This window comes from Berghia stephanieae, chromosome 2 (assembly GCF_034508935.2).
Source record: "Berghia stephanieae isolate SIO BIC M18660-M18661 chromosome 2, UCSD_Bste_1.3, whole genome shotgun sequence".
In the NCBI taxonomy this organism is placed as follows: Eukaryota; Metazoa; Mollusca; class Gastropoda; order Nudibranchia; family Aeolidiidae; genus Berghia; species Berghia stephanieae.
Window position 1 is genome coordinate 71,720,543 of NC_088361.1, and position 72,089 is coordinate 71,792,631.

Consider the following 72,089-nt stretch of genomic DNA (forward strand, 5'->3'; position numbering starts at 1 on the left):
CTTTTTGTTTTGTTTTTAATGGTTTTACGGCACTTGCCTGGGTGGGGTTCCTGACCTTCCATAGTGGGCAGGGAGGTACATACTGTCCCCCTATATCTGTTTTCCAATATGCTTTCTGTCTTTGTCTTGGAGTGAGATTACTTGGTTTTGTCCTGGTCCTGGCCTGATACCCTGGCTGGGAGGGATGCAGTCAAATGTATAGTTAGTTTTGGGAGATATTTTTTTCCTTGTAAATCATCTCTCTGTTATGCACTGTATTGTTTTGTTTAAATATTTTATATGATTTGTAAACATTTGAGTGTATCCCTCTTAGTTGGGACCTGTGCCTGTGTCTGGATGAGACTTTTTTTTAGGTGATCTCAAACTAAGTACTTCGATAGTATGCTCTTGGAATCTACATCTGTTTCCTATTTGAATCAATTCCCCTTTGTCTTACCTTTTTGTGGGTGCTTTAACTTTAATCGTAATTCTAGAACTTTTTACTATCCTATTTTCTTCCTTTTTACTGGCGCTGAGATAACCTAAATGTGTTGCAAGCGCCGTAAAACCCTTAAAGTTAAAAACAAACAAAACAAACGGCGCTGCAACACATTAAGGTCATATCAGCGCCAGTAAAAAGGAAGAAAATGGGATAGTAAAAAGTTCTAGAATTACAATTAAAGCACCCAAGAAAAGGTAAGACAATGGGGAATTTGTTCAAATAGGAAACAGATGCAGATTCCTAGAGCACACTATCAAAGTTACTCAGTTTGAGATCACCTAAAAGTCTCATCCAGACACAAGCACAGGTCCCCACTAAGAGGAATACACCCAAATGATCACAAAGCATATGTTAACATTGAAAAGAATAACAGTACATAACAGAGAGATGATTTACGAGAGAAAAAATATCATCTCCCAAAACTATAACTATACATTCCACTGTCCCCCCAACCAAGGTCATGACATAACCAAGCAATCTCACCCCAAGACCGAAAGCAATTGGAAAACAGATAAAGGGGCATAGAAGACACAGCAAGTACCTCCCTGCCCACTATGGGAGGTAGGAACCCCTACCAGTAGGGTTGCTTCGGTTGGATGGTTGTGGTTATAGGGATGATGATGTGGTGGCGGTAGGAATGATGGTATAGTGATGGCAGCTGTAGTAGTTGTGGTAATAATGGTGGTGTAGTGCTTGTACTTGTAATAGTGCTCTTGAAGGTTGTAGCAGTTGTGTTAGGAATATGATGATGTTGTTTTGGTCGTAGTCATAGTCGTAGTTAGTGAGTAATAGTGGTGCTGGAGATGATGATGTGGTGGTTGTAGTAGGAGTGTGAGAGTTAACTGTGTATTGGATGTAGTAGTGGTATGGTTGATGACGATGATGTGGTGGTTGTACTAGTGGTGATAATGATGATGATGTGGTGTTTGTGGTAATATAGGTGGTAGGGAAGATGATGTGGTAGTTTTTGAGGTGTGGATCATGATGATGTAGTTGTAAAGAACTGAATGAGTGGGTATTAAAGGCAAAGGTGCCATACAAAGCAAGAAAGAAAAATACAAGAAAAAAAAACATCCCCAAAAAATCTGTCGACCTCTTCTTTTGGTTTCAGCATAAGGTGACAGTACTCCTTGTATTCTTAAAACTGCCTTTTGGTGTCAGTAAAGGTTTGTAATCAGCCTTAAAAAGTGGTCAATTCTTTTTTTCCCCAGACAAAAATAAACTTACACTTGAGCACGGAAATCTCAAAGTCGGTACAATTCCCAGTTTTAACCCCTCTATTTCGTTAGAATTGGCAACACGAAAATCCCGAACACTTTCCAGGGCCAACATGGAAATCTCAAACAAACTGGATACCTATCCCCTTGCCGTCCGTTGAATTATTTTTTTCCACAATTGAACGGAAACGAAAGATGCTATCACTCTCCCAGTAGCACTATGTGTCAGTTAATGTGTTACGTGTGCGTGGCTTATATATTATGTGTGTGCATGCTGAACTGAAGGGGAATTGCGAAGCATGTTTGACCAGCGTCTTATCCATCATTACCTCACATTATGGTACATAATCTGAGGTGCCAGTACCATCGCAAAAATGACCAGTATTGTTGGGACAGGAGACTAACAAGGCAGTGATTGCCTAAGGCAGTAAATGTTAAATATTAAAATGATACAAACAATTCTGGGTGGGGAAGGTGAGATGAGAGCAATGCCCTCCCTCTCTCTTTAGCCTGCTTTGGGTAAGAGGGAAGAGCGTTTAAGTGAGGAATGATAGTGAAAGTAGTGATTTTACGTACCAGATTCATTGGTAATGACGACTCATGCTGAGTGTGTAATCCACAATGCGATATGCTGGAATTTTATCAAGCACACACAGTGGGAATTGTCATTCCATTTCTGTAATTGAACAAGACAAGACGCACTAAACGCAACACCAGTGAAAACTCTTCATAATTCTGAAAAGGATGGCCGAGAAAATGAAATTGAATTGTCTCACTATCAAAGTTCACAATTAAGGAGTTATCATTATGACTTTTATCAAGATCACCCACATTTACCCCCCTCATATCCTATGTAAAATACTCAACATGGAAAACTTGAACAAATAGGCCCGGTCCCGACTTGTTCAAGATTTCCATGTTCGAATGTATGTATTTTCCGGGAAAGACATTTATTTTTCTAAAATTTCAGGGACAAATCCGGAAATTCCAGGATAGTTGGTACCATCTCTATCTCACACACATACTTTCTTCAAGCTGACCATTGTGTGTGTGTGTTTTGTGCTATGCATTCTCTGCCAGCAACAAGGTCCATATTATAAGAAAATGTAGTTTAGTAGTAACATACATAAACAAAGAGTATTCACACACCAGGCTCTCTGTTGCCTTTATCTGAGTCTAATGTGGGCTAATGCATTGTGTTTGAAGATATAGAGTGGGTTCCATGCCCCTGTTACTGTTATAACTGATTATATTAGGCTCTTTAAAAATCCCTGCTACAGCCAGTAAATTTTACTAAAGGCCAAACAGGGAGAAAAAAATTGAGATTTTTTCAATCCATATTATAAGTTATAATATAACTGGGTGTTGTTATACATGGGTTCCACTGTATACACCAATCCCATTGTTTCTTTCTCAAAAATTACTCCAGTCTCACTCTCATAAATGACATATGAAAGAGACCAGACCAGTAGGGGATTGTTTGTTTGTTTTTAAGGGTTTACGGCGCTTGCAACACATTTAGGTTATATCAGCGCCAGTAAAAAGGAAGAAAATGGGATAGTAAAAAGTTACAGAATTACAATTTAAGCACCCAAGAGAAAGTAAGACAAAGGGGAACTGGGGACAAATAGTAATAGTGATCAGATGTATATTCCAAGATCATAACCATCAATGTACTTAGTTTGAGACCACCTATAAGTCCTGATCGGACACAAGCACAAGACCCAACAAAGAGGAATACATAATACACTCAAATGTTTACATTATACATTCAAAATAACAAATATAATAATACATAACAGGGATTTACAAGGAAAAAAACATCATCTCCCAAAACAATAACTATGCATTTGACTGTTTCCCTCCCAGCCAGGAATCCGACCAGGGTCAGGACAAAACCAAGTAATCTCATTCCAAGACAAAATTATTTTTTTTAATTTGAGCTTTATATAGCAATATCCACTAAATGTGCTCAAAGCGCTTTAGAAGGGGTCCCTGGTCAACAGCAACATTTAACATGTAGGACGGGACATGACGCCTGTTAGGCGATATTACAATTTTTCGGACAAAGACAACGCTGTTAATAGCCAGGTACTCATTTTACACCTGAGTACGGTGAGAGAATGTGAGTAAAGAGCCTTTTTTTCCCCAAGGACTCAACTATGCTACGAGTGCGAGGCTCAAACCCAGGACCTTCCGATCCGGAAGCGAGTGGCATACCACAAGACCACATAGCCGCACAAAGACAGAAAGCTTGCTGTAAAACAGATATGGGAGGTCAGGAACCCCACCCAGGACCAGTAGGGGACAGCAGACCTAGCAATGAGTAGCCAATAAAGATTCCCCAGATCCATGAGGCCGTGAAAAGAAGTCCGCACACTACAATCACGAACAGATAGATCCATTTGAGTGGTTCTCACTCTGCCAAAAAGAAAAATCTTAAAAGATAACATATCAAAACAATTGATGTCTCTCAAAAATATTTATTTGTTCAAACAAAAAATGCAAAAAGTATTACATCAAACAAAATTAATATTTACACATATATACATACCATAAAATGTAAAATAATAAAAACTTTGACTGCCAAAAAATTGCCATCTCAAGTAGGGTTAGCTTCTTCCTTCAACTGCCATTAAAAGGACATTTTATGTTGGGTTAGCTATTTCCAAATAAACAAAATTTGATAAGCAAGAGACAAACTATTTAAAACTTTAAAAATTGAAATTGGATTTTTGCTGAAAAACAGTCAAAGGAAAGAGATACTGTTCTATTTTTTAAATACTAGATGATTTTTTCCTTATGGATAACAAAAAATATGAACTTGGAATCACTCTGACGAGGGCTCTTTCAGAAATAACAGAAAAATGCCCATTGCTCAGCAACCAGTGGAGATTTTTTAATTCTGTAAACGACATGGTATTCCTTATTTCCTTACGGATATTCCCAGAAATTATGAAGTGCATCATTTTGCACAATGAATTTCTAGACGATTTTAAAGATGGCGGCCCACCTTGAAACTTGGTCAAAGGAGGAAATCAGAGCTGTCATACGTTTTTTGAACGCCAAAAGTCTGAATCCTACCGAAATTCATAAAGAACTTCAGAGTGTATATGGTGAGCATGTTATAAGCCGTACACAAGTCTATCACTGGTGTAATTTGTTTGAAGCCGGCCATTCCGACTTGACAGACAGGGAAGGGAGAGGGCGTTCGATAACTGCGACGTCAGAAGACAATGTGAAGCGAGTTGATGAGCTTATTCGTCAAGACAGGAGGTTGAAACTTCATGAAATCGCAAGCAGTCTTGAAATTTCGGAAACTTCTGCCCATAGAATTGTATTTGATGAACTTGGCTGCAGAAAAGTCAGCGCAAGATGGGTTCCTAAGCAATTGACAGACAATCATAAAGATTGGACATCTGCAGGGAACTTTTGAGAAGAAGCAAGAGCTCACGCAGGGTTCACGGGCATACTGCCAACGCCGGCGGAGACTTTCTAGGGTACGATGTGACTTTTCTTGACAGCATAGTCACCGGTGATGAGACTTGGTTGCACCATTGCACCCCAGAAACAAAGCAAGATTCGATGACATGGAAACATCCATCCTCACCTGTCGCGAAGAAATTCAAAGTCATGCGGTCAGCAAAGAAAATAATGGGAACTGTTTTCTGGGACAGTTGTGGTGTTATTCTGTTCGAAACCTTACAACCTGGAGAAACAATCAATGCTGCAAGGTACTGCCAAACTCTTGACAAGCTTGACATTCGCAGAAAGCGCCCAGGGCAGTTGACCAACGGGGTCATTTTGCAACACGACAACGCTACACCCCACACAGCACGAGTGACGCAAGGTTGGCTAGAGAAATATGGATGGGAGATTTTGCCACACCCACCACACAGTCGAGACCTCGCACCATCTGATTATCACCTCTTTGGGCCACTGAAAAGTGAGCTGGCAGGAAAGCGCTTTGATGTCGATGAAGAGCTTGTTGACCATGTGCGGAAATGGCTACAAAACCTTGACGGAAATTTCTTCCGAGAGGGTATCTATTCCATGGTGAGGCGTTGGCAGAAGTGTGTCGACAGACTTGGCTGTTACGTAGAGAAATGAAGGATGAGTCAAGGTATGAACACGTGCAAGAATTTTGTTGATAGCATAAAAAACGCGGATTTTACAGGCATTTTTCGGTTAATTATGAAAGAGCCCTCGTATCTGTGTTTTTAGAATTTCAAATCTAAAAACATAACATAAGCACATTTACGATTTACTCATCATTATTGTGTTTAACTAATCAAAAACATGTAACAGATTCAGATTCCAAGACTGGCTCATTTGTTAATGTTTCAAAATGAAGTTGACCTAAGTGAAGAGATGAATCCAATGACTGATCATTCAAAGGCATGAGGTCAGGTGACATGTTGCGGGTTGGCGATGATTTGCTGCAAATTTGTGATGGTGAAGGAGATGGAAGGTCTACAAGCAGTTCAGACAAGTCTTCAGGTAAATCTTGATCATCATCTATAAAGAAATGGGAGAACCCCGCCCCAAAAAACAAAGAAATGAAATGAATAAATCCACTGGTGTGTGAACATGTGTAAATTTGATGTGGTTAAAGGAAAAAATTCAAGAAACTAAATTATCTATTTTGGTTTGGACATAATATGGTTAATAAGTTGAAAAGTGAATAAAATTAGGATATTACTCTAATACATAAGCAGAGACGATGTCATTGAGCATACAAAGTCTACTGTTTTCAATTAAGGTAAAGGTAAGCCTCTGATGGGTGTTTGATTTCGCTGCCTCTGAATTACCATCAGTAGTCAAGTTGTGTAAAACTGTTTCATACATTGAGTGAAAAATGTTTAATTAAAAGTAAATAAAACCAATTCCAACAAACCGCACAGTGGCCAACAATGAAAGCGGTATGATCCTATAGTTGTTTTACTTTAATTCACCAAAGTCTGAGGTCAAAAGTGCACGTCACTTTAGCTATTGATTCCACAATCCAGACAAAATGCTGGGAATGGAGGTGTCGGATTATGGGGACGTGACTGTATGATTAACTCCTCACAGATTAGAGCTCAATGTCATATGGAATTATCTATTGTACCAAGAGAGCACTTGTATGGGTTCCATAGCTATTACTGCTGTCTTGATGAAATCGGAAGTGTTAAATAAGCGTAGCCTAAAAGAGTGTATCTGTCATACTTTATTTTGTAAGCTTCTAGTCAGTTACTTATAAAAAGAAAAAAAATAACAATGTGGAATTGAATGAAAGCTTGAATTTATTAAACGAAAACAGATAATGTTGACGTTTAATGTTTACACATTCACCTTAACAAAGCCATTCTCGCATATCTCTTTGTTTGTAGTATTTCATTCAACATGTTTTGTTGACAAGGGGAAACACGAAACATCCACATTATCTGTTTTTGTATATGAAATTAAAGCTTACATTCAATTTCATATTGTTACTTATTTCTTTGAGCAGCCACATGTACATTACTTATTAAAAGGCACCTTTCTCAAACAGCATGTGAAGTATTTGGTATGGAAATGAATAATAAATAGTATTTAATAAAACACACTACAGAGACAAATGAGTCTGTGTGAGAAATTGTACAATATGTCAGTTTTCATCTTATGCTATGGACTTTAATATGAAATCACTTTCATATACAGTGCAACTGCAACCCATGGATAACGACATCGCCCGGGACCAGTTATCCAGGGGTGTCATTATTCCGGGGTTTTCAAGATGGCGGATAAAGGGGCGTGGTGAGACCCTTGAATACATAACAATGGGATTCTGGACAAGTGACTGAGAGAAGACACATCCCAATAACGTTAGAATGTGTATTTTTACTTGTTTACTAAGGGTTTACCAGTTACACTGTCTCTCTCCAATGTGTATTGTCATTGTTTTGATCGTAAACAGTGCTCAAATGCCATTTACCAACTAAGAATAAATCAAGAAAATCCAGTGCCAATATCAATATGACTGACCCCACAGTTTTTTTAAAACAAATATTTCAAAATTTTGCGTGGAAAATAAGTAAATTATGCAGGTTTCTAAATATGTTGTATCACACCTAACAATTAACTACATGTAGATGCAACCCATGTAATAAAATATCCCAGCGGAATTACGCAATTTCAAACTCAAATTATGTAAATGTTGCTGCTCGAAGCTCGGAGAAATAAATAATATGAAATTGAATGTAAGCTTCAATTTTATTACAAGAACAGATCAAATGAACGTTTCGGATTGCCCCTTTATAAACAAAACAGGATGAATGAAACACTACAGATGAATGAGATTCATCGCAACAACGCCACTACTGCATCTCATTCATCTGTAGTGTTTCATTCATCCTGTTTTGTAATCATCTTAACAACGCCACTACCACATCTCATTCATCTGTAGTGTTTCATTCATCCTGTTTTGTTGATAAAGGGGAAACCCGAAACGGTCATTTGATCTGTTCTTGTAATAAAATTGAAGCTTACATTCAATTTCATATCATTTATTTAACTCAAATTATGCCAGAAAATATGCTGATTTGAAAATAGGCACAAAATTGGGAAAACAAAATTACAATAAAAAATTGCTGTCAATGAAATTGCTATAATAAAGAAGTAAAAAATTTGGATATGACCTTTTATTCAATTTAAATAAAAGGTCATATCCGAATTAAAAAAAAAAAGAATCAAAGAATTTGGATAATGTGCAGATTTTGCGGTTGCAATGCAAATCAGAAAATTTTCTCTAATTTTGCGACCGCAAGCTGTGCTAAAAAATGTGGGGTCAGATATGATAACAACGCACATATGGAATATGTTTTGCAATTAATCAAAGATTCTTATTTATAAGCTGCATCATCACAAGGTTGCAATAATACAGACACTAACCGGGTTTGTTATGTAAAAACAAATACCTCCTGGTCTTTTGGCCAAAAGTTTATCATAATCACTTGATATAGTGGGCGACATTATAGACCTCTAAAATGCAAAAGGCCAGGATGTGTCTAATGATCAGAAGTGCTTTAGGACTAATAATAATAATATATTAAATAACTATGAATAGCTATGTTATATTTGCATTAGATTTGGGTTTGACTGATGGGCCGGTAGATTCTCCTCCTTTTTGACAAATTTTCATTATCATCACTGGGGGACCTGTGCTTGTGTCAGGATGAAACAGATAATCTCAAAATAAGTACACTGATAGCGTGTTCTTCCTTTTTCTTGGGTACTTTAATTGTAATTCTATAACTTTTTACTAGATCCCATTTTATTCCTTTTTACTGGCGCTGCTATGACCTTACATTTGTTGCAAGCGCCGTGAAACCCTTAAAAACAAACAAAAACCTTTCTCTTTCATGAACGAAATATGGATTTTTAGGAAAATTAATCGCATCTTTTTGCAAATTTTGCTGTTTTCAGCTTGCAAAATTTGGGATTTTTTTTGGGGCAAAAAAAACCGCCATGTCAGAATATATTAACAAAATAAAAATATATAAACATCAAAATGATAAATGATATAAATATCTAATGAAGATGACGTTTCATAAGTTTCGAAAACCCAAACACACTCTCTCTCACTCACAGGCACACCTCCACACAACCCTACACACACACAGAGGCAGAAACATAAAAGCTTGTAAAGTTGTAGAGGTATAACTCCTCTATACTGTGTTCTAAAAGTTCTGTGGTTTAATTATTTTACTAATACTTTTTAGACGTTTTCTATAGTTCCATTGAGTTTCTCATCCAATTTTTCTGCCATTGTGTTGTGTTGACGAATGAAAACAACTCACCCAGTAGTGCCATGTGGTAAAGTCGATAAGAACATGTTTTGACTTATGGGTCATCCTGCATTCTATTCATTTATCACAGACTAAAACTATGAATTTTTGTTTGTCAATGTGGCCATACATTACTTAACAATGGACTAGTTCACCCATAACTTACCCCCATACAGACCTAGAGGTGGTGGGTCCATCTCAATAATGTCATCCAAATTCTCTTCTTCAATGTCTGAATCAGAGTCTGGGGCAGAACCAAAGAAACATGGTGGTCTCCACATCAACAATTTGTCAACATAGCAACTCAAGCGGTCACTATGTGGGAAAATTGTATCCGAATCATCTGAAATGAAGAATGAAAGAAAGATAAGAAACAATTATAGCACATTGAATAAAATGCACCCCCTGCCCTCTCATTCATGAAAACAATACTTTTGCAAATTGGTCAATGCAAGTACATCATCTGGGCCACAGAATTTCAATTGCCTTTAGCAGAAGTATCACAACCACTAATGTATGCAGCTAGAACAAATATTGAAACAAGAGAAGAAAAAAAAAAAAAAAAAAAAAAATAAAGCATAGGGCTCTTTTAAAAAACCAAGGATTTCCCCATTCAACCTTTACTATTAAATGAACATCAAGAGACCTAAATAAGCCATTAAAAGAAAAAAAAAAAAAGGGGGGGGGGGGAATTTAATCACAGGAATTGCTATAATAATAATAATAATAATAATAATAATAATAATAATAATAATAATAATAATAATAGATCTTTATTGTCCATAAATATGGCAATTTGTCATTTAGTTACACTTGTTATAACGTTATATGATAACTATAACATTGAACAGATACTTCACTCCTACTTATTCTCTCTCTCTCTCTCCTCCTCTCTTTCTTTCACGCGTGCGATATACACAACATAAACATATTCATTTCATTTTCAATTCGTTACATTTTTGGCAATTCAACACCAAATATTATCATCATTATCAATTGGTCACTTAATCTAACATTAAATAAATTAATCAGTCAATCAGTCAACGCATCAATCCTTGGTTTTGCTGTACCATATGAAATATTCAACATTTTTATTGGTGATGGAACGAACGTTGATTTATACTTGTTAGTTCTACATTTAATCTGACAAAACCTTCTCCCAGATGGTAAAATACTAAATTCATGGTATAAAATATGTTTTTTAATTGTTGGTAATTGAGAATGCTTTCCTTTCTATTGCTTTTCCATGAATTCTTTCCACTCCATCAAGAGGATGGTTTATTATTTTTGATGCCTCTTTGTAATTCTAAATCATCATACAACGCTTTATATAATATTAAGCGAAGGATAGGTCTTCAATCAACAAATCGCGAAATAAGATGAAATTAGCGGTGCAATTTTGTGTCGGAAGTAAACATAGCCACCGCCATTTCGATTTCCTTGAGACAAAAACATTGATACGAACGATTTTTCCGTTAAGTTCTATAGAAGAAAACAATAATGAAAAAAACAAATATCTATGAACTTACACTCAACATCATCTGGTATTATAGGAATGGGTTCCACTGATGACTTTGGTTTACTCTTGGGAGTTCTTGTTTTATTACAACGCACATGAGATGATGATTTTTTTAGTCCTGTCTATGAAAATATTCAAAAGGATTGATTAATTATTCAGGTTATGATCAAAAGTCAGTACAAAAGAGTGTAAATGGTGAAAAAGAAAATAATAATTGGTCTGCTCTGTTTCCCTATATCAAAGTCAATAATTGATGGCCATGGGAATGAAGAAAAACCAAAGTAAACCCCTCTCCCAACCCACTTCAACAACTTATACAATTACTGACTAAAACCTGCCACCTGGTAATGACAGTGAGACACAATTAAGGTCTCATTTATCGGAAATTATTTGGGTTTTTGTTTTTTGCCAATGTCAAAAGCATGACAAAACCTCATATGTCAAAATAAATAAATGTCACTTTTAGCAACACTCTTTTTCTTCTAAAAAATATATTAGCTGAAAATAATTAATGGTATCACTTGTGAAACATAATGAATAAAACACTGCTAAGACCTGTCACAGGTAACCAAAAAAAACAACAAAAATAAAAAAAACAACACACAACAGCTTTTATAGTATAGCATAATTTGTAAAGCGCTTTGAGCATGTTTAGGGAATATTATGCTATATAAAAGCTCAAGCTTTTCTTCATTTTTTTTTTTTTTTTGTGATATCAGTCAAGTGTTGAAAATGATGATCAGGCGGTAATGATGATTGTGTAAAGTAGTGGTAATGTTGGTGAACGTGATGATCTGCTGTGTTGATAAAAGTAATGAAAGTGTACAATGGCAATGATGGCTCAGGGGGGAATTATGATAGATAAGATGCTGAGGTGGTAGTGATGTTAGTTAAGATGAAGTGGTAGTGATGTTAGTTAAGATGACGAAGTGGTAACATTAGACATAACGATGCTGTTGGTATAGTGGTATTAGTAGTTGTGGTCGTGATGATAATGATGTGGTGGTGGTTGTAGTAGTGGTGGTAATGATGTTGATGTGGTGGTGATGGTGGTTGTAGTTCAAATGGTAGTGATGATGTGGTGGTGGTTGTAGTAGTAGTTGTGGTCGTGATGATAATGATGTGGTGGTGGTTGTAGTAATAGTAGTGGTAATGATATGTTGTGGTGGTGGTGGTGGTGGTTGTAGTAGTAGTGGTAGTGATGATGTGGTGGTGGTGGTGGTTGTAGTAGTGGTGGCAGTGATGATGATGATGTTGTAGTGGTGGTTGTAGTAGTAGTAGTAGTAGCAGTAGTTATGATGATGTGGTGGTGGTGGTTGCAGTAGTAGTGGTAGTGATGATGGTTGTAATAATAGTGGCAGTGATGATGATGTGGTGGTTGGAGGGGGGGGGGGGGGGGGGGGGTATCCTTGGAACAAATTGACCTCACTGGAATTTGACGGAAGTTGCCCGGAGCCCGGAATTTTTTTGCTCCAGACCAGAGTTTTTGCATCACTGCTGTAGGTGTTAATTGTGATGTTTTGGTATGTTACCATCAAATTTTATGATTCATTGGCCTAACTTGTTAACTTGGAATTAGTGGTAGTATTAAAACAGTGACGATGATGACATGATGATATTGGTATAGAGTGATAATGATGTACTGGCGTGGTCAACAAAATACTGTTAATTGTTAAGCTTGTAAAGTTGTTGCTGTAATGGTAGAAGTGATGTTATGGTGGGAAGTGCTAGTGATAACCTAGTGATGATGATTCTGCAGTGGTACAAGGATTATGATATTGTGACGGCAGTTTTGATGGTGATGCTGAGAAGTGATCCTAATGTAGTGGTTGTGACAATGCTGATGAAGCAAAGATGATGGTGGATTTGATTTTGTTGCAGTAGTAATTGTAATAATTCTGAAGTGATCTGTTGCTGGTGGTGAAGCATTTGTGTTAGTATTGAGAATGAAGTAATGATAGTGATGCTGATATGGTTTTGTTAGTTGTGAAGACGCTGAGGTGGTAGTGATGGCGATGTTATTGTCTTGTGGTGCCTATTGGTTTAATGATGCTGTAGCAGTGATGGTAGTAGTTATGATGATGGTGATGAAGAAGCAGAAGAATATGATGACGATTATGGTGGTGGTGGATAAGAAAAAGGAAGAAAGAAGGAGAAAGAAAGAAAGAAGAAGAAGAAGAAGAAGAAGAAGAAGAAGAAGAAGAAGAAGAAGAAGAAGAAGAAGAAGAAGAAGAAGAATAGAAGAAGATCAATGAATTTTAGGTCCAAGTGAAACAAGATTTTTAAAAGGATTGATAAGAAGTCATTGACTTTGACGTACTTACAGGTAATACAACTGGGGAGCTTTTTGCCTTTGGCTTTTTTGTAAAATGACCTGCTGGGAAATTTTCATTCCCAATGGACTTTTTGGACTTGAATAAAGCCTGTACAGGCCCATGAAAGTCTGAGACATTTCCTTTGATTCCATTAGATGAAGACACAGGATGGAGTTGGTTATTCACACTACCCAGGGCCTTACGAGGAGTTGGCTGTGTTAGTTTGCTACCACCTTCTGTTAAATCAAATATAAAAAGAACCAAATCTGGTCATAGTAATACAAGGTTGATTCAGAAATTAATGTGAAAATTGTTACATCTTGAACCATTTTTACTGTTACTCAATCAAACTACCACCAAACTCTCTATCTACTTTTCGCATTATGTAGTCTCCTTGATGATCGATCTTTGCCAAAGGTGTGCCTATTAATGTTTGACCTTCCTGAAAAAAGTTCTGTCAAGCTCAGCCACCTAGTGATTTACTTCTTTCAAAAGAACATTGGCATCAAACTTCAAGCCTCCAAGTCCAAGGTTGCGTTGTAGGGTCTGAAGAGATGATAAACAGAGAGATCAGGACTATAGGGTGGTGGGATAATATATCCCAATCAAAATGAAGAAAGCAGTTATTTGTCAGGTCCAGTCAGATCCACTGAATGGGGCAGAGGGATACATGATCATGAAAAAAAAAGCATGCCCCGAGTCCAAAGCCCCAGCCTTTTGCGTCACACACTTACTTAATCCTCTTCAGTCTAGGCCACATAGGGCATCCACCAAACATCTCCATTTTTTGTCGTTAGTTCCTTTCGCAGTGGCTGTATTCCAGGACAGGCCTTTAACTCTTTTTCCATGGTCCTTCGCTAGGTTTCTTTTTGGGTCTCCCCCGCTTTCTCTTCCCATCTGCTGTCCAGTACAGGGCTATCTTGGGAAGTTACCCTTTTACTTTTACCATGCTGGCCACATGACCCAGCCAACTCCATCTTCTTTTTATTTGGCTTTCAATGTTAGTGCAGCCAGCTTTCTTTAATAGATCCATTGCTTTTATTTTTGTAGGCCAAAATAGATATTTTATTAACTTTCCTTATTTCTATGTGCATTTAGAAACATTCCATATTCTGGAATGTGGATAATTGTTTAAAAGAGCAGAGTTTCAAATATATGTCTGGGGATAACGAATACTCGTTATGCCCAGACAGGTGTCTGGGGATAATGAATTTTCATCATCCCCAGACAGGTGTCGGGGATAACCACAGCGTTTATTTATATGAGTTAAATTGCCAGAAGTAAAAATAAACTCATTATGTCATTACGCAACATGTTTATATCTTGGTGGCGTTTTTATACACCTCCGTTTGCGGTGATGGTAAATTAATGAAAATGTTGCTGCATACGTCCATGAGGTTTGTTTGTTTGTTTTTAGGCATTTAACGGCGCTTTCGACACTATTTAGGTCATTTAAGCGCCCGTCCATGAGGTTTAAATAGTTTTAGATTGTAGTTTAGCACGCTGCTTAGTGATTACCGATGTACAATGATAATAAATTAAAGAATAATAACAATAATTTTAAAAATCAAAAGTAAAAAGAAACATGGCACACAAATACTGATCTCAAATAAATAAATAATTTTAGAAAATTAAAATCGAAGTTTTTTAAAAACATGATAAAAAGTTTTTGAAAAAAAAAAAAAAAAGAAAGAAAAAAAGCAAACAAAAACAAAGTAAATAAAAAAAAAATTTAAATGTCAACAATGGGAATCGAACCCGGTACTTTCAAAGTTGGAGTCTGATAGCTTGTCCACTGCGCTACGGAGCCACATGCCTGTTCATCACATTTAATGATTTTCTAAAACATCATTTTACCTTCAACGCAACTTCTATTTTCTGGTTTTATATTTCGATTTTTTAAATTATTATTATTTTTATATAAATTTATTAACAAAAACATCCTACAGTGATATAGCAAATTGTATTTTTACCTCTTTTAATTATGTAACATTTGCGTCATATTATTATGTAATAATGTGTTAATTTGAAATGTTTATCTTCCTCTTTATTAATGTAAATGCATGCATTGTCCTCGATAAGACGAACATTTTGGTAATGATAAGAACTCCATATTGACTGTTTTAATAGTTTTAACTATTTTTTATTAACATCACGCGATTTCGGTCACAACTTTGCAATGGTACTTTTGGGGTAAAAATCGGTCTAAAATTTCAGACTTTGAACTACCCTAACTACATTTCTATCAAGATAGAAACAAAATTCAAACTGCTTTAACAAATTTTGTAATCTGTGTTGCCAACTCTGTAATATGACAATAAAACTCCCTACTTTTACTTTACCCTTCACTGCCAGGCCTCCCCAAAATTATATAATTTCTGTCAAAAGACACTTCGGATTTTACTTACTGCTTGGAAATGCTTGCAGGGATTTTCCTTGGAGATTTTTATCGATTGGCCGAAGAAGGCCTGGGGTCTCATTTTCCTTGTCTGTGTGAACACGGAATCCTAAAGCAGCCATTGATTCTGATTTACACACAGAAAAATACTCGGTTAGATTAATTGAATGGATAATTGAATCACTATTATATCTATTTTTATACAGTAAATTAATTACAGCTGATTAAAACGTTTATATTTCTGTATTTTCTCTCCGTTTCTGTAAATGATAATGAGAATGACTGGATGAATGAATCTTTCTTCTTTTGATATTGTATTTGGCACAGTTGAATTGATTGGTTGTTTCTCTTTGTAGCTATGTTGTAAAAGTTAGACTTCGCCGGAAGTTGTACAAAACGAAATATTTATTGTTATTGTTTCTATCCCCGGTGACGTTATGCTAAATTGACAGATTCAAGAAGTGACTTTCGTACTTAAATTAATATTTTCAAATTATTAACGTCATCTTCAAGGGCAGTGATTATTTTGAGTTTATCTAAATACTGACAAATCATGGCGACAAGTTCACGATATGACGACAGGGAACTTTTCCGGAGAAGAGTACAGCAAAAGCTGGCTGACAGATTCTCTGCAGATAATGATAATGGCAATGGCAATGGCGATGGTCAGTAGTCACTCACTAGATACTGAAATGTAGACTAGTCAGTATAAGTAGAATCACCTGCTGTCGTCAGTTTTCTTTTTTCTTCTTACTGTCACTATATCGTTGAAAGATTTGAGAGCACAATTGGTGTAAAATCGATTGGTTAGGGTGGGGTCAAAATGCGGACATGGATCTTGAAGTTGAAGTTCTCTCTCTTACTCTTTTCCTAGCTAGTCTCAATCTAACTAGATAGAGGAAGAACTTCCATATACAGGTGCCACTCAGGGAAGACCTGTATATATATAATACATAGGTATTTATTAAACAAGACTATACATTATAAATATCAAATAGGAAATGGCTATTCGGACCCGGGTCTGAATTGCTTCCCGTGGCAATTCGGACTCGAGTCTAAACTGAATAGAACTCCGTGGCTAACCATCGTCGAGTCTGAATAACTCCATGGCTCTTCGATTCGGAATACTGCAATGCAATGCGCCCGAATGATGAACTTATCATTAGTATCATTAGTGAAACTCTTAGTTTCTATTCCGTTTGCAGCTATAGAAACCGTATTGGTCTTCCTAAAAACACACACACACACACACACACACACACTCATGAGTATCTCTAATTCATTAAAAACAGAATAATCACACACACACACACTCCTCTCCCCCCACAATCATTTCCACAACCCAAGAGCCGCCGGCTTTTTCTCTTTGATCACGCCTCGGTCGTTTGTGGTTTACCCCCCCCCCCACCAATCCCATTACCAGTTGATCATTTTCTCTCCGTATTTAACCAGTGCTTATTTTATTAATAGGCACATAGTCCAGTATTATCTAATAATATTAGTATTAGACAGTACTCTGCCCCTACCCCAGTGGCGGGGCTCTATTGCATGGCTTGCTGCCAAGAATCGCCTCTATTTTTATATTTAGAAATAAAACAGCATATTTCTTTAATTAAAAAAGAATTAAGACACTGCCTTTTGTCAAAGCCCGACTTATACTGCCTTTTAAATAAAACGCTCAATGCCCGAAGTCATATTATTCTCCTTTCTCTGCACTTTTTCGTGGCCGCAAATGGCAAATTATATAATGTTGAGATATGTCATTCATGTATCTTTTGCAACACGCTCATGGCAAATCAAATAAATCTTCCAATCATTACACAAAGACACTCCTTTTTCTATGCGAGGGCAAATTGATTGTTAACGTTAACAATTTCGACTACAATTGTAATCTCCCAAAGACCACGAATATTTAGATCTATGTTTTGTTTTTTAAGGAGCTTGCAACACATTTAGGTCATATCAGCGCCAGCAAAAATGGAGAAATTGGATAGCAAAAAGTTCTAGAATTACAATTAAAAAGTACTCAAGATAAAGTAAGACAAAGGGGAATAATAGATCACCGCTTTTGAAGGCAGTCATCTTCGGGAGTTCTAAAACGTGACTTGCTCACTCACTCGCCCTCCTACCGACTGACAACTGACAACTGAGAACGAGCAGCTTCCTCCAACCCTACCACGCTTCACTTTCGAGCCAGCTTCCACTTCCGACACTTCCTGTGATTGCGCAGGCGCATTGTGGCAGGAGTCCGAATTGCCACGGGAGGCAATTCAGACTCGGGTCCGAATTGCCACTTCATATCAAATATACATAGATATATGATACATAAGTATTCAATAGATTCAAAATTGAAATAATCTGGAGTCGTATATCCTCCACTATCGTCAATGTGCAATATTTTGACATTTAAGTAGTGCTGGATTATTTGCTAGCTTTTACCCGATCGACGTTTGAGCGCCAAGCCACGATCAATCGTCCAATCTCAATGCCGGAAGAGCGAGTTGGTAAATCGAGCGGGCAGGTAAGACGAACAGAGAAGAGCTTGAGACGATCAGGAGCTGAGCGAGCGGAGGGGAAACGAGTCATTTCAAACGATCACAGTTTGCCATACGATTCCAATCGCCAACGTTTGTACACTGATTCGAGCAATGCTGTGTTCTTCACAGCCCTCCTTGTCAGATGTTAGTGTGTCTGGGTGGCAGGGAAATTTGTATAGGTGTATCACGCGTGTGTGACAAGACTTCATCAAACCTACTTACTTTGACTATCACACACACACACACACACTAAGGCTATTTCTATGACACACATGCATCCATCTATCAATGAACACTACAGTAGTGCGGCTATGTGGTCTAGTCATGAAGTAACTATAGTAGGCTCTAGTCGGCCATGGGTCTAGTACATTATAATGGTCTAGTGATATGACACTCGCTTTCGGATCGGAAAGTCCTGGGTTTGAGCCTCATGCTCGGCGCATAGTTGAGTCCTTGGACAAGGCTCTTTACTCACATTCTCTCACCGTACTCAGGTGTAAAATGAGTACCTGGCCGTTAACAGCTTGTCCACTATGCTACGGAGCCACCTAACTGTTTATAACATTTAATTAGGTCTTTCTAGAAAATTATTTTATCTTCAATGCAACTTCTATTTTCTGGTTTTAAATTTTGATTTTTACAACAAAATTTTATTAACATAGACACACAGATGTCACAATATAGCTTTTGCTATGTCCAAATACAGAAACACAGCATCGCTGATGAATCATGTGGAATATACATGCGCAATGGAGGTGCATAAAAACGATCCGTTAAGATACGTCAACGGAGGTGCATAAAAACACTACGTAATTGGTGTATTGCTTCATGCGACTTTGCACTTTACTCTGGCCCATAGAAAAGTTTCAAGGCTTTGGCAATGGTCTTGTTGACAAGTGTGTACTAATTAAGTGGATGTAGTGTCTCCCCATGTCCATACAAACTAGATTCTTCTTATGCATTTGAGAAATGCCAACACGTGCATCCACCTGCCCTTTTGATGAGAAAAAAAAGTATGGTCGGGATTTATCTCATCACACCAATATTTCTTTTTGAGGTCTGATTTATGAATCTTGATGCTCAGACAATATCTACCTTCCCAAAAGAAACTTGTTGCAAAGAGATCTCAATATATTTGATGGTGTTAAATTTGGAATTATAAGTTGAAAGTGGCTAACTTAATTTTGAAATCATACCTGCGCCAAGAAAAAGTAAAAAGGTTTATGCTTTTTAGAGGAATTTAAAACAGATTTTGAAATTCAGTGCCTGCAACTCTTGAGTCACAGACACCAAATAGATAGTAAGCATTAAGATCTCTTGTACATTAGTTCATGATGATAGTAAGACAAATAGTTTACATATATATGGAGATCCCAGCAGTACTTTATGACTGTTCAAGTTATCCCCACCCAATAAGCATGCACATGTTCTTTAAAAAGGTATTAAGACAAAAAAAAATTTAATCGTCTTATTCAACATATTCAGAGATAAGCAGTTAAATTTACAAGCTAACAAAGTGAAATTGAAAATCCTACTACAAACTGTGCCACTTGTACACATAATCTCTGAAAAGATTTTTCCCTTTAAACTTTTTAGGAAGAAGAGTCATCAGCTTTTTAGACATATTTTTTGTTCAAAACCAAATTGCTTAAACTATGACCGAAATTGGCAGAGTGATGGAAACATAAACTATTTCTATTACACTCTTACCCCTTAATTGTTTATATATGGTATCAGCAAAGAAATCCAAAAATTACAAGATACAAATACATTGATTTGAACACCTCTCATTTTCCGTCCTTCTCACCTGGAAATATATGTTTCAGAGAAATGCTTTTGAGGTAACAGAGATTATAAAGTTTTGCCCACTTTTTACTGGTCAGTTTTTCTCCAAAAATTTTACAGATAGAACTCATATTCTTAGTTGTATCCATGGTGGATATTGTGACAAAAAATTGTTGACCTTAAAATTGTTATTAAATTGAAGTTGGGATGCAAGGCTACTAATAGTGGTTCATTAGAGCTGAGTGTCTAAGCTATGATTCAATCCCCACCTCATAAGGTCAGATTTTTACTCTTAAGTACATTTCAGATGGCAGATATCAAGCAGTTGTCATATTTTTTTTTGCCGTCATAAAAAATTTTCAAATACCCTACCACAATTCAATTGACTTAAACATTGATGTGAAATGTTAGCCACCAAGGTTTTTATAGCTTTGGCCATTTTATTTTTTTATCTACATTTTGTTTTTGCTTCAGGTGGCTCTGGGGAGAGATCAGAGATCGACTTACAACCATGCAAGAAGTCACCATACTCTATACAAAATTTTGTATGGATTTTTGCAGCCATCTGTGTTTTCTACTTTAGTGACTTTTTATCTGTTGTCATGTATGACATGCGAATCAAACAGTAAGTCCTTTTTAGGCTATGCCTTGTAAAAGTTCTCTGTTTAATATTAAAGATAATGATAATGATTGATATGACACTGTTGAGGCAATTAATTGGAATACCATTTTTGGAACAGCCAAGTAATATAATAATCATATATAAATCATGATGTGACTAACATTAATTTTATATTTTCTATATAATTTCAATGGCCGTTGAAATGATTTAAGAGCTGTACCGAATTTTATGTAATTTTATTTATTCAAATAACCGTCAACAAACTGTATCTCTATTGAGAGGAATAAGACTGGATCCATCTCTTATTTTTCAAAGAACAAATAGGCTCACAATTAATAGAATCATTGAATCTTTTACTTACGACTATTCCTTTTATTTAATCTACTAGATTTTATAATTTGGTTGTCTCAGTTGATGAACAAATAATTATTAAGAAAATAGGTAATTATGCAATGATTGCTTGCTTTTGATGAGGCATGCCATGTTGATTTTCATTTTATAAATGGAATAGGTTTCATGTTTCTTTGAGTTGTTTTGTAAGTCTAAGGGGTATACACGCATTGGTTGTTCCATAGAAATTAAGATATTCATAAAGTAATTATTGTTATGCCTTAAAATGATTGTAGCAATGAAACAAAAGGACGAATTTATGAGAAAATTATCATAGTTGGCGAGGAGTGTCACAATCTCAGTAATAGATTTTGGTTTTACTTTTATTCCCCCAGATCATGGTTTTGGATTGGAACCATTGCATTTATATGCCATGTTAGTGTTGCATTCTTCCTTGTTGTATGGTTAAGCTATTGGAAGAAAGTTGATTCTGATAACTGGGAGACAATGTATCCAAAGGCTGTACCTGTGGCCACGGGTTCTTTCATCATTGGTGGCATATGGTAAGATCTATATTTCTATTTTTATCATTTAGTATTCCATTCTTCAAAATAATCTCAATTTTTACCATCTTTATGATCACAGTGTCCAAAGTTTTAAGTTTAGCCTCTTAAGTTGACTGCCAAAGATCTTCTTTAAAAGTGTCATTAAATTCTTAAGGTGTCAAATGTTCCAACTTTAATCCTGCTTAAAGTCAGCAATTACAAACCCCAATATTTTATCTTTAAAATACAGTAAAGGACAAATATATCGACATTGTTGGGACTGAGGTGAAATGGCGGTATAAGCGTCATGTCAATATATAAGTCTTTCCAAAAAATTAAATGGAAATAAATGGAAAATGTGAGATAACATCATGGGAAATTAATCTGATTTGGTGATCCTTCAAAGACCAATTTTGAAATTTAGGACTTTTCACTCAATTGCTCAATTTTCTCATTTTGATAATCTTCTTTTTTCTTCCCATTTCCTTTTCAGTCTCTCCGTTGCATTATGGCCTGTATGGGGCATCCTAACACCAGTCATCCTGGGTTCATTGCTTATGGGTGTTGTTGTTATTATTGCTATGTTTGGATAAAGATAGACTGGAGCATTGACGACTGAATGTTTCATGGTATTTTTGACTTGTCTTTTAAGTCAGGTAATATTGAGCTTTTCAGTGGCTGGGTAGCTGGCAATGATTAGAAAAGTCTGGCGCTGGCGTTGTGTTCTTAGGTAAAATACTTTACAGACATTACCTCACTCGATCCATGGGTTAATGAGTATTTTGCTTTATACAGTGTAGTACGTTACCTGTGCTAATATGAAATGTGCAGTTAGCAGGCAATTGGTACGATATGAAATCAAAATTTGGTTTCATATGTCCTGATACATAAAAAAACGAAAGATTGTGAAACACAATGTGAACAAAATAAAAATAGGAATCCTACTAATTAAATGAGTAGTGAGTAATAAACTGCTTAAAGTTGTGGAGTGTGCAACTACAAAAGGAAAATGAATACAATTCAAGAAGATTATGTCATCATTGTTAGCAAATTAATATATATTGTGTGGAATGTTCAGTTGGACGTTGTGTTGACGTTTTGTTTGGTGGTGAATGTGATAAAACAAATTTGAATTTTGATCTGAAATGAAATGATTGTCGAAAATGTACAAACATGTAAACTACCTCTCTGTATCATTCATACTAAGCATTCCCTGGCAGACTATTCGTCATGTTAATGTAACACATAAATCATTTCTCTTTGCTGTATTATGTTTCTCATTTAAAATACTTCTCATAGTGGTGAATTCAACTTTCAACATTATTTATTATATTGTTTATGTGAGGCCTGTCTACCTTAAGTTTTGTGTAACAGACTTTGGCATTGAAAATATTAGGCATTCTCATTGACTATCAAAACCAATTTTAACAAAATATTTCGAATATGACTACTTATAAATCAGGAAAGTGACATATCTGGTAGTGATTATGTATGTCACTTATATTCATTAAAGTGATGAGCGTGAATTACTAGAAATAGAAAGTAAAAGAATGTTGAAACTGTTACCTGTCTTTGTTTTTTGTCCATTTTGAATTACTTGAGAGCTGTGTAAGATTTCTGCCATATTAAAGAGGTTATAATATTGAGCGCCCTTAAATAGCTGAGCTATGACGTCTTCAGTAGTAAAAGGTAATTTTGACATAAATTGTAATTTATTTTATCTCTTTCCGACATGATTCTCGAAAGTTTATTTCATTTAACATATCAACATGGAACATTGCCTTGACACTGTTAAATTCTTTTGTGTATGGCATGATCACTCACTGTTCTGATGATTACAATAGCATTTTGAAGTTTGACACAATGATGGGAATCCTTGGTGACGGCAGTTTTAATGAAAAAAAAAAACAATGAAACGGTAAAGTGGCTGATAACAATGAGAAAGTTATGGTACAACTATGGTTTCATGCATGAAACTGGATCAATAGCTCATGTGAGGAGGAAATTTACGCAACAATTCAAAAAAAAGCCCCAGCAAGGAACACAATTCTAGCCTGGTATAACAACTTTAAAACAACAGGTTCAGTCACTGGAGCTGCCAAGAGGAAGACGTAATCATTAAACTCCAAGGCAGTCATTGAGGCAGGCTACAAGATTAGTCACTGGGCTGGTAAGCGTGTCTTCAGTAAGCAAAATAGGACGTTGCCACCACAAGTTGCTTTTGCACACCAAGTCCTTGACAGACAACTCACTGAAAATATTGCCTTGAAGCAACCTTCGACTTCGACGTATCTGGGCATGTACACATGTCATGCACACAAACACAATGTTCCATATTATAGCTAACAAAAACTAGATTAAGTTATTGTGTGTCGTCGCAACTCACCTAAAGTCAATGTCTAGTATGCACTGACCAGGGAATGAGTGGTTGGTCCTTTCTTTTTTTGATGGTATGACATTGACAGCAACAATTTATTTGGCATGTTGGCATCATACGGAGTTCCTCAATTTGATTATTTTCAACCTAACATCTTTTTTCCAACAGGATGGAGCTCCCCCTAACTTGAGTTAAATGTGTGGGAATTTTTCAATGAACAGTTCCCAAACCAATGGATCGGCGGAGGTAATCTAATTTTCTGACCTCTAACTCTAGGATCACCTGATGAAACCCCACCTTGCTTTTTTATGGTGATATGTGAAGAGCAGATCGTTTAGAACCCGTGTGAGAGACATGCGTCACCTGAATACATAAATAAGAGAAGCTGTTTGCTTAGTCACATTACTCATGCTGCAAAAGATGTGGGACAAACTGGAGAGATGCTTACACTTACAGTTTGTCATTCAAAATGCTGATGGTCACGCGGAGCTTTAAATCAGTCGATTGTGCAAAAACATGATCACAAGTAAGATATCAGGGAAACAACTTTAATGAATTTGGATTAATATGCTGAAAACCAAATTGATGTTGTTACAGCTGTTCTTGAGTTATTCAAACCTGAAATGTCCATGATTTAAAACAAACACACTGTAAATTACGATTTATTTCAAAATTACCCTTTTCTACTCATAACATCATAACTCATCTACCAAAGGGCACACTGTTAAAACATTTATATACAGTAGAATTACTTTAAACTGAAATTTTGGGGACCTTCTAAACCATTTCGGTTTAAAGACATTTTGGTTTAAAGCAAGTTCACGTTTTGCAATGTTTTTCAAGGGTAGTAACTATTTAAGGAATTTGCTCATTTAATCGTATCATGGGTTTCCCGTTAAATGGAGTTGTTGAATAAATGCTGTCTTCGTAACCAATAATTTTTAAAAAAATTTTTTTGGTGTGTTTTAAAAATATTTTTGGGGGTTTTCGTTTTCAATTCAAAATTGTTGAAAGAGTTGAGTTCGGGATGCCGTGTATTTACATATCTCCGTCTTGATCAACTTTTTTTTCATCGACATCACATAGTATTTTGATTTTAAACTCCAACGTGTAAGCACGGTGCTTTATTTTAGTTTAGACATCTTATAGTAAAATGCAAAGCTTAAATAAGATCGAAAGTTCTTGTGCGATAATTGATAATGAATGACGTGCAGCTACTCAGAGGTGAAGTGAAATGGAAATGAAAAGGCGTGTCAATGCTAAGCTGTCTACTACACACCCCCCTTTTGTTTAAAAGCCATTAGGTTCAAAGGCCTGATTACATAGAACCCCCCCCCCCCCCTCGCACACACACACACACATTTAAACAAAGTGGAATTGAAATGGCATGTCAATGGTAAGTTGTCTCCCCCCCCCCCCCCCCCCCCCTCCCTCCTTATTCTCGTGTTGTGAAAATTTGTCAGTTCCAAAGCATCAACACACGAGCGAGAACATCTCGCTTGCGTGATTCTACACCCCAACTCCCCCTCTTTCCTCATTTTTCGCCTGCCAGTCACCCGTTGTCTTCCTTTTCCAATCTGTGCGATTGTGGTGTTGGCCAAACCCAAGTGCAGTGATTGAAGTGTTTGCCTACCCCCCACCCCCACCCCACCCATCACCCTCATCTTATACTTACGCTCTTTGTTTAATATCGCCGGGCATCATTACATGTGGCCACCTTCCCGAATTTTTGAAGAAAAATAGAGAGAGAAAAAGGGAAGGTGCTCTCAAGTTGTTTCGGTTTAATGAAAGTCCTGCTTAGAAGTATTTCGGTTCATCGTAAGAATTAGTACAAAGATAATGAAGAAACTAGTACAATTTATTAAATTCTTTGCGGTTTAAGGTATTTTTCGGTTTAGCTTCTTTCGGTTTAAAGTAATTTTACTGTATATATATACTGGGTGGGGTGCCGACCTCCCATAGTGGGCAGGGAGGTACTTGCTGTGCCTTCTATCCCCCTGTATCTGTTTTCCAATTGCTTTCTATCTTTGTCTTGGAATGAGATCACTAAGTTTTGTCTTGATCATGGCCGTAGTCCTTGGCTGGAAAGGAAACAGTTGAATGTATAGTTATAGTTTTAACAGATATTTTTTCATTGTAAATCTTCTCTCTAATATTTACCGTTATTTTTTTTTAACATACAATTTGTAAACATTTGAGTGTATTCCTCTTAGTGGGATCTTGTGCTGGTGTCTGGGTAATCATTTAGGTAATCTTAAACTAAGTACACTGATAATGTGCTCTTGGAATCTACTTCTGTTCCCTATTTGTACCATTCCCCTTTATCTTACTTTTTCCTCAAGTCCTTTTAATTGTACATCTAGAATGTTTTTAATATCCAATTTTCATCCTTTTTACTGGCGCTGATATGAACTTAATGTTTAAAGAAAATGTAATAGTGCCTTACGGGTGCCATATGTTGTCCTATATATTTTGTGATGATGTCAGCTTATAAAAAAAGTCTTGAGATTTTATATAGTACAATATCCTTAAGAATTTTGAAACAGACCACGTTTTGAAGTATTTCAAATCATTTATTTATGTACATATATTATGATATTTCTGCCTTGTGTATAAATTTGGTAAACAAACTTCTGACATTATATCTTCAAATTTTGTCTATGCCATGCCATTTTCTTCATTTCTCTGACAACTCACTCATTTCTCTGGTTTGCTGACTTCTCTGACCTTGTGCAGCAATTTGCAAGTTATTTATATTGAAATGTCTAATGTTCATTTAAAAAATGTATCCTTAGAATGTCTAGACCCCTTTGTAGATATGCTATATATCCGTTTCTTTTCCCCTCAAAATTTGATTGTAGCGTGATAAACATTTCATTGATGTCTTACAAACTCATTGTAATTGTAATCAATATGGTAATTATTATTATGTGGCAGTATTACAATGCAAAGTAAAACAATTTCTTTGAAATATTTTTCAGTAATAGTAATAAGTGGCAATTCTAGTATTTAAGATTGAAGACCCCTCGTGACATAAAAAAAGGTATTTGTTATACTGAAACAAAAATATTTCTTAACCAAAGTAGATAACTATTATATATGAAGCATCTATTCGACCAGATATTTGTAATCCATTTCACCAGATTTGTCTATTGAACCTCAATCTTTTATGATATATTATATTTTTATTCCAACGTTGTGCTTGGATAAGATATAACTTTTCCCATGAGCTCATTTTTTCAAAACTTTTGGCAGGTTTTAAATGTTAAAATTTATCTTGGAGACGATTTACATGCATTTGACTATCATGCATATCCCACAACTCATTTTTTTTATTGTGCGCGTCAACACTATAACACTATAATTATTAAATGAGAAGAATTTTAATTCTCTTTTAACTGAATTTAAATCGTAATGTTCAGCAAATAAATGTTGAAAGATGTGAGCTTGATGAGTATTCATGAATTAAAAGGTCAACATGACAGAGCCTTCAGTGCCTAGTTTTCTCTCTCTCTCTCTCTCTCTCTCTCTCTCTCTCACGTGGGTGGAATTTAGGGCTAGGTAACTTCCCAGACCGGTGAATTCTCCTACGGCCAATAGACCTTGCTATCTCTTCTAATTAAATTTGTCGTCTCCATACAGCTTTGAGTCCCCATTCCTGAATGAGGCCATTTATTGATTTCACCTGGGCCTTGCCAGTCTTGTGTTGGAAGGGAAACAGCTGGATAGATTTTTATTGGGTGGGGTTCCTGACCTCTTATAGTGGACAGGGAGGTACTTTCTGTGTCTTCTATCCCCTCTGTTTTCTGAGTTGCTTTCTTTGTCTTGGAATGAGATTCCTTGGTTTTGTACTGGCCATGACTGTGAGGGAAACGGTCAAATGTATGGTTAGAATTTTGGGAGATTATATTTTTTGTATTGTAAATCATCTCTATGTAATTACATATTTTATTTTGTTATAAATATGTATGTATTGTTGTGTAAACATTTGAGTGTATTCCTCTTAGTGGGAACCTGTATTTGTGTCTAGATGAGACTTTTAGGTGATCTCAAACTAAGTACACTGATAGTGTGCTCTTGGAATCTACATCTGTTCCCTATTTCAACCCATCCCCTTTGTCTTACTTATTCTCGTGTGTTTGTAATTCTAGAAACTTTGACTATCCCATTTTCTTCCTTTCTACTGGCGCTGAAATGACTTTGCCTCTCAGAGGCAAGAGGAATACACTCAAATGTTTACAAATCATAAATAATACGTTAACAAAATATAATACAGTGCAAAACAGAGAGATGATTTACAAGGGAAAAAATATCATCTCCGAAAACTAACTATACATTTGACTGTTTCCCTCTCAGGCAGGGTATCTGGCCATGGTCAGGACAAAACCAAGTAATCTCATTCCAAGACAAAGACAGAAAGCAAGTTGGAAAAAAATATAGGGAGATAGAAGACAAAGTAAGTACCTCCCTGCCTACGAGGCAGGAACCCCACCCAGGAGATCACCTAAAAGTCTCATCCTGACACAAGCACATGTCCCCACAAAGAGGAATGCACTCAAATGTTTACAAATCATATTTTCCACACACAAAAAAAAAAAAATTATAGTATATAACAGAGAGATGATTTACAAGGGGAAAAATATATCCCACAACTATAACTATACTTTCAACTATTTCCCTTTCCAATCAAGGACTCCGGCCAGTGTCAGGACAAAACTAAGAAATCTCACTCCAAGACAAAGACAGAAAGCAATTGGAAAAGAGATGTAGGGGATAGAAGACATAGAAATGATTATATAATGGATGTATGAGACTTTTGTTTGCTTGTCAAAATGGAAGCAGAGCAACGTCTTCTTTGTTTTAAGTTTTTTTTTAAGGGTTTTACGGCGTTTGCAACACATTTAGGTTATATCAGCGCCAGTAAAAAGGAAGAAAATGGGATAGTAAAAAGTTCTAGAATTACAGTTAAAGCACCCAAGAGAAAGTAAGACATAGGGGAACTGGGAACAAATAGGGATCAGATGTAGATTCCAAGAGCATGCCACCAAAGTACTTAGTTTGAGATCACCTAAAAGTCCCACCCGGACACAAGCACATGATCCAACAAAAAGGAATACACTCAAATGCTTACATTATACATTCAAAATAAATATTATAATACATAACAGAGAGATGATTAACAAGGAAATAAATATCGTCTCCCAAAACAATAACTATGCATTTGACTGTTTCCCTCCCAGCTAGGACTCCAGCCAGGGCCAGGACAAAACCAAGTAATCCCATTCCAAGACAAAGACAGAAAGCATGTTGGAAAGCAGATATAAGGGGATAGAAGACACAGTATGTATCTCCCTGCCCACTATGGGAGGTCAGGAACCCCACCCAGAACGCCTTCTTTGTGTGGTTCATCTTTTCCTTTTCCTGAATATAGGATGGTTTCTCCTGTTCCGAATTTGATTTCTCCATCGGCATTCCATCTTGTTTTGCAGAGTTTGAGCGGAGTGAGATTATAGCTTTTCACTTCTTTTAAGATTTGAGCACAAATTCTTGCTTCTCTCATGGTTCGAACATTCCACGTTCTATTATAAGTAAGTGTTTTCTAGAGGAATAGTTAGAGAGTCCTTGGGGCCAGAAGGTCTTATGTCAAACAGCTTCCTATCGGCTTTCATTGCAGTATGCCATATCTTTTCCCCAGGCAAAATAAAGATCTTTGGATATTGTGAAGGTTTCTGTAACAAGTTTTTTTTATTTATACATGGATGGGTGGTTAGCTGGTGCACAATTCTAGAACTTGGAGAGCCAGGTTTTATATGAGTTTCCCTCCTTAGATTAGTGGCCTTGCAAGCTGGTGAGTCCAGTCTACCCATAGTTTGCAGTCGGAAGTTGTCTATCTTCTAGAATGACAGCCAAGATTAGCAAGTTGTATTCTCTTAGGCTATGGTGGTCCACGACACCTTATTTTGTATTATTTGGTGCAACTCTCAGGACAGATGGCTCTCCCTCATCGCTGCTATCCGAAGGACACGCCTCTACACCATATAGCCCCAGCTCGAAAGAATTCCACCTAACGCTTATGAATTATTTTTCATGTGATAATGTAATAAATATAACGCATTATTCAAAAAGAATATGAAACTTTATTTTCTCAAGCAGAACATACAAAACATTAACTGAAAACCCTTAAGACACCACCATATCAATGATTGAAATGAAAAAAATAAAATATAGGCATTATCTTTGTTTAAAAATAATAATTTAAAATATAGAAATTAATTTTTTTAAAAATTATATTAAAAAATAATTATAATACTAATTATAATATAATCATCATCGTCACCACCATAATAATAATATTAATATAATAATAATAATAATAATAAAATAATAATAACAATAATAATAAAATTTATTTAAAAAATAATAAAAAATAAAATTCCCTTTATTCATCCCATAGGGGAAATTTGTCTCTAGGGTCTATTCCAAGGGAAGACTAGAATAACTCAGGCATCAGCCGCAGTGCAGCACCGCAAATTGAGCTAGGGCGAGATGACTTGCTCAAGGCCACACAGCGCAACAGCGAGTGATCGAACTCGGTACCTTTCGGGTACGAAGCAAAGACCGTACCACTGAGCCACGTTGATAACAATAATAATAATAATAATAATAAAGTAAATGCCATTTAAATAAAAGTGAAAAGAATCTCATACAAAAACAGATGTATAAATCAAATTTGTTTTAAAACTGTCAAATGCTCAATAAAAAAATTGCTTTAGACAATTTCATTTCTTTGTTATACAAAAAATGCAAACTGGATGAAAATGATATGGGAAATAACAAATGTTATCGCAAGAAACGAAAACTGGGAACAATATTAAAAAATAAATAAAAATTGGTTGCAAAAATGTGAAATAATACTGTATCACGAAGGAGAGCTATTCTGTTCTGTTATAAAAGATATAGTTTCTTTTTTTTTTTTTTTTTTTCATAAATGTGATTTAAAAAGGGAAATTTTCTAAGTTTGAAATTAATGTGATTAAAATTAAAAATGGTCACCTAGACGGTGAGTTGACCAAGGTTAACTCTACATTCTGAAAAGATATTGTTTTTATTATGAAAATACATTACTATCAAAAAGTATTAGGAAACTAAACAGGAAAATAATGGAATCTATAATTGATATATCACAACAAAGTCACGATGTGAAAGATTATATAACTGAATTGATTTTTATTGAAAATGGCTTGCTTATTGTTATTGGGGGTTTTTTAGAGACGTTGAGGGGAGGAGAAAGCAAGTCTACATTTCCTACAGAACAATATGTCACAAAAAGCATGCAACTCTACCAGTGGATAAATATTCTGGGAAGTAGTAATGCCCAATTCCCACCAAACATTTGTCTTCTGTGATACAATACTGCTGCCCAGTTTTTTATTTGTACAAAAGGCACAAAGTTAAAAACTGAAGCAGATTTATTCTTGGGAATATCCACCACTTAATTTACAGATCAATTTGTGTTATCAAGGTATATTACAATCAATAATTGTTGAACTAATCAAATCAAGTCCATAATGCAATGTGAAGAAGTGACAAAGACAAAGTTTGTGTTTCTGTTTTTCAGGGTTTTATGCGCTTGCAACACATTTAAGTCAAATCAAATCAGCAGCTGTAAAAAGGAAGAAATTGGGGTAGTAAAAAAAATTAGATTTATTATTAAAAGCATCAAAGACAAAGGGTACTGGTTTATCCCAAGAGCTTCCTACCAGTTTACTTAGCTTGAAATCACCTTAACGTCTCGTCAGACACAGGCACATGATCCAACGAAGAGGAATACCCTCCGAGGCGAAGCCCCCTCTTCCCAGGGCGAGGACAAAAACCAATCATATTCCAGGACAAAAACCAATCATATTCCAAGACAAAGACAGAAAGCAACATGTAGAAGGAAAAATAGAGCGGGATAGAAGGCACAACAATAGTGACCTTCCCACCCACCATAGGTCAGAATGAAGCTGCATGGAACTTAGTTTATTATTAATAATAATTATTTTTATTATTATTATAATTTATTATTATTATTATTATTTTGTTTGTTTTTAAGGGTTTTACAGCGATGGTAACACATTTAGGTCATATCAGCGTCAGTAAAAAGGAAGAAAATGGGATGGTAAAAAGTTCTAGAATTACAATTAAAGCATCCAAGAATAAGGGAGACAAAGGGGAATTGGTTCAAATAGGGAGCAGATGTAGATTCCAAGAGCACACTATCACTATCAGTGTACTTAGTTTGAGATCACTAAATGTCTCATCCAGACACAAGCACAGGTCCCCACCAAGAGGAACAAACTCAATTGTTTACAAATCATATATATGTAAAAGGAAAAATAATACAGCGCATAACAGAGAGATGATTTACAAGGAAAAAAAATCATCTCCCAAAACTCTAACAATACATTTCACTCTTTCCCTTCCAGCCAGGGTATCCGGCCAGGGCCAGGACAAAACCAAGAGTAATCTCATTCCAAGACAAAGACAGAAAGCAAGTTGGAAAACTGATATAGGGGGATAGAAGACGCAGTATGTACCTCCCTTCCCACTATGGGAGGTCAGGAACCCCACTCAGTATTATTATTATTCTCATCATCATCATCATTATTATTATTATTAATATCATTGTTATTATTATTATTGTTATTATTTTTATTATTATTATTATTATTGTTTGTTTGTTTTTTTACATAATAATAATAATATAAAAGTTGAATTTAAAAACCTTATATCTTTGTGAGATGGTAAGAAATGTAAATATTTTGGCTGCAGTTTTTTTTAAAGCTAAAGCTTCTTTTAGGCGGGTCTTTAAATTTTAATTTCCATATTTGAAACTAATGTACGGTAATTAAATTTCAATTCTTAGAGCGAGTCAAAAAATCGGAGAAAATGTGAGTGTATTGATAAATATTAAAGAGTGTTGTTACTAGTGTTGATATATTGTTTTGATTATCAGAAGATCATATATTTATTTATTCTTATTTTTTATTTGCTATAATTCCTATGTACTCCAAGTAATTTTGAATTGAATTGAACTAAATCATAAAAATAATCGTTATGAAAGCAGCATTTGAGATACTTAACCCCTCCCCTTCTCCAGAAAAAAAATAATAATAAAAATATTAATAAACATGGCTTCATGACTTCCCAAAAATATAGATATTCGTCCATTTTAGCAAAGAAAAATTAAGACAACATATCAAAAATCACTGCACCAGGAACAAAAAGTTTCATATAAGCAATGAGGCAGCAGGAGAAATTACTTGTCAATAAGAACATATATGCGATACACTGTTAGTTCAGTATTGTTAAATCAGCTTTTTCTTTTTGTTTTTAGGAGTTTTATGGTGCTTGCAGCACTCTTAGGTCATTTCAGCACCAGTAACAAGGAAGATAATAGTAATAGAGGAAAAGTTGTAGATTTGAGGTTAAAATGGTTCAAATACGAAACAAGATTCCACGAGCAATCCAAAAATATACCTATTTTGACATTACCTTACTAAAAATCCCATCCATGCACAAGTAAACGATCCCGCGATGAAGGATACTCTAAAATGTTTACAAAGTACAATATAATGAAAACAAAAAACTATAATATTACATGAGAGACAGATGATCTTTGAAAAAAAAAGGTACCTGACCATTTCCCTTCAAGCCTAGGATCTGCGCCAGTACCATGAAAAAACCCCACAAAAAACAGGCAATTTCAATCCAGAACAAAGACAGGGAGCAACATGGAAAAGGAAAACAGATATGGGGGATAAAAGACCAAGCACCTGACCTCTCTATAACAAACGAAGAGGAACCAAATTTTCAAAAATAACAATATCCTCATACAATTCCGCACTATAGGTAATTGTAACATTCACTCAGCTTTTACTTCTACACAAATATCAATTTCAAGAAATCTGAGACATGTCTTATATTTGCAAATGAGACAAAAAAAAACAATTTAAAAAAAAGGGAAAGTTTAAAGAGTTTGAAAAGTGTAAGGTGCTTGAACACTCTTAACCAGATTAGCCCCTAGAGGCTTAGGAAAAGGGACAAAAGATGAACCTAAGTAACAAATTGGATGTTCTGTAGGAATGGAATTACTTTCACAATTGTTTTGCTGTGATCTTGAGCCCATAGTTTCCTTCATCCTCTATTTACCTAAGTTATAAATTGGAAGTAAATTGATAGTTGCGTTTCAATATACAGGGTGCTGCTTTATTATGACCCAATAGGGAATTTTGATAGTTCGTCAAGGAAAAGATATTCACTCACACGTTTTACCATCTGATAGGGAATTTATGATAAAATTTTGTTTGGTTTCAGTTTGAATGAGCAGTTATTTTTCAATCATGTAAATTGTAAGGTATGGCAAATTTCAGTTTGCACTCACGTTTATGCTGAAATCATAATTATATATAAATATTCCTCAATCATGGATTTACAAAGACTTAATTCAACATAACTTCTAAATCATTTTTCTTACACGGCTTGTTAACTGCCACATGAGGGACACATCAAAAACTGCATATATTCTTTTATGTCATATCCTAGACCTTAGAATTGGCGCACATTTAAAATGGGTATCTAATAAAACCTACTTTATTTGTACACATTGTGTGAAAAAAAAAGATGAATATATCTCTATTAGCTTTTTGAGCTATTAAATTTCCTTTGGGGAAATAATAAAAAAGATAACACCCTGTATATAACCTGCTATAGCTGTTTAACTATTTTTTTTTGTGAATGAAATTTTAAAAAATCAAAAAACATATTATTTTTATTTGTTTTTGTTTTTAAGGGTTTTACGGCGATTGCAACACTTAGGTTATATCAGCGCCAGTAAAAAGGAAGAAAGTTGGATAGTAAAAACATTCTAGATGTACAGTTAAACGGACTTGAGGAAAAAGTAAGACATACGGGAAATGGTTCAAATAGGGAACAGATCAGTGTACCTACTTAGATTGAGATCACCTAAATGTCTCCAGACACCAGCACAAGATCCCACTAAGAGGAATACACTCAAATGTTTACAAATCATATGTGAAAACATAACAGTACATAACGGATAGATGAATTACAAGGAAAAAAATATCATCTCCCAAAACTATAACTATGCAATTGACTGTTTCCCTCCCAGCCAAGGACATAGGCCAGGGTCAGGACATAATTAATCTCATTCCAAGACAACGAAAGAAAGCAATTGGAAAACAGATAAAGGGGGATAGAAGAGAGAACACGTACCTCCCTGCCCACGATGGGAAGTCGGGAACCCCACAGAGTATTTTATTTTTAAAAGAACAAAAACAAAACAAAAGAAATAGAGAGGGGTGTAATTTAATGATGACGATAATGATGTGGTGTAAGAGACTACTAAAAGTGAAAAATAGTTATGCTCACGATTATTGCAATAAAGCTAGCTTGACCCATCTAAGGACATCTACGAAACGGTTATAGGGCCAATTATTGTTTTAAAGAGGCCTTTTTTAAAAATTTCACTAGTCATTAACTTCAAGAAATTTAAAATTGAGAGAGATACCATCGGGAATATTTCTTTATCCCCAACCCAGAAATTTCAAACATTGTCATTTCATGGCCATCATCTCATTAACAGACCTGACAACTTTTGTTGTTTGTTTTTAAGGGTTTTACAGCACTTGCAACACGTTAAGGTTATATCAGCGCCAGTAAAAAGGAAGAAAATGGGATAGTAAAAAGTTCTAGAATTACAATTAAAGCACCCAAGAGAAAGTAAGACAAAGGGGAACTGAGAACAAATAGGGATCAGATGTAGATTCCAAGAGCATACCATCAATGTACTTAATTTGAGATCACCTAAAAGTCTCATCCAGACACAAGCACAGGCCCCAACTAAGAGGAATACACTCAAATGTTTACCAATCATATAATATAATATGCAAACTAAACATAATACAATGCATAACAGAGAGATGATTTACAAGGAAAAAAATATCATCTCCCAAAACAATAACTATGCATTTGACTGTTTCCCTCCCAGCCAGGACTCCGGAAAGGGCCAGGACAAAACCAAGTAACCTCATTCCAAGACAAAGACAGAAAGCATGTTGGAAAACAGATATAAGGAGATAGAAGACACAGTATGTACCTCCCTGCCCGCAATGGGAGGTCAGGATCCCCACCCAGTGACAACTTTTCATAGACAAAATTCTGGGAAATTCATGGGCAAATCTGGGACTGAAATATCGATGTGATGGTGCTAATGTTGGTGGTGATGAGGATGATAGCAGTAGTAGTAGTGTCATTTGGTCACATTCCATCTCCACTTTGCAGTTATTTAACCATTCAATAAAAGTCTCATCAGCCTTGTGAATCACCTCATATCCTCCAGGTGCTGCTTTATTTGGGTACTGTGGATTAAAGCTGTCCATGTTTTGCCTGATGCCATTGCAAAAAGGGCAGTTTGGTAATGTTTTGCTTCTCCAATCATCAAACTGTTGCAGGTGAATCATTGTTTTCTATTTAATGTGCAAGTGCACACATACAGGCAGCTGCCGTGTTGGTGTAATTATTTTTAGGGTGCCTGAGATAGTCCTCATGGAGTTATTCAGCAGGGTGTCTAATTTTTTGGTGTGACATTAGCTGGATCAAACTGCTGATGATGATGATGACAATTGATGATGATAATGGTGGTAACAATGGTTATGATGACGACAGCGATAATTATCTTTTTTTCCTGATTAATAAAATACAATCAGTTTGGGCAAAGGCATTCATCGCAGGCAACCACCATGTTGGTGTACTTTATTTTTAGGGTGCCTGAGATAGTCTTCATGGAGTCATTATTTTTATTTGTTTTTAAAGGCTTTACGGCACTTGCAACACTTTTATGTCATTTCAGCTCCGGTAAATAGGAGGAAAATAGATAGACAAAAAATTATAGATTTACAATTGAAAGCACACGAGAGAAAGTAAGACAAAGGGGAATGGTTCAAATAGGGGAACAGATCTAATTTCCAAGAGCACACTATCAATGTACTTGTTTGTTTTGTTTGCTTTTGAGGGATTTACGGCGCTTGCAACACATTAAGGTCATATCAGTGCCAGTAAAAAGGAAGAAAAGGGGATAGTAAAAAGTTCTAGAGTTACAATTAAAGCACCCAAGAAAAGGTAAGACAAAGGGGAGTTGGTTCAAATAGGGAAAAGATGTAGATTCCAAGAGCAAACTATCAATGTACTTAGTTTGAGAACACCTAAAGGTTTGTTGTTTTGTCTTCAAGGGTTTTAATGCGCTTGCAACACATTTGGGTTATATCAGCACCAGTAAAAAGGAAGAAAATGGGATAGTAAAAAGTTCTAGAATTATACTTAAAGCACCCAAGAGAAAGTAAGACAAAGGGGAACTGGGAACAAATAGGGATCAGATGTAGATTCCAAGAGCATACCACCAATGTACTTAGTTTGAGATCACCTATAAGTCTCATCCGGACACAAGCACAAAATCCAACAAACAGGAATACACTCAAATGCTTACATTATAAATTCAAAATAACAAATATAATAGTACATAACAGAAAGATGATTTACAAGGAAAAAAATATCATCTCCCAAAACAATAACTATGCATTTGACTGTTTCCCTCCCAGCTAGGACTCCGGCCAGGGCCAGGACAAAACCAAGTAATCTCATTCCAAGACAAAGACAAAAAGCATGTTGGAAAACATATAAGGGGATAGAAGACACAGTATGTCCCCCCCCCCCCCCCCCCTGCCCATTATGGGAGGTCAGGAACCCCACCCAGACCTAAAAGTTTCATCCAGAAACAAGCACAGGTCCCCACTAAGAGGAACACGCTCAAAGGTTTACAAATCATTATATATGAAAAAGAAAAAATAATACAGTATATAACTATAACAGAGAGATGATTTGTAAGGAAAAAAATATCATCTCTCAAAACTAAATACATTTGACTGTTTCCCTCCGAGCCAGGGTATCCGACCAGGGCCAGGACAAAACCAAGTAATTTCATCACACGACAAAGACAAAGCAAATTGGAAAACATATATAGGGAGATATTGTTTTGTTTTTAAGGGTTTTATGGCGCTTGCAACACATTTAGGTTATATCAGCTCCAGTAAAAAGGAAGAAAATGGGATAGTAAAAAGTTCTAGAATTACAATTAAAGCACCCAAGAAAAAGTAAGACATAGGGGAACTGGAAACAAATAGAGATCAGCTGTAGATTCCAAGAGCGTACCACCAATGTACTTAGTTTGAGATCACCTATAAGTCTCATTCGGACACAAGCACAAAATCCAACAAAGAGGAATACACTCAAATGCTTACATTGTTTGTTTTTTGTCTGTTTGTTTTTAAGGGTTTTAAGGCGCTTGCAACACATTAAGGTCATATCACCGCCAGTAAAAAAGGAAGAAAATGGGATAGTAAAAAGTTCTAGAATTACAATTAAAGCAGCCAAATGCTTACATTATACATTAAAAATAACAAATATAATAATACATAACAGAGAGATGACTTACAAGGAAAAAAATATCATTTCCCAAAACAATAACTATGCATATATGGTGTTATCAGATATTTCCTTATAATGTTTGTTTGTTTTTAAGGGTTTAATGGCAACACATTAAGGTTATATCAGCGCCAGTAAAAAGTTCTAGAATTACAATTAAAGCACCCAAGAAAAGGTAAGACAGATTGGAATTGGTTCAAATAGACGTAGATTCCAAGAGCACACTATCAAAGTACTTAGTTTGAGATAACCTAAAAGTCTCATTCAGACACAAGCAAGATAAAGAGGGATAAAAGACACCGTAAGCACCTCCCTGCCAACTATGGGAGGTCAAGAACCCACCCAGAAATTTCCGAAATAAAATCAGGAGAGTTGGCCAGTCTACATAATAAGATCATTCTAATGTTACTCCAGTATACTCAAAATCTACAATCTGACATAAAAGCCCTTCAGGTTTGTGCTTCAAGATTCGTTTGAACAATGAACAGCTCTCATAGCCTTGAAACAGACATGATGGTGTAGCTTAATAACTCATTCTCATGTTCAAAATATCAAATTATACAATTCCACCTTACCAAAACGGCTATACAAGACATTTCAAACCTTGACCTCAAAAGAAAAATCTCTCAAAAACAGTGACACAACGGTATGCAAACAAACACTTCAAATATTCATTTGCACTCTGCATCATCAAAGATAGGATACTCTTACAGAAACAAGCGTGAACATTTTTTTTTTTTTGTTGTTGTTTTTTTTTTAAGGGTTTTACGGCGCTTGCAACACATTAAGGTCATATCAGCGCCAGTAAAAAGGAAGAAAATGGGATAGTAAAAAGTTATAGAATTACAATTAAAGCACAAAAGAAAAGGTGAGACAAAGGGGAATTGGTTCAAATAGGGAACAGATGTAGATTCCAAGAGCACACCGTCAACGTACTTGGTTTGAGATCACCTAAAAGTCTCATCCAGACACAAGCACAGGTCCCAACTAAGAGAAATACACTCAAATGTTTACAAATCATATAATATAATATGTAAACTAAACATAATACAATGCAAAACAGAGAGATGATTTACAAGGAAAATAATATCACCTCCCAAAAACATAACTATACATTCGACTGTTTCCCTCCCAGCCAAGGAACTCCGGCCAGGGTCAGGACAAAACTAAGTAATCTCATTCCAAGACAACGACAGGTAACAATTGGAAAACAGGTACGGGGGGATAGAAGACACAGTATGTACCTCCCTGCCCACTATGGGAGGTCAGGATCCCCATCCAGAAGCGTGAACAGTCTTGGACATCTTCAAAGACTGTTAAAACACTCAAAATTAAACATTCACAATGACTGTCAGATTCAACATCCCCAATGCTGAGAATAAAATCTATCTCAAGTCTATCTAGATATTTTGTCAAATATTGTGAGTTTAGTTGCTTATGTTGTGTACTGAAAAAGGGTTCTAATCCCAAAGCATCCAGTGTTAAGTACTTTGTTCTTTTTTTAAGATGTTATTTTCTGTTTTGTTCAATGCTTTTCACAGTCCACAAATTTTAGAAGCTTAATATTCGCTTTAACATAATGAGATACAGATTCCAAACTGAGGCGACAATTTCTTTCCATGGAGATGGTCACTGTTATCTTGTTTCAATTTCAAAAGTTCTGGGTTTCTCAATCAAAAGTATGAATCAATTGAAAGAAAGGAGTGATGGGAGATTCAACTTCTCTTTTGGAATGAGATGGGAGATTCAACTTTTTAAACAAAATATATAAGCTACAGCTGCCAAGTGATCAAATCAAAATAAACAGTTTAATACAGAGGAACAGCTTACTTTGTTTAAGGTTTTTACACGCTTGCAACCATATCAGGTAATTTCAGCACAAGTCAAAAGGAGAATATAATATAAGAATAGTCAAAAGATTTAAATCAAACGAACAAGCACATAAGTAAAAGAGGACAAGTTTGACAGAGATCAGAAGTATATTCAAGAGCAAAATATCCTTGTAGCTCTTCTGAAGCCATCTAAAAATCCTAAACCCAGATACCACTACTGGATCTCTGCCAAAAAAAGGATAACCTCAAATGGTTACATAAAAAGACAATATAAAAGAACATAACAATGACAAAATAATAGAGAGATGATTTATAGGGAAAAATGCAGCTTCCCTCACCAAAAATAAATCCTTTAAACAAAAGGCTCCAGACCAAAGTTGAAAGGTCTCATTCCTGAACACGGACATAAAACCTCATAGAATGGAAAATATAGGGAGATAGAAAAGAGAGCTAAAATGACATATTTGCTCACCATGGGAGGTCAGAAGACCCATCCTAAATGAGGAGGAGAATACGACATTAGAGTATTCCGTCAATTTTGTAGATGCAAGCAAAGCATTTTCAAGAAGCTGATCTTCACAATACAATTCCATGAAAAAATGTTGATGTTGAGAACTAGTCATCAAAAAAAAACTAAGGTCAACATGAAATCTATTGCATCATGTTTTTAGAAAGGCACTCTGTCAAAAATCATACATTCTATCACTTGTGATTCTTTTAAAATAAGTAACAAAAAGAAATATCTTTTTAAAATATGCTTAAAAGGCTTGGAAAAGCTTACTATACATACAATTATATAATTATTAATCCGAATTCTTTGTAGCCTCAAATGGTTTTGATTTTAAACAAAGGATTGGATTAAAATACTTAGAAGGAAGTATTATCATGTCTTCATTCACTGCCCGAAATTATACAATTATAAATTTTGATGACTGTTTTCATATCTAATGTGGAGAAGAAAAAAAACCCAATTGGATAAAGACTTTAAGAAATAACACACAGGGATCATTGTTTTAATCTATTATTCATAACTATAGAAAGACATTAAATTGCTTTAGGATGTTATGTTCTTTAATTAAGACCAAGTACTTTTTGTTTGGAGACAAATGAAATCCATTCTCCATAAATAGAAAGGTCAATGATAAAGGGAAATGGAAGAACAAAACACATATGGAAGGACCTTTATAGTCAATGTGACGAACAAAGCAACTTTAGGTCTTATATTTGTTTTAAAATAAATTATAATAATAAGGATAATAATAAAAGTAGTAGTAGTAGTAAATAAATAAATGAATAAAACAAAACAACAATGCTGCGTATATTTTTTCCTTTCTTAATGAAACATCTTTGAATTTAAATTAATTTCGAAATATTAAATTGATATAGAAGCATTATTATTTTCATTCTCAAAGTATAGGAAAATAACATTTTGAAGAGCACCTAAGTTAAACCCTACCAATGTTTAATATTATTAACATATAAAAATGTGGAAGACGCATTTCATTTTTAATCAAAATAGTATTCATACATTTATATAATCTAAATCTTTCTCTAATAAAACAACCTTAAAAATGAAGTTCAGATCAGTATCATATGAAAATCAATATATGATAGAAAAAGACCTTTGCCCAATAGCCCAATCCTGAGCTCCTTTTTTAGTTGTTGCTTTTACAATTCTTTCAAAGAGATCATGGAATGTGAAAAATTAGTGATCATGATCACAAATTATTTTTACATGTGTATGAACAAAACCTGACACAATTCTAGAGATTAAAATGAGTTTCTAAAATTATTTTAAGTATAATTGTACTTATGACATTGGGGTGGCTTAAATTCTAACTATCCATATGAAGAAAAGGATATACAAGAAAAATCTACCACCATATTTACAATTTTTGACCCAGGGGTTGACCATCTATTCGAATGAACAATGGTTAAAAGACATCACAAACTTACGTATACACTTAACAAATGCACAATGAATTTCATTAATAAATAAATCACAGTTGAAGATCTTACGAATTCTAAAACTTCACAAAGAAGTACACCAATTACCAATCACCAATCATTCTACTTGACTCATCACTCCAATAAGTCTAATTTGAACAAAGCTATGACTCATTTTTTAGGAGATGACATTTACAATCTGATGGCAACAGCTATTCACCGATCTTAAGAGAGAAAAAAAGTTTTAATTAAATAATAATTTCACGCAAAACACTACAAAGTAAAAATATTTTTGTGTGATGTCCATTCAATGTGGAAGCTTAAAACCGTGGCTGTTGTAAAATATTACACAACATATCTCATATACAATTCAACACAAAAACTCTTTTTTTATATATATATATATATATATATATATATATATATATATATATATATATATATATATATATATATATATATATATATATATATATATATATATATATATATATATTTTAAAAAAGAATTTTCAAAACCCACATCATTTGATTAAAAAAGGAATCCAAAAAACAGGTTCTAAAATTAAAAATATGCAATATTGTAAGTTCAAAAATTATTAGAAATACAAAATGTGAAGCCCAAGAAAGTTATAATTAGATACAAATGCATTAAAGCTGACTAGGATTAAAAGAGATTCTTTATAAATCATTTTCATATTTTGTGCAGTATGAAATGGCAAAGATGGCAATAAATATTTTCAGATGAAAAGTTAAAATCTTAAAAATAATGATACACAATGTTATTTGTTTATGACTCAAACGAATTGAATAATTTAAAATAAAACATATCTCTTAAATTGTGAGTTGTCCAATCACAAGGTTTTTATTCACTTTTCGATTACTCAGTAGGACATAGGAGACAATAATTTATTTTTCATTCAAACTTAAAAGATAACCATGTTTTTCTCCAAAACAGTGAAAATTATTTTTAAAAATATGGAATGCATTTATTCTCTCTGAATGGACTAATAAAAGACGAACATTTTGAGTGAAAAGTTAAACTGGGAAAAGTGTTAAATATAAAAAGATATATAAATATATGTATTTACAGTTATACCCAATCAATGTCTGAGGGGGAAAAAATCACAGTTATAAAATACGAATATACAAAAAAAATATTTCAAAAATAATCTGCATGCAATAATAAATATTAAGTCTATACAATCTACATATCACTGTATAGATGGTTACAATATTGAAGATAAATGCTGATTTTTAGATGAGATACACTTCCTGCAAACTTCAAAAATCTGTTCAAGAGGGAAGAAGTGTTTTCAGCTCTTTAAAAAAAGGGTTTTTGGAGAAAAATAGGTTTGAACTCCTGTCCCATAACATTTTATTGATTGGAAACACTCAAGTATAACAATTCATAAGACAAGTATTGAGGATGCGATCTATTCAAATAACAACTGGAAAATTAACATATGTGACAAGTTTCAATGACTAGAATTTTTTTAATTTAACATTTCAAATATATCTTAGATCAGTGAAACCCTATCAAAGAAGATTTATCAAATCATTACAAAACATTAATGTTGATTGAAACCAAACAAAATAAATTAAGACTAAATCCTGATAGCAAAGAAAGCTGACAGGGGAAATGTTTGGGTTGTTTTTCTTTAATCGGCGCATGCTAAATTGACCTGCTAGAATAAAGGAATTGCTTGATGTAAGAACAAAAAAAGTTGATCAGTGCCGTAATGGCCATGGGGCCTGAATTTATCCTGATTTCTGTAACATTTTAGTGATAACAATTAACAATTGCTTGCTATCTTTTAAGATGATGCCATATTATCACAAAGTACTTTCTACCAGATCTAAACTACCCAGCTGCCCAATGACTGCCGGGTGAACTAATTTTTGCTGCACCTGAAAGTGATAGTGGTCCCTTTGTGATTACATGTGCTCTATCAACTCAGCTATTGGGACTCTCTTAGATGATGTTATATAAGTTTTGGAAACGAGAACTGCTTTTTTTCACAGAAGCAATATAAAAAACATACACTTTGATCAATGAAATGTACAGATAGGCCTCCGTACATATAAGATAAATAGAGAGATCATTCCTTACATTATAAATCCTGGCATTAAATCTTATATTATGTAACAGTGTGTATCATACTCAATTTAAATATAAAATTGTGTTTCCTTATCCCTTAAGGGGCGGTTTGGGTCTAATTATTAGGAAAATCCTTCGAAAAATTGATTTTGAGATTTTGGTGGAAATTGATATTTTATTACCCTAGAAATAATATAATTGAAGTCCAAATTCTTAAAGTAGACTATAAAGGCATGAAAAACACAGTCGAAAATGGTACAGATAGTAAGAAAAGTGTGAAAAACGGGAAGCTATTTTGCTATTTTCTAAAAATGTCATATTTCTAAGGGTATGGGATACTGTGTCAAACGTTTCTCTGAATCTATTCAATGAAATTGTCTGAAAATTTCGACAGTTATCACAGAGATAATGTATTGTGTCACCATAGAGAGATTTTATTGATAAGATATGTGAATTTTGAATTATAATCCTAATTCTGAATTTTTAACGTCAATTTTGTCATGACATTTTGATTCTCAACTTTGTAATGTTCTAATAAAAATTCCATAAGCTAAAGCCGTAAAATCTCTCTATGGTGACACACTATAGTACAATGTTGACAAGAGGGAAGAATATGGAGGTCATTCCTTCATTAGTTTTTTTGGAACGTTTGCCACAAGATTGTTATATTTTTTGATGTCAGACCCCCAAATTAGGTCGCAAAATGGGTATCAACACAGATAATTAAAATTTTTCACCATAAATGTTGTTTTTTAACCTATAATGACGATACAGAATGATTAAAACCGCCCAATATTGGTAATTAAAATTTTTTTGGAAAAGACCCAAACCGCCCCTTAAAACATTGTCAAAAAAAAAACAAAGACACAAAAAATATATATATATTATTAAATATATAGCAACAATCTTTTAAAACAAATAAAGAAACAAAATTAAAAGATAGTCATGTAATTCATTTAATGACCACATCATTACTGGCAAAACAGCAAAAACTCCTTTATTACAACAATTTGTAACATTAAATATTATTTCCTAAAAAGTCTAAGTAGTTAACCCTTTCAGCAGATTTGAATATTTAAATCACAGTTTGACAATTTCCTTCCATTTATCATGCGACTAGATCAAAAATGTTATTTTTAAAAATCATCTGGACTAGAAATTAACTCAATAGATTCAAAAATTTTCTTTCAAAACGAAAAACTGATGTCTGGAATCTATGTGTAAAAACGAATATGATTATTAATTTTTTTTTAAAAATAATCAGTGCCTTAAAACTGTATCAGTCATGTCAGCACCAAGAAAAAAGAATAAATAGTAGAACGATTGTACAGATAGTCTATAAATGCTTACAACACAAACAAATAAGGAAAAGGTTGGATAAAGGGGGATAGTTGAAAGAAAATTTTGCCAATCTTTTTTTTCATTTTGACAATAGATTACCATAATAAGAATAAAGACCAATAAATAAGATTTGAAGGGTTGTTTTGAATGTGTGTGTGTGTGTGTGTATGTGTGTGTGTGTGTGTGTGTGTGTGTGTGTGTGTGTGTGTGTGTATGTGAGTATTTTGCAAGTGATATATGTTCACCTTACAGCTTACAGGATAACTTTTTACAAAAAATCATTTTATTTCCGTTTCAATTGTCCATTTCCTAAAAAGTTTTGTGCATTCAATAACATTTTTGACTATTTGATGCAAATAATGCATTTATTTTTCTTTGAAATGGAATGCATGAATTTATGTTGTATTTGTCGTGTGAACGTGCATGCATTTTGTACATGTGTGTATGTGTTTTGGTTATTTTATTGGTTTTACTAAGATTACTTTTTCTGAAACCATTCGACAAAAATAAACAATCCAGTTTTTAGCATAAAACTACCATCCAGCTCTCCAATTACAACCTTTGGTCTAAAAAAAATCTATGCATTGTAAATAAATAGATTTAAAAAATTAAACAGAACAAATTAGACAAAACTACTGAAGGACATGTTGGTCAAACTTAAGCACCTGCTTAGTGAAAAGCATTATGGCTAATGAAACAAGCTTGGATCTCCAAAATAATTTTGCAATATGCTTGTTATCCTTAAATGAGAAATACAAATAGAGTGGTAAACCATGACCGTGATGTGTCATTTTAACATAAAACATGATTTTTCACCATTACCACAATATGGTTCATGATTAACTTTAAAATTCTGACTAGAATACACAAATAAACCTGTGTTCGTTGGATTTTTAAAATAATAAAATCTATGAAAATATTAAACCTTTTTAAAAAATAACATCTGTAATTCTTAAAATCTCAGTTAAAACAACAATGATCAAATACACAATAAATAAATTAAAAAATTTCCTAGATTACCACTTGTAAACATCCAATTTGTTTTCACACCATCTGAAAGGAACTGCTCTGGGACGATCTGCTCCTTCTTTTACCAATGGTTTGTGGTATTCGCGCCCTGGACGGGAATGAATCTGAGCCCAGCAATATTCACAATAATACTGTAAACAAGTCACATTTGCACAGAAGAATGGCGCAAATTTCCCAGCACATCTGGCTCCATGGCATTCATCACACATTTGGTCATCAAGCACATATGGTTTAACTTCCACCTAAAGAAAAATTAAATAGGAAGAAAAAAAATATTAAAGAATGAAATTTCTTAAATCATAAACTTAATTATTCCTAATGAGCGCACAGTGCCTTGGAAAATTGAGTCAAAAGGATGTGCTTTTTTGTTACAGATACATTAAAGAGAAAAATGAACTATGAAGTGTAACTAGGGTGTATGATTTTGACTCTATCAAGTTAAAAACAAAAGGAAGGGACAGCACCTGGCATCTCTGGTATGCACCAAATAGCACGAGGTGTTACACATATTTTATTGACAGGACACGCTTGTCATATTTAGTGGTGTGTAGATTGAGTTCTAATGTTAATTGTAGAGGTTGCAACATGAAACACTAGGGGTTGATCTGCATTTTTAAGAAAAATAGAAATTCTAGTTAGTGTCTAGGTAGAGGATGCAATTATTACAATCAGCGTGTTTAATACAGATTGCGGAACTCTCTAATAGAGGAAACTGAAACCTTTTTATGAGAAAAATTACTTGTTTGTATGTCAAAAAAGCTCTAAAAAACCCAATAGTGAGTCCTCAAATTAAAAAAAACACTGCATCCTGACAGCTGTTCAATGGACCTACAGTAGATTCGATAGGTAAAAGCATCTTGTTAGTATTGTTGGAACTACTTCTTCGCATTTGGTGTGTTGTTGAATCTAAGTGCCACATTAATTTTTTAAAAGCTGAGTCAGAAACTACAAAACCAATTTGGAATTCAGGAGCTAAATTGCAATGGTTTATAGCATATTTAAAAATCAGAAATATGAATTGTTGCCTCCTTGTGAAACAACGGATAGCAATAGTTGTGTTGGGCCTAGGCTCCTTTATTTTTGTTTTCATATCAGCACCTCTGACAAACCTCATTAAGTCATTGAGCATTTATCATTATCACTATGTTGATGACCCACTATTTTCATGTCAATCCAGGTCAGGAATGAACAGTGAAATCAAACATTGAAAAGTGTTGTCAGGCTATTAAGAAATGGCTACTAGACAATAAGCTGAAAGTAAACATTTCAAAAACAAAATCAACAAAAGACAAAAGAAAGATACAACTCGAAAGCACTCATGTGGAAGTAGAGTGAATAATCCCATATTCGAAATGGAAATATATACATTCACATAATATATAAGATTACTAATGTTTTAATTTTTTAGTTTTAGAAGATAAACAGTCCTCAGGAGTTTTGATCATGCTAGCATAGAAAGACAAGAAATGAGCTCTATAAAAATTGACTGAAACTCTTTGTGACGGAAAAATCCAAAGAATCTAAATGAATAGTAAACAGCAAGCTCGCTTGAGCAAAACAATGGCAGAAAACTAATTTGCACGGGAATTAATTAGGCTACTTAACATTGTACCTTATAATTAGGTACCCAATCAGTGAAGAAACGGTCAACCACTTTGTTTACAATGTGAGGCAATCGAGATGTGCTTGTAGCAATCATATAACTTTTGATTTGAAGGTGTCTATATAATGCACTTCCGGCATTTACATTTTACTTTTCATACAACAGGTAAATGTGGTCAATTTTGGTTTAGACGAAACAGTAAAATTTATGGCTCAGTGGCTCAGGTAAAATTGGCTACCATTGGGATCATGACAGGTGAAAAAATAATTTTCACGAAAGCTGTGTGAAAATAAACTGGGATGTGTTCAGACATGGAAATTCTAAAAAGCATCGCTTAGCCTTGGCAATATATCCATCGTTAATATAAACGGCCCATGAGCTATGCTGTGAAACATTCCTAATTACTTTACGGTCATTCAACTACGATTAATGAATTCTCTCTTTCTTCATTTCTTTCTTTCCTTTTTTAAAATATCTGAATTTGACGAATTGACTGATTTCAGTTAATTGACTGAGAATTTACAGGTCTAGAGAGGGATTCAGTACAGGTAATGAATCAAGTTGCAATTTACTAGCAACAACAAATGATTTTTTTTATATTTTGACATATTGACTTAAAACTTTTATAGAATTAAAGTTCCATGTGAGCTGAATACAAAGGATTTTAAATTTTGAAAATCTATCAATATACTTTCAAAAGTTATGATTTTTTGGGGGGTCATAATAATTGGTATAACCCTTATATAAGAATTTATTTCTAAAAAGTGGACCGTTTTTTGGATGAGTATTAATGAAATTATGCCATAACTTTGGCATCAATCAAGATAAATCAATGAAACTTAGCACGGGACAAGCTGGTACGCTGGCATGAGGATAGATTGACCTCTTTTCTAATTGTATGCCAAGTTTCATTCATTTTTATAAAAAGGGCTTTCCTGTTATTGTTAATAGAAAACACCCATACCGCTCTCGTAAAGGTCCAAAAATTGGCCCGATCAGCAGGCCATTTCTGTGTCAGCATACGTCACTCGATTGTGATTGCTAAATTTACCCTTGTGTTCAATATGATGGCACCCAAAGTCTCACAAAGAAGCCAGAAATGCATTCACATCAAAAGTAAGATATACTCAATGATCTCCAACACGAACACAAAGTCGGAAATATGATTTACAAAGAAAGTAATACCATTCTTAACAAAAAAAAACCCGAAGCTCTCATTCGACATTCTCCCTCTCGAAAAGAATCTTGAGTAAAACCAAATTGTTTCAAGGCAGGAAAAAGCCACAGCCACAGACAAAGAGACAACAGGGGAACAGGAGACCACCAGTTGACCTCAGCAAACACCCGCTTTAAGCTTATGTAAAAAAAAGAGGGAGCATCCATGGAACATTTATGGAAGTGGAAGTCAAATATCAAGCTCCAGCCTGCATATTAATTATGTTCTACTTACCCTCTTGTCGATATCACCATGTAAAAGCTGTACAAATCTAGCACTTATTGCAGCAATGTAGCTTTGCTGATTAGAAAAAGCAACCCTGCCAGCTCCCTTTGGGTATTTCAATTCAGGATCAGTGTCAATGCCAGCATAACAAACACCGCCATAAAGTCTGTCCATAATCATTGCCAATTCCACTGTGAAAGAGAAAAATAAATTGATTTCAATAATGACCTAACATTAGTGGCTCAGAGGAAGAACGTGCCATAAGCCACGCTAAGTATCATTTCCATCATATTTAGCATTTAATTTAAAAGGCTTAATGGCTTTTTAGGACCAACTCTATCATTAGGTCAAAAAATTCCATCTAACTAGAAAAATAAAAAGTTGATTGATTCTCTTTTCTATTTAAAATCCATCAGTGATCTTATAAATGTCCTTAGTTTTAATATTATCATCACCGTTAATTTATTAGTAATTGCTATTATTTTTATTATTATTATTATTATTATTATTATTATTATTATTATTATTATTATTATTATTATTTATTATTATTATTATTATTATTTTCATCATCATCATTATTATTACAAAAAAAGCATTAAATTGCGTTTCATGTGTATTCAGATAGGGATTTTTTCTTTGTTAATATCAAAAATTGGAACTCACCACATGCCTATCCGTGTTACAAGAACCTTTGTCAACGAAAATAATCTAAAATCTAAAATATTATTTCATCAGTGCAAAATATACCCACAAACACCTTTTAAAGTATCTATAACTATTTCAAAATTGGAATTTAAAATACTCTTGTTTTAGGGTCTATTTATTATTATTATTTGATGTTGGAAATTGCCATCTGACTGCCCTGTTGCCAGATTCATTTGCACGCACCAACAGACTACATTACAGGATCAATTTGTATCATTAATGTCTCAAAAGATTTGTCTCAATCTATGTTAATTTCAACAATACAGTAATATAATAATTGAAATAGATGAGTGCCTGTTCGTGATTGCCTCTAATTTGCTGCAATATTGTGGGTTCTCCACAAGTAATAATAATAATAATAATAATAATAATAATAATAATAATAATAATAATATAATAATAATAATAATAATAATAATAATAATAATAATAATAATAATAATAATAATAATAATAATAATAATAATAATAACAACAACAAAAACAATAATAATTACATTGGGAAGAAAAATATATTCTTAACAAATTATTTCAAAGCTTGCAGAAACACCCATTCAATTTGATATAACTGAAATCAAACATATATCGTTTCTCTTGGTGTTACTTAAAACGCCTATACATTGGCGGGTCGATTTAATGAGGCTACAACTTTTGGTACTAAGTAAGGTCACGAGTACGGCCCAAATATAAAAAGTAAGCACAAGGTCTGTAAGCACAAGGTATTATAATAAAACATTATCACTGAACTGAATGCCAGTACACAATATTTCCAAAAAAATTAAGCTAATTGATGTGAAAAAAATATGCTCATTTTATCTTCATTTCTTAAACGATTTCTTAAACGATGAATGATTTGACCACTGCACAAACTCATACAACTCTCGTATTTCCAATTGGATTTTTATACCAATTAGCTTGTGATGCTTTGGTGTTTTAAACGGCCTAAACATTATTAACATTTATGAAAAAATTGCACTTAACGGATTTTAGTCAACAAAAATGGAATCAATGTTTACACTACTTGTCCTACGTGAGTTGTTTTTATCAATTTTCAGACTTCCACTGCTCTCATTACTTCGCCCTACTGTGATAGAAATAACAATTGTAAAGAACGTAAAAATTGCGGTGATCGACGGAAACAAGATTGCATCGAAACCATCATCTGTCATCGACCAAAACAGCACAGATTGACAACTCAGCATTCTCTACAGTGATGAAAATGTGTGATATAAATGCCATGTATTATTATTATTATTATTATTATTATTATTATTATTATTATTATTATTATTATTATTATTATTATTATTATCATTATTATATGCATTAGTGACCATCTATTCAAAGTCACCATTATCGTAAGACATCCTTGCACGATTGTCCTAATATTTTTAATTTAGGAGCAACTCCATACAACAGTATGGAGATCTTTTCTGTTGTCTCAAATTCCCTAAACATAAAGAAAGATGCACAGAGCAACCTCTTGATAACGACACCCCTGAATAACGATAACCCCTGGATAGCAACATTGACCTTTGGTCCTGATTTTTTTTCTATATATAATTAGTAATAAAAACCCCCAAAATAGCGAGATACAGTAATACCCCTGTTTAGTGACACTGATATGGCTACAATCGGAAGTTAGTTGATACCTAAGCTTAATACAAAAACTCAAGCCAAATAAACAATCTCATTTCTGACGGAATTACGAACAGATCAAGAATCAAGATGTCTACCCCAATCAAGAAAAGATATTGACAAGAAAGATGATGACAAAGAAGAAAATTGCTGTGAAGTATGAGATTCCACACAACAGTCTATCAACAGAAGTCAAGAACTGGGACAAGATCAACACGAACAGCGATAAACCACAAAGGAAGAAACCTCAACTTGAGAGGTATACAGTCATCGACGAAGCTGTGCTGACAATTTAGCAGACAAGAGCTATAAATACACCAACTTCTGGCCCTACCATTGGCAAGCAGGCAAAAATCATTGTGGACAACTGTGAACAGTAGATTTTAAAGTGAGCAATGGTTGACTCGATAGGTTTAAACAGCGGTGCAGCATTGTCTTTAAAACAATCTGCAGCAAGTCTGCTTCAACTGATGCTCCAATCGCTGGTGAAGTGAAAAATACATATTCTAACGTGGTTGGGACATTTCTCGTATCACAGCAACCAGGCCGCGCATCACATCATTCATGGGCCCCACCGCACACCCCTGTTTTGCCATCTTGAAAACCTGGAATGATAACACCCCTGGATAATGATACAATTTCCGGTCCGAGGCGATATTGTTATCCAGGGGTTACACTGTATATTGTGCTAACCTGCTCTCAACGGTCTTGGCACACCTCCAACAAATATTGTTTTTCTTGGATCTAAAGGCTGGGAGCCATCCATAACAAAATCGGAATCACTCAAACTCCATGGACGTATCTGTACCTGTGGACCATAATGTATATCCAGATTTATATTTCTGTAAATGTATACCAAAAATGTAAGCAAAGTTGAGAAATGACATAAAATGATTGTAACGTTTATTACATTTTAAGATTGGATTCAAACCTGGAATGGAAATGCACCAAAAAGCAGAAAAGAAATCATTATACTTTACATGTATGGAATCAATAGAGGGCAACTGCCATAAAACTTTCTTTTTATACTGGAGCAATTCAAATGACAAAGATATATAGCTGACAAAAAGCAAAACCGACAAATTTTTGTTGATTACTGTTCACAGGATTTTAACAATGATAACCTATTTTGTCAAAATATGACGTTAAATGTGGAAAACAAAAAGGCGGGTAGGTGCCAGGTAGTCTTATAAAAACTCATTAAATACCATTAAGAAATGAAAAGTGTCCTCTTAAAACTATTCATAGATGGGTTACATGTTTTCTCACCTCATTATGCTGACAAAAAAAATTCACAATGAGAAACTGACATAAAAATGTTTCATAGCCAAAAAATTTAATTGAAATTTTCTTTATCATACATAAAAGTCTATCACGTCAAATTTAGAGAAAACAAGTAGATTTTAATAAAGTATGATGATATCCAAAATTTGATCCTCTCAATCTGTTAACTATTTCATAAATGTTCAAAGACAATTTTTTTTAAGTTATGTAATATGGGGTATCCAGATAGCTCAGTTGGTAGAGCATTCGCTTCTTTTATCATACAATCAGTTATTTTTTTCAACATCAAAATGAATGCAGCTTTTTCATATGCTTACTGGCTTGTCTTTCATTGTTGGACTGGAAACACACCAGTATAGTTTATCATCATCCATCAGGCATGCTTCAATAAGGCTTTGAACTGACAATTCATCTTGAAAAATTAAAAAGCAATAACCTGTGCAGAAAAAAAGAAAGAAAAATAGATAAAAAGTAATATAATTGCATTAATGGGAGTAAATCGCAGAACACTAATGACAATCACAGTGACAATTCCAAATCACTAGCTCATATAATAAAGGAAAAAAAATCAGAACAAATTACAAAACTGTCGACTTATGATAAAACCAAATTACCTATCAGTAGCGTGAAAAAGTGAACAGCAATATTTCACAAATCAAATCATACGTCTAAATGCTGGATAATTTGATAAAACAGAATTATTTCTCTTCAAGAAATGACTCTCAATGCCAATTTTTCAAAGTAAATTTCACCTGATTGCCGTCTTCAAAGAAAAGTTTTAAAAAAGAGAGAAAAAAAAAGGAAAGAAATAAAGAATCTCAATTTACCACATATACTCAAGACATTATTCATTCTCTGCAGCTCTCTCTCTTTCTTTCTTTCCTCTCTCTGTCAAATATGATTGCACCTGAATGTGCATGGTGAATCTCATCGGAAGCACTGAAATCTTCTATTATTGCAAACAGACAAAGATTAATCATTACCTGAAATAAAAACTCTTAAAATACCTTTGGGTGGAAAGTATGACTTTGATTCAGCTTTATGAGGCCAGTCAACAACTAGAGCCCCAAATCGTCTAAATGCTGTAGTTATTTCCTCTGCAAGGAAAATAAAAGAATAAGTAAGTGTTACAAAGTTACAAAATAAAACTCTAAAGACAAAACAATGGATTTTAAAATGGTGACTGAATGTGCAAACGACATGTTGGATAGAAGTTGCATTAACAAGCAGTTGACACAAAGAAAAAAAAACAAAGCAAAAAAACATTGCTTTTACATTTGAGGAGTTTTTAACAGCCTGATATCTCCAATAGACAAATTTAAATTCCTAACATTTTACATTACTTATTGATTGGTGTCCTCATCAGCGATAAGATAAGATAAGATATACTTTATTCATCCAAAAAAATGGAAATTCGTTTACAGATGCATGAAAGTGTATAAATCTATGGCGACAATGTATGTATATATATATATATATATATATATATATATATATATATATATATATATATATATATATATATATATATATATATATAAAATATGCAAATGCACAAAACTGTAAAAATATACAACCAAGAACCAATAGCAACACTTTATATATTAATTTGATAAATTGAGAACTTGTGTGTGTATATTTAAAATATAGTGTTTAACTTAAATCACAGTTGCGCGTTAAAAATTCGAACACCAGGTGGCAAAAATGAATTAAGGTGACGTGTTGTCTTTGTTTTTATAGATATAAGGCGACAGCTCCTCATGGAGAATATGTGAAGGGGGTGATCGCCTTCCTTCATAACTTTCTCCATTTTACTTAGACAAAATCTCTTGAACAGTTCTTCCACATTGGAAATTGGGTGAGTATAACTCCCGGCTTTATTAATTATCCGATCAATTTTCTTAATGTCGCAAATACTGGCATTTCCACACCATGCTGTAATACAAAAAGTAATAACGGTCTCCAAAACGGATCTATAAAAAAGGGTGCCTAACGTTTTGTCTATGTCAAATTCTGAAAGTTTCCGAATAAAATACATTCTTTTGTTCAATTTAGAGATAACAGCATCGGTTTGTAAATGCCACTGCAATTTTTTGTCAATTAAGATACCCAAATATTTGTAAACCGAAATACTGATGAATACTGATACTGACATAAAGAAAAAATGAGGAACTCTTTTTGACAAACATAAAACACTTGAATCGTTGATGAATAATAGAGAAAGTAAGGTGACGTATAAACTCAAAGCAGCTTTTCTCCATGCTCCTATAGCTAATCACATCATTTCAATAGGTATATAATGCAACAACTTTTACAATGCCGTCAATGATCCTGATATCCACGTCACCAGCATTCTTACATTACACTATCACTACAGTTTCAATCCACTCGAATATCTAAACTTTGCTCTTTACCTTAGAGCAGACCTGCCTGTTTGTAAACTGGAAAATTCAGTCTTTAGGAGATAAAAATTGTATTCAATATTGTTAACTTTAAAAATCAACAATTTACACTCACACTGATAAAATGACTCTTCAAAATCTTTAAAATTATGTCGTCTTGCATCAACTTTCATTTTCAATAAATTTTGACGACTCATGAAGTTCTGAAATTGGAATCAAAAATTTCGTAATTCTACGAATTTTTTGTAAAAGTAGGCAGGTTGCCTTAGAGTCAATTTCTCTAACCAGACTAATTTCATTCTAAGCTAAGGCCTCATTCTTATAACAAGCACTCACAATGTAAATATAAAATCAGAATTTACAAGAACCAAGTCCATGTTGTCTTTGAAAAACAACAACAGGGACTGAAAACGAAAACTTAAACGATGCATGTTTACTATCAAATTGAAAGCTGAGGCAACACTGGTCACTGGCTGTAATGAAACATCAGAATTTGACTATATATGCAGAAATCAACCATAGAAAATAAAACAAAAGAAGTAGTATTATCTCTTCTTACATCAATTTTCAATAAAATTTTGGAAGCAAGTTCTTTTCAAAGCAGTAAATATCTCATGTGTGCTTTTGTGGTATTTTTTAAAAAATATAAAATCTGCTCCATTCAGGTAAGTCTCTGATTAAAGTCCCAATATGGGCGGCTCAAAGAGTGTGAAAAAGACCCTTTACTTACATTCTCTCATAGTCCGGTGTAATGTCAATACCTGCCTATAACAGCAATGTCTCTGGCAGAAAATTTGTAATAGCACCTCACAGACATTGTGTCCCATACGACATGTTATTGATTGATCTGGGAAACAGCCCCTTCTGAGAACATTTAGTAGATATTGCTCTGTATAAAAGCTCAAGTTATGAATAAAGTGAGCATCAAGTATTGTTTATAGTTAGAGAAATAGAATTTCATATATTTAGGCATTGATTTTAACATATAACTGTAACTATCCAATGTGGTACTATGTACTAGTAAATATACAATACCTTCATCTATATCAGGTGGGAGTCCACCAACAAAGACTTTTCTAGAAAACCGCTCGATTCTGTCAATACCATGAGAGCTCGGTGAAGAACCAGGGGTTCCAGAAATATTGGGAAGAGACTGTTCTAATGTGCTGTCTTCAGTCAATGGGTCTTCAATCACAAAGGGCATCTTTCCTGAAACTATAAACAATTTCTCTAAAACTAACGATAAAATCTTTATAATCAAATCTATTGAATATTTGTTTTCATCATTAAAAATTATTATCATTCATTCCTTTCATTATTATTACCATTATCAAAATAGAATCATTACATTACCAAACCACCTTTTAGTGTTCAGTGGGTCAATTGACCCTTTAACATCAATTTGCATTTCTTCTAGTTTCTTTTCTTTACTACTTTTTAAAAACATTCTTTTCACATTATGACTTTAAATGGACAGCATGATGAATTTACCTTTAACATTATCACCGTGCATTTGAACCCCTTCAACACAATTGTTCTTCATGATGTCAAAAAGTTGATTTTCCAAAGAAGGAAACTTCATTGAATCATAAGGAGTTCCCATTTGCTGAGGAATATACAAAATGTTTCCATTAGTTTATTGTAAGATTAATAAACAACATGTGTCTGTCTGATCCAAAAGTCACTTAATTGAAAACCCATAGAGAAAAATGCACATTTCAGTTCAGTGAGACATCCATTCCTCTTTTCTATCCAGGAAAAGCTTCCTTTAGAGACATGAAGCGCAAGAAAGTAAACTCATCCCAGTTTCTGAAGCATGAAACAGACCACACACTTCATTTAATTTCTATTACTATTACCCTTTCAATAGCATACTGTTGTCCATTGCAAAACACTATTATTGCAGATCCACCTGATCAAAATTATAGACTTATACTAAGTATTGCGTCTGAATAAAAAAAGCAATTGCTGAATTCAACCAAGGTTGTTCATTTTTCAGACTTTTATGCTCAACAAAGATAGAGCTCCAATGATCAGAACAAGCTAATTGGCAATATAATTGTTCATGAGGTAAAAATCCAAATCTCTTGGATAGACAGTGGCTATTACCAAAAAAAAAATGTGCATAATTAGTCTGATTGGAGTTAAGTCTAAAGTTCTAAATCAAAAGTAAATAATATGTCACCCATTACGGCAGCATCATATCTGGAGGACCCACGGCTGAGAAAAATTTAATAGTGGTCAGATTTTTTCTTTACATTTTTCTAGGGTGCAATGCAACATGGATAGAATGAAGTCGCAAAAAAAATTAGATAAATGGATTTCATTGGAAAGATGAGAATAATTCATTCTAATTTCTTTTTTAATGTAATTTTTCATGCCATTGGTTGATCATGCTAAGCAAACAATATGGTACGAAATGACAAAAAATGTATGATGAAAAGATCAACATACATGTGCATCATTTTTATGAGAGAAGCTATGAAAATACAATCCAAGTGCAAATATGATAATGTAAATATTGAGTGTTAAAATATTTTTAAGGACATTGCTGTTTCAAAGACATACCTGATAAGAGGTAACATCATCAAATGCAGGAATTTCATAAGATGGCTTTGGGCCAACAGCTGCTTGTTGTATTTGTCCAGGAAAAGACGTGCTGCGTCTGAATTTTGATGGTGCCACGAATGAGGTTGTCTGCAATGGAACAGCTGGTTTTCTTACAGACATCGGAGGCACAGCACTCATGTTGGGCACAGACCTTCGCTGCTGAGCATTCCAAGGAGGATAGAGAGAAGCCTGGCATTGTGATTGTGAATTTGCCCATGATTGAGGTTGCATATTGTTCCAGCTTGTAACCATCTGGGGCGTATTTGTGGTGGTGACATGCAAATTTTGCTGCAATTGGTGATAGCCTGCCATATTACTACTGTGGCCTGTAATGGGCCTACCGCCTTTACTTTGACTTTGTTGAGATGATAATGATGTTTGAGAGAGTGGATTAGAGCTGATACCAGCGTTATAATCAGAAGAAAATGGAGGAAACTGCTGAAAATTCAAAGAATTGTTGTTCGAATTTTGCCTCTGAATTAATATATTGTCAGAGTAATTTACATTACCGCTCGAACTTGACATGGGAGACCATGTTGACTGAGAACTTGTCGAGGGAGGTTGAGACTGGGAACTGATTGCAAACTCTACCATATGGTGACTTGAACTTGGAACAGTATTTTTTAAAGACTCCGCATTTTCATCAGGTACTGACCTTCTCATTTCCATAACACTAGAAGAATTGCAGACTTTTTCGTTTGAATTACCATTTGGCGAAGTAAACATTTGGCTTCCAGCCAGCTGTTTCGATGTGGCTTTTTCGAAGAGCGCAGCATCTTGCATCTTCCTCTGAGGTATGGATTTCGAATCAGCTGTGTCCACAAATAATGATGTTTGTTGGGATGCTGGCGGTTGATTATAATCAAGTGTTCTCAAAACATTTACATCAATGTCCCCCATGGGCGTCAAATATAAATGAAACAAATATTTTGCAGCTCCTTCTCCAAGCAAGGTACGAAAAATATCACAAAGTTCTCTCCGGCTCACAACGCTCACTTCGCCACGTCTGCTAGCCAGTCGTCCTTTAGGTCTAGGTATGTTGTGAGACCCTCTCTCTCTCTCTCCCAAACAAGCCCCTTTTCCAAAACCAAACAGACGGCAACAGATTATATCATTGGTTCATTAAATAGTGTTATTTTAGATTTTCATTTTGGTGAATCAAATAAAAAATACACTGCTATCAAATTTTCAGAAATTGATAAATTCTGCAAATAGATCTCAATTATTTTACGAGTTTATGAATTTAGAAGATGAATAAACAAGAATTATTGACAAATAGAAATAAACCTAGTTTCGATATAGCCCTAAGCACGGATTACATTATCGGGAATTCACTGTCTGCTTTTCTTGGTTTGTTGTCCAGTTTAGGGGGTGGGAGGGGGGGGGGGGTGACGGAGGCTACATTGAAAGTTGAAAGAAAAGAGGCTGCGGTTTGGGCGGGGGGGGGGGGGGGGGGGGGGGGGGTCTTTGATAGTTGGCGAGTAATATAAACACAACCTATGAAATTCAGTAATTTTAGTTTGTACCTACGGCCTACGGCTATTGGGTTTTATCCGGCTATGTGGTCTTGTGGTATGACACTCGCATTCTGATCGGAAGGTCTAGGGTTCGAGTCCCGCTCTGGGCGGTGTATAGTTGAATCCTTGGAAAGGCTCTTTACTCACATTCTCTCATCGCGATCAGGTGTTAAATGAATACCTGGCCGAACAGCGTTGTTTCTGTCGGGGGAAAAATGTAATAGGTTCGAGTCCCGCTCTGGCGGCGTATAGTCGAATCCTTGGAAAAGGCTCTTTACTCACATTCTCTCACCGTGCTCATGTGTAAAATGAATACCTGGCCGTTAACAGCGTTGTCTCTGTCGGGGAAAAACGTAATATCGCCGAACAGGCGCCATGTCTTGTCCTGTGTTGTTGTTGGTTAGGGACCCCTTGCAAAGCGCTTTGAGCACGTTTATTGGATATTGTACTATATAAATGCTCAAGGTTTTGGATTTCTTTTTTTTAACCGTATAACTGACAAACAATCTTCCCACGATACTTTTTCACGTACACTTTTAATGATGATGATGATGATGATGATGATGATGATGATGATGTTTATTATTATTATTATTATTATTATTATTATTATTATTATTATTATTATTATTATTATTATTATTATTATTATTATAGCGCGACATGTACATACTTTATGTATACGTAGTGACAGCGCCATCCCTAGGGAAATAAAGCCATACTGATCAAAAAGTTTAGATTTTTGTTAAGTGAGTAACTTAAGTATCTCCAATAAAATAACAGTAGATGAATTGTATAGTCATAGTATTATATTAAACAACAGCTCTAACTCATCATAAAAAAAGAACGAATTCAAATTAAAACCATTATAGACTGCAAAAGAAAAATAGTTGGAAAGAAAACATGTTTGAATCAAATGTTATACAGTGCAACACGTTTGTTTTGGTTGTTACCATGGCGGACTGGAGTATTATAGTAGGGCTATGGTTGTTACGGTATATTTTTTCTCCGGAAAGTGATTTGGCAAATTCCTTTAGAAATTGTAAAATCAATCTTTGTTGTAATTATTTTTGTTATGTAGATTTTTAAAGTTTTAAAGATTTTCTAGTCGAAAAGGGGGAGATTAGTGAGGTTGGCATCAATATTATTATGACGTGTAAATTGGGTGAACGCTGTGCTTTGTGGCGGTGTTGATTTTGGACATGTTCTGAAGAAAGTCTTTGATTTTTGCAATTTCGATTTCGTTGTCATAGCGGCAGTTGAAATCATCGATGATGATGGGTGACCAGAGCGTCTTTTAATTGTTGAAAATAGAATTATCTTCTAGCACCTCGAGGAATTTGGTTTTACTTTTCTTGGAAGTAGGTGGGCAACAGCAGATGCAGTTGATTTTAATAATTTGACTTCATAGATTATATTATAAAAGCTACTTATACCAATGGATAGTTTAAATAGACGGCCCACATTTCCACATTGATACACTGAAAAAGAGGATGTCAAATTCAGTGCTGACCTAAAGCAGTTTTTCCATTCAGATTTGAAAAAGCTAAGCCGAAGGAATCAAAATTAAGAAAGAAAGAAAAACAGATAATCAAAGACAAAAGAAAGAATGAAAGAAAAGAAATGAAAGAAACTCTTTGAAGTTTGACATTTGATTTGATGAATTTTTAAAAATGTTAATCTTATTGTAGCATAATTCTCTCAGATTTTTAAAATACGCTTTGCAGTTAGTTCTAGATTTACGTAAGTTGATTATAAAACCTACATGCAGTTGTGGGAGCTTGCGCGTCTGTAATGTGCGCCTAATTTTACTGAGATACCAGATATTTATCAATTTTAATATTTGTTGTATATTTTAGTTTCCGTCCACATTATGTTATGTCAGATGTTGTTGTATCTAACTGTTCTTTATTTCTGTGTTGTTTCAGATGTTGTACTCAATGTTATGCTAGTGATGTTTCTTGTTGATTAAAGCTTACTGTAAAGCTATCATCTCAACTCTCTCAACTCATTTCAATTTTATCAACAAGAAATCAACAAAATCACGATGGAGCGTTATCTCAGACCAGAACGGCTAAATGTGGACCCTAATTGGCTCAGAACATTCGAAAACTTTGTAAGAAGTCTCTCTACAACTAATGACGGCTTCAACAAACTTTCTGCTCTCATCAACTTCATCAGCCCCGACATTTACGAATACATAGCCGAATGAGAAACGTATAAAACTGCTATACAGACATTGCAATCTGTGTTTGTGAAACCTAAAAATGAAATCTTTGCTCGCCATCTCTTATCTACAAATAAACAGGAACCTGGTCAAACTCTTGACCAATTCCTTCAACAGCTTAAAGTACTGGCAAAAGACTGCAATTTTAAATCAGTCTCTGCAGATCTTTGCGGTGAAGAAGCCATCCGCGACGCCTTCATCGATGGTTTGACATCAAACCTAATACGTCAACGTCTTCTTGAAAATACAAATCTAACGCTACAAACTGCCTTTGATACCGCAAGATCATTACAAATGGCAGAGATGCAAAGCCAATCGTATCACCAACCAGCTGCAACCTTCACTGCATCAACTCAGCTGAATGATGACCAAGAAGATAGCGGCAATCAATTAACGGCTGCTATTAGCAACAATTGCTACTTCTGCGGGTACAGAAAACACGCAAGAGCTAAATGTCCAGCACGAGATGCTATTTGTAAACAATGTGGTAAGAAAGGTCATTTCTAGAAGGTTTGTCAATCTGCTCCAGCTGCGAGAAGTAAATCGTTTCCAGTCAGTAGCTCTGTCCTCTCTTCTACATCAGCTTCAGCTGGGCCAGAAAGTCTCGGGGGAGCTTTAATACAAGTAACAACATTTAACTGCTTTGGTAGACTCAGGAAGCTCAGAAAGTTATATAGACGCATCAGTAGCCCAGGCCCAAAATTGGAAAATTGTTCCTTCAAGAACTAAGATAAGTATGGCATCTACAACTACAACGCTCATGAATGAAACTCGAGGTCACTGCAACATTTAACTCGTATACAAAGGTGCTCAGTACAACGATGTGAAACTCCCTTTACTTCCATATGCCCCTGCTGAGGTAATTTTAAGTCATGATTTCCTGAACAGACACTCAGAACTTAAAATGAAACTCAAGGGAGATGCTCCTCCTTTCGACGTTTGTGGTCTGACGGCAGCCCGGGTTGAGACGCCAGCATTATTTGCCAATCTTTCACATGACTGTAGACCAATTGCCACCAAGTCCCGTAGGCATGCCCCAGCAGATGAAAAATTCATCGAATCTGAAATAAGAAATCTCTTAAAGTCTGATATCATAGAACCATCAATGTCGCCATGGAGAGCCCAAGTGCTTGTAACGGCCAATGAAAGACAGAAGAAAAGAATGATTATTGATTACTCTCAAACTGTTGACAAATACACCTATCTAGATGCCTACCCACAGAAACGGGTAGATGATATGGTTGAAAAGGTATCAAAATACAAATTTTACAGTACTTTAGACCTTCAGAGTGCTTATCATCAGATACCCTTGCAAGAGGAAGAAAAACCATTTTCTGCTTTTGAGGCTGGTGGTAGACTGTATCAATTTAGGAGAATTCCTTTCGGGGTGACTAATGGAGTTTCTTGTTTTCAACATGTTATAGTATAGACGAAGTGATAGAGAAAGAGAATCTAAGAGACACTTTTTGCGTATGTTGACAATATAACAGTTTGTGAGTTAACTACGAAAGAACATGATGACAACTTACATAAATTCCTTAACACCGCAAAGAAACATGGCATTACCTTCATTGGGGTGGAGGAAGTGGACATGCTGGGATACCGAGCATCTCAAGGAAAGATCATGCCAGACCCAGAGAGATTAAGACCACTGAAAGAATTAGAGCCACCTGCAACCCTGAAAGCTCAACAACGAGTTGTAGGCATGTTCGCCTACTACTCCCGATGGATTTCTCCAAGATTTTGCCATTGACTCAGAATAAACTTTTTCCATTACCTGATACTGTCAAGAAAACATTTTGCAGTTTGAAGCAGGAACTTGAAAATGTCGTTCTAGAGACTATAAGTAAGGACATTCCTCTTGTGGTCGAAACTGATGCCTCAGATATGGCTCTATCTGCAACATTGAACCAAGAAGGTCGCCCAGTAGCTTTCTTTTCAAGGACACTTTCATCAAGTGAGAAAAACCACTCGGCAGTGGAGAAGGAAGCCTATGCGATTGTTGAAGCAATTAGGAAGTGGAGGCATTATCTGCTTAATTGACATTTCAAGATCATCACAGATCAGAAATCTGTCTCATTCATTTTCAGACAGTAATCATGGTAAAGTAAAAAATGACAAAATACAACGCTGGAAGATTGAATTGTCTCCATATGACTATGAGGTCATCTAACGACCTGGCCCTGAAAATCAAGCTGCTGATGCTTTCTCTCGCTGTGGGGCAACCTCCACAAACACTAACGATCTAAAACTATTGCATGAATCTCTTTGTCATCCTGGGATCACCAGAATGACTCATTTTGTTCGTTCAAAGAATCTGCCATACTCTGTAGGAACATTACTGTAATGACCAATAAATGTGGAGTGTGTGCGGAATTAAAACCTAAATTCTTCCGACCAAATAATGAAAATCTTGTTAAAGCGACTCAGTGTTTTGAAAGATTAAGTATGGATTTTAAGGGTCCACTGCCTTCAGCAACTAGAAACAAATACATTCTCACTATCATTGATTAGTTTTCACGATTTCCTTTTGCTTTCCCGTGCTCAGACATGTCTTCATCAACAGTTGTCAAATGTCTTTGCGAACTCTTTTCCATCTTTGGAACATCTTCATATATGCACTCAGATAGGGGATCATCATTCATGTCTCAGGAAGTAAAAACATTCCTTCATGAGAGAGGAGAAGCTACAAGCAGGACAACACCATACAATCCACGTGGAAACGGACAGGTCGAACGTTTGAATGGTACGCTATAGAAGGCAATAACTCTTGATCTTAAATCACGCCAACTTGTTGCCCGTCGCTGGGAGGAAGTTCTTACAAATGCGTTGCATTCTCTTCGCTCTTTGTTGTGCACTCAAACTAACACCACTGCCCCAGTCGGTGAAAGAGACTATACATGTACACCTGAAGTGAAGAACGATTCAGGACCATTGACTCCTCGGACTGAAGTGAAGAACAATTCAGAACCATTGACACCTCAAACTGTGTGTACCCCTGACATGACAAACGTTAACCTTCATCAGCCTGAGGCTATCGACGTCACTGTTGAAGGAGCTGATGTTATGAACGCCGCAACTCAATCTCATACTGTTGAACTTGAAGACAAACCACCTGCTCGCACTAAGCGCACCCCTTTGCCATATAGTCTGAGGAGTGGGCTGAAATGAACATTTTACATGTTTACATTTGTTCTGATATTTTAAGTTTACCTGAAATAATTCTGAATTTTAGATAGTGATTTTGGCACTACAAAATTATTTGTATACCATCAACCTGTCTGTTGTAAATTCAGTTATTCCTATGTCTAAACTCTGACAGGGGGAAAATGTTGTATATTTTTTTTTTAGTTTCCGTCCACATTATGTTATGTCAGATGTTGTTGTATCTAACTGTTCTTTATTTCTGTTTCAGATGTTGTACTCAATGTTATGCTAGTGATGTTTCTTGTTGATTAAAGCTTACTGTAAAGCTATCATCTCAACTCTCTCAACTCATTTCAATATTGCCTTTCATTTTTTGGGGAAAAAAAAGAATGTTTTTGTTATACATGGAATGACCTAGACTCGACATACTGGTCCTTTGCTTCTTAGTCAACCAACTGCGGTGTCTCGTTTGCTTTCGTTGAGTTCACTATTTTCTTTTGTTTTCGGTCTTTGCAGGGTTGGCGATCACGTGCAAAATCTATGCGTTGTCAGAGGCAGGTGAGTTTTAACTTTTATATTCATGTTATTTATAAGTTGTCCATTAACAGCGAAACAGCAAATTATAATTGGAAAAAAGTTGATAACGCAACTTCATCGTTTAGCGAAAGAGATCATTTGTTTTGAAAGTACCATTGATTTACTTCCGGTTTTAACTCGATCAAAACATAAGCGATACTGTTACAAGTCTGTGGTCTGTCTGTAGTCTCACGTTTTAAAAAGAATCCAAATTTCAAAATGAAAAACTCGATTGAAATTAGAATGGTACTTGAAAAACATAAACTTTGACGTCAATCGCACGTTTATCGTGTTTGGCTGTGTCATCCATTGTCATTGTCAATATGTTCAACTAATGATGGGAGCATTTCATTCTCCTTGACTTCACAGATTCAGACTCCTTGGCCTTGGTTCTCATATTCAATTCTGACCACGTTCACAAGTTTTTGGTAAAAGCTGTCAACTGCTCAATCAATTCAGCGGTTGGGTTTTGTTTCTAATTCAAATCCCTTTGAACAGCTGTCATTTGTTTTTTTTACCAACACCTCCAGGCCAGGAATTGGGTTTTCAATTTCAATACTCCTTCACAATTCACAATATTATCAGTCAGTATCCAGTTCAGAAGTGAAGGCATCATTTTCAACTTACCAATTGATTATCAACTTCCGAAATTAAAAAGGCTCACTTTTTATTGACCAAGTTCTCATTTTTAAAACCTTTTTAAAAATAAACATCGATCACCCACTCATCGCGATGTCTCACAGTCGCCTCCAAAGTGATGAAGATAGGTCAGTGGAAATTGTTTTTTCATTTTCAATATTTGATTTATGATTTTAAAATTTCAAAGCAGCAATGTCAGCAGTTTGTAAATGGTTATATAGGCACTGGTAAAGGAGAGAGGTCTCTGTCGCCATCTTGCTTTGTTTACGCAGAGACCGTGACCAGATGGTTTAAGTTTAAAGTGTTCCAAGGCTAAAACTAAATATTAGCCATTTTTTTTTCTGTACCTGAATTATTTCTAATTTCTATTTCTAGTAACCAAAAATATAGCCATTAAAAGAAAAAGATGTTGCCATTTATAATTTTTGAATGTGCTATGTTTGTAATAATAAAAAAAAGGAAATGGCAATTCTGACCCGAGTCTGAATTGCTTCCCATGGCAATTCGGACTCGAGTCTAAACTGAATAGAACTCCGTGGCTAACCAGGGTCGAGTCCATTAGTAGTCTGTGGTCGAGTCTGAATAACTCCATGGCTCTTCGATTCGGAATATTGCAATGCAATGAAGTGAAACTCTCAGTTACTATTCCGTTTGCAGCTATAGAAACCGTATTGGTTTTCCTAAACACACACACACTCATGAGTATCTCTAATTAATTAAAAACAGAATAATCACACACACTCTCCCCCCCCCCCCCCCCCAACAATCATTTCCACAACCCAAGAATTTTTTACTATCCCATTTTCTTCCTTTTTACTGGCACTGATATGACCCTAATGTGTTGCAAGCGCCGTAAAACCCTTAAAAATAATAAATAATAAAAAATGCCGTATATGTAATATAAATATAATGGATTCACTCACTTATATGGCCGAAACACATGTTTCTGTGAAATTTAACACGGCTAAGTGATTGCCAATTGTGATTGTTACAATGATAATAATGAAATGATTTTTAAAAGAACAAAGACAAAGAAAAAAAAAAGATACACAAATACTAATCATAATGATAATTAAATAAAGTGAAAAATAGATAATAATAAAACTGTGTACTGAATATACAACTGTGCTTTCTGTACACCAGTGTACTGAATACACAGCTGTGTATTCCTACACCAGAAGAGATTATAATTATAAGGGCTAAACTGTTTGACCGTGCGCGAGAAGGCGAGGTGGCCGGCTGTTATAGCACAGCGTAACTAACTGGGGTGGGCACTTAGGGGTTCGAGCTCCTTTCAGGCATATTTTCTTTCTTTCTTTTTTGTAAAAACACGTGGTGTGTTCTGCGCCGACTGGCTGCATTTACTCATGCTCTGTTAAATTGTTCTTTTTGTGTTGTTTATAATGTGATTTCAGTTCTATAAATTAGTGTACAGTTATGTGATATGTTGCTGTATTGATTAAAAATATTTCTACGAAATTTTGGACTTAATTTTGGAAGTTATAATAATTTAATTCTTTTTCATTGTGGATAATATCGTGTTAGCCATAGCCATTTAAACTTATCCAGGTTTATTGTGATAACCAAACTTGCACCCCCCCCCCCCCCCCCATCATACGAGTATCCATAACAATGATGCGTGTGATATCATTCAAACTGACAGCAACTCTCCAAACCTTGCCTAGAAAAAATCCGCTACACGGCTTGCTATTTCTCTAACACCCTATGAATACACACTGTTTTCTAAAAAAATACACCAAAGCTCAGTTACTGTTCATTGATACACTATCGCACCATAAGACCATTATTTCTAATGCGCTAATCACACGCATTTCAAAGCTAGGTATCAGAAACCCAAAATGTGCTTGTGATTATTTTGTGAAGAAGAAATACAAGAGGGAACCAGGGGAGGTAAGAAGAAGAACTCCCATTCACCAAGTCAACCACTCCCGTCGTCACTACCATCACCACCCCGTCCAACGCTATCCACACCATGTATCGACACACAGACCACCACCACCACTACCATCACCACCAACAGTACCAACAAGACCAACTCAACAACAAACCGCCCTCTTACCACGACTCCCTCACCTATGTCACTACCATCATCACCATCACCACCACTAACCGAAACCACTAAAAAAGAACGTCTTATAACATTCCTGTTTACTCAAACGCACGTAGACATACAGTGAAATTTAAAAAAGCGTCAAAAAGACAGCACAATCTTTTAACCATCATCAACAATAGGCCTCCCGTCCGTCTCATCCACATAAACACGCTAGGTCCATAAAAAACAAATGTGGCGAGATCCATGACCTAATTATTGATCGTCATATTGATATATTGTGCATTACGGAAACCTGGCTTCAGGACAAACAGGATGACCACTACATTACCACCGCCTGTCCCAATACACATACCTGGAAATCGCTACCACGACCTGGGAGAAAAGGGGGTGGTATTGCCTTTATTCATAGTCTTGCTATCACCAAAACCACTTTCACTCCTCATACAAGAGAAAACTATGAATCTGCATGCCTTTCCTTCCTATCCAACTCTACCACTTTCTCCATCATCACGATCTATCGACCACCGAATACATCAATACTAAGTTTGCAGCTGAATTTCAAAATGATATCTTAGACTTCAACCTTAAAAGTTCACCATATATTTTTATTGGAGATTTCAACATACATTTTAATTCCACTTCTCCAACAGTCACCAAAATCAAGAAAATCCTACACGACAACAATTTACACCAGCACATCACCGAGACAACACACCAGGCCGGCAACATAATTGATTGGGTCATCTCCCCTGTGTCAAATAATAGAATAAGAAATATCGATATTGTTGACCTAGTGATATCCGATCACAAAGCTTTATTTGTGGATATTGCATTAAAGAAAGTTGATCTCCCGAAACGAAACATAACAACAAGGAATTATCGACAAATTGATATCAGTGTTTTACAAGATAGCATTCGTGACGTCGTAAATGAGGTTAAAAATATAAGCGACTACAACAAAGTATTGCGGTCTATTATTGACCGTGAGGCACCGCCACAATGTCGGGTCGTATCGAATTGACCAAATACGCGATGGTTCAATTCCGAGATAAAGGAATTAAAGAGAAAAAAGAGACAGGCTGAAAGGAAATGGCGAAAGAGTGGCCTAACGGTATTTAAGGATATCTACAAATACAAAGCAGCTAAGTCGGCTCTTTATAACGCCATCACACGCGCAAAACAGGCCCACTACAACGAAAAATTTCAAAGCATTAAATCTTGCAAAGAACTGTTTTCCACCGCAAACGACCTTCTTGGCATAAGAAATCCACACCCCTTCCAGCGTCTAAAAATAACGCCGAACTAGCTCAAAATTTAACCATTTCCACGACATTTCCATGACATTTCCATTAGGGAAAACTTAGACAACACATCATCATCATTGTCACCGAGCTTTGGACCATTCCACGGAACACCACTAGATGTTTTCGATCCAGCCACTGAGGATGAAGTAAAGTCAGCCATTTTAGATAGCCCATCAAAATATTGTGACTTAGTAGACCCCATCCCAACTAGTATTCTTAAGACTTGTGTTGAAGAACTGTTACCAACAATAACTGAACTTATAAATAATTCGTTGGTCTCCAGTAGTGTCCCCGACTGGCTTCAACGTACCATTGTTAAACCACTATTAAAGAAGTCCGATCTTAATGTAAACGAACTGAAAAATTACAGACCTGTCTCCAACCTTCCATATCTATCCAAAGTGCTTGAACGCATTGTGTTAAAAAGACTTTTGTGTCATATCCATCTAAATAATTTAAGTGAAAATTTCCAATCTGCTTATAAATCACATCATAGCACTGAAACTGCCCTTTTAAAAGTATGCACTGATATTCTTAATAGTATTGACAAAGATCATGTCTGTTTATTGACTATGTTGGACCATTCAGATGCATTTGACACCATTGCTGCCCTAACCAACAAAAGGACAGTATCTGGGCTGACCCAGATCCAACCAGTTTTGCCGCAATCGACACATTTAGTTTTTTCATTCATAACTCTTTAATTTTATTACATAGTGGAAGTCTTCTAACATTAAATAATAGCTAATGATAAATTGCATTTTTCTGTTAGTCGGCGATTTCATTGACGTAATATGTTGCGTAATATTTTGAGATACTGTTCTTTCTTGGTTAAAGCCAAGCAAATAACTCTACCTGTAACCAACAAAAGGACAGTATCTTATACGACCGTCTCACATACTGTTCACCCTGGTTAACTGCAACGCAAAATGCCTCGTCCGTATTCACCAAAAGAACAGTATCTCAGTTAAGAATATGGCAAAATACGAATAACTCGATCGACAAACGTTTTGCGTCAGCGAGGGCGAGCACTCGCCATCACGGACGAGTGAGAGGCAAGGCTAAGTGTGGTTGACCTGGCGTGAAGGGAATGAATAAATTATCTCCGTCAAGTTTGTAGGCGTGACTCTGATATAATATTACTACATTAGACTATTCCTCAATCTTTTAGACCCTGACTCCTTTTTCAAGATGAGTCTATTTTTATTAAGCATAATAGCTTTAATTTATGCTTATTGATGATTTTGGCTATCTTGTAAATTAGACTTTAATTGTGTATCAGGGTTTTGTCATTGTACAACGATATTGGGGTGAGTGAGTGATAGTGAATTAAACCTAAGAATAGCTGGGAAATAGGGTATGTCCCCCTTCCCCCGCCCCCAACACGTACAACACACATACCTTTTTGTTTTAAAATCAATATCTTCCTTGTCATAGGAAACGAAAAGCATGAAATGGAACGAAATCTGTTGGTACATTTATACTGAATGAAATAGGCGACATCATTCTTACTAAATTTAAAAGGTGCCTAAATTATGAGCTAATAAGATGAACAAAAAAAATATTTTTATTTTAGCTAATTTCGCCCACAGTGAGTTACAATAGTACAATTTAGATAAAACAAGGGAATTAATTAAAAGTTCTGCTACATTAAATTACGAATTTTGCTTATTTTATTCATTTCTATGTACATAGATTGTATGGTGTTATTCACGTAGCAGCTTGTTATGGAAAGATGTTTACCAATGATGACGCTAAGGTTTTTTGATTTATTTGAAAATTCTGTTGTGCTATTTCCGAGAGTAATAGGTGAATTATTTGCCTTCCACACATTAAAATCTCAGTTTTACTATCATTTACTATCATTTAATTTTAACTTGTTATGGTACATTCAAGATTTAATCTCATAAAACAGCTCGAAATTCGTTGTATTAAGAATTGTAAATTACTTAGGGGTACTGAATCATAAATTTGCGTATCACCAGCATTAAAATGATAACTCAGATTGAATCTGGATATCACACGAGAAAGGGGGTGCTTATACAGAAAAAAAGGACAGGGCCAAGAACGCACTCCAAAGTTAAGTAAAACTTGTTCTGACTGAATACCATTCACCACGACAGTCTGCCATCGATCCTGTAAATATGGTGTAATCCATTTAAGGGTAATTCCTTTTACGCCGAACGTATTTTCTA

At 35.0% G+C, this 72,089-nt stretch overlaps 4 protein-coding genes across 7 annotated transcripts in view; 2 read left to right on the forward strand and 2 right to left on the reverse strand.

Annotated features, from left to right (window-relative positions):
* Positions 1-4,165: 4,165 nt before the first annotated feature.
* LOC144965476 (uncharacterized) lies at positions 4,166-16,080 on the reverse strand. 2 transcript variants are annotated; one of them, XM_078900853.1, is made up of 5 exons: positions 15,749-16,080; positions 13,350-13,576; positions 11,036-11,147; positions 9,673-9,849; positions 4,166-6,216 (listed from the first exon to the last, which is right to left on the reverse strand). In XM_078900853.1, the coding sequence occupies exons 1-5, from the start codon at positions 15,858-15,860 to the stop codon at positions 5,990-5,992; spliced, it is 855 nt and encodes a 284-aa protein (XP_078756979.1). In that variant the 5' UTR covers positions 15,861-16,080; the 3' UTR covers positions 4,166-5,989. The 2 variants fall into 2 exon arrangements, with proteins under 2 accessions (XP_078756979.1, XP_078756981.1); XM_078900855.1 differs by having other exon boundaries at positions 9,685-9,849; positions 15,749-16,052.
* A 61-nt stretch (positions 16,081-16,141) lies between these two features.
* Positions 16,142-27,427, forward strand: LOC144965477 (transmembrane protein 128-like). 2 transcript variants are annotated; one of them, XR_013644025.1, is made up of 5 exons: positions 16,142-16,403; positions 20,535-20,685; positions 21,408-21,575; positions 22,051-22,213; positions 24,103-27,427. XR_013644025.1 is itself a non-coding variant. In XM_078900856.1 (4 exons), exons 1-4 carry the CDS (start codon positions 16,292-16,294, stop codon positions 22,148-22,150), a joined length of 531 nt encoding a protein of 176 aa, XP_078756982.1. In that variant the 5' UTR covers positions 16,142-16,291; the 3' UTR covers positions 22,151-27,427. The 2 variants fall into 2 exon arrangements, 1 of the variants encoding a protein (XP_078756982.1); XM_078900856.1 differs by having other exon boundaries at positions 22,051-27,427.
* An 18,410-nt stretch (positions 27,428-45,837) lies between these two features.
* LOC144965478 (cytoplasmic polyadenylation element-binding protein 2-like) lies at positions 45,838-59,497 on the reverse strand. Its single transcript, XM_078900857.1, has 8 exons — positions 58,369-59,497; positions 57,292-57,406; positions 56,836-57,015; positions 54,406-54,495; positions 53,716-53,834; positions 52,808-52,922; positions 49,778-49,959; positions 45,838-46,966 (listed from the first exon to the last, which is right to left on the reverse strand). Exons 1-8 carry the CDS (start codon positions 59,308-59,310, stop codon positions 46,712-46,714), a joined length of 1,998 nt encoding a protein of 665 aa, XP_078756983.1. The 5' UTR covers positions 59,311-59,497; the 3' UTR covers positions 45,838-46,711.
* Positions 59,498-65,294: 5,797 nt separating this feature from the next.
* LOC144965479 (E3 ubiquitin-protein ligase MARCHF5-like) overlaps positions 65,295-72,089 on the forward strand; it is a 55,182-nt gene continuing 48,387 nt past the window's right edge. Inside the window, exon 1 of one of the 2 annotated variants that reach the window (XM_078900859.1) lies at positions 65,295-66,644. In XM_078900859.1, coding sequence (XP_078756985.1) covers positions 66,610-66,644 — 35 coding nt within the window. In that variant the 5' untranslated portion in view covers positions 65,295-66,609. The remainder of the gene's footprint in view (positions 66,645-72,089) is intronic. The other variant, XM_078900858.1, reaches the window with a different exon arrangement.

What these genes read in the sequence shown, in the direction of transcription:
- LOC144965476 (XM_078900853.1), bottom strand. Translation starts at nt 15,860, where the DNA reads ATGGCTGCTTTAGGATTCCGTGTTCACACAGACAAGGAAAATGAGACC. An exon ending in CCTGCAAGCATTTCCAAGCA is followed by an intron (nt 13,577 to 15,748) that starts GTAAGTAAAATC and finishes TTGATTTAACAG; the next exon opens with AAGGTGGTAGCAAACTAACA. An exon ending in AATACCAGATGATGTTGAGT is followed by an intron (nt 9,850 to 11,035) that starts GTAAGTTCATAG and finishes TCTTCATTTCAG; the next exon opens with ATGATTCGGATACAATTTTC.
- LOC144965477 (XM_078900856.1), top strand. Translation starts at nt 16,292, where the DNA reads ATGGCGACAAGTTCACGATATGACGACAGGGAACTTTTCCGGAGAAGA. An exon ending in TATGACATGCGAATCAAACA is followed by an intron (nt 20,686 to 21,407) that starts GTAAGTCCTTTT and finishes TTATTCCCCCAG; the next exon opens with ATCATGGTTTTGGATTGGAA. An exon ending in TTCATCATTGGTGGCATATG is followed by an intron (nt 21,576 to 22,050) that starts GTAAGATCTATA and finishes TTTCCTTTTCAG; the next exon opens with TCTCTCCGTTGCATTATGGC.
- LOC144965478 (XM_078900857.1), bottom strand. Translation starts at nt 59,310, where the DNA reads ATGGGGGACATTGATGTAAATGTTTTGAGAACACTTGATTATAATCAA. An exon ending in GCCAAGACCGTTGAGAGCAG is followed by an intron (nt 49,960 to 52,807) that starts GTTAGCACAATA and finishes TCTCTTTCACAG; the next exon opens with TGGAATTGGCAATGATTATG. An exon ending in ATGGTGATATCGACAAGAGG is followed by an intron (nt 46,967 to 49,777) that starts GTAAGTAGAACA and finishes ATTTTTCTTTAG; the next exon opens with GTGGAAGTTAAACCATATGT.